We start from the raw sequence: 72,089 nt of genomic DNA, 5'->3' as shown, positions 1-72,089 counted from the left end.
TTTGAGCAACAATCGAGCATGCTCTCAATCTGTCTACGAAGCTTTTAAAGAGCGTAATACAATTCTTGCTCAAAAGTTGTTTGATCAAGGGTACAAGTTTTGTCGAGGACATTTACAAATTCGACACATCAGTGACAAAGAGAATGGCTGTCCGTGTTTCCATATTTTTTCAGCTGAACAATTGACTTGCCTTTGCATGTGTTTGTGACGGGTGCCACCGGTGGGGAAGGGTAATTTCATCTTTTCGCGAACACCTTGTGTCATCTATTTGATAGTGATTCATAAACACATGCACATGATATAATCTGAATTGTGCAGTCGATTCTTGTTTTAGTAGATATGTCTTATGAATATGGAAAGGGTTTTGTCGCTTTCATAATCAAGATATATGAATCGTAAACATCGCTTCAATAAACAGAGGGGGAAGATTAGATCTCCAGAAACACATGCTTGTCGTAAAAGGCAACTATGCTTGTCGTAAGAGGCGACTAACGGGATCGGGTGGTCGGGCTCACTGACCTGGTTGATACATGTCATCGATCCAAATTGCGTGGATCGATGCTCATGATATTAATCACTGGATTGTCTGGTCCAGACTCGATTATTTACAGACCGCCGTCATATGGCTGGAATGTTGCTGTGTGCGGCGTTAAACAACAAAACAACCAATCAATGAACAGTGAGATAATAACAGTAATTATCTGGTAGCAATACAGTAAACTACGGTTATAACGAACTCAACGGGACCACTAATTTTAGTTCGTTATAACCGTAGTTCGTTATAAGCATATATACAGCATAACTACAGCAAATAGTCGGGACAAAAAAGTAAGTTCGTTATATCCGTCAGTTCGTTATAAGCGTGTTCGTTATAAACGTAGTTTACTGTAGTATTTGATTAATATTGCTCTCTAGCATCTTCTGAGAAGGATCGTGTGGGTGCACGTGTACTTACCCGGTTGTATAGAGAACTCGCTGCTTTGGAAATGTTGCGCCCTCTGTTACAGATACCACAAGAACTGTCTGTCGCTCCAAACACACATCCGAGCACTGTCATAAAAAAATATACTGTTAGATCTACCGGGAGAAAAATCATACATCTGGATATGTCACAAGGATTAACGGATAAATAGAAAATCATATACAGAAGCAAATGCAGTGGAACACCGATATAAACGTACTAACGATAAAACGAAGTATCGGTTATAACGAAGTAACGGTACAATAAACGAATCCTGTATAACGAATGAATCTCCCTTTGAGTTCGTTATAAACAGGTGTAACTGTGTAAAACTCAGAGACACCATGCCCTTGTTATCTCGAACTTTGCTTCGAGATGTTTTGTTTTTGACGAAGCGTCATCATCTCGACAGGCCTTTTCAAAGACTTTGTCTAAAATTGACACCTTCCTATTCTCGAACTACTGGTTACTCGATTTATATCCTGTGGTCGCGTTCACAAATTGTTTCACTGTGGCTGTAAAGAATAGTATTAATACTATGTGAAGATGACAAGAACGAAATAACAACACATATTCAAAATACTACTGTTCCATAACTCGAGTTTTCATGTTAATGAACCCACCTATCAATGCAGTCCACAGCACCCAGAATTTGAAAATGTACATCGTCTTCTATAAAAGAGGTATACGACCCAATGCCAATTTAAATTCTGTTTACCTTTTTATAATGAATAAAAGGTATTTCCAGATGCTATTTTCCATGTAGGATTACAATATTGTGGTCAACTAATTAGAAATGGCAGGGAAAATGAAAACACCCTTGAGTTAATACTTTGAGAAAGGGACGATTCGTTGTTCGCCTTTGATGACTTCCTGTTTCATTGAATGAGGCTTCTTCCTTGCTGAAAACACCCGTGACAAGCCATAGAGTGATTCATGTCACAATGTCCACACCGTGACTGTCACAACATTGTAAGTAAACAAGCGCAGGGAAACATGCCTGTTGTCCACATCGTTTCAAGATTGAAAACACCCGCACTGTTAAAAACAAAAAACGCCTTATAATTTCATGTTCTTTCTATTTTGATTTAAGATTTGAAATATTACCACATGCAGATTTTAATTATCTCAAAGAGAAACAAAAGTTAGTTCATAATATGCTAAACAACATGTTAACTAAATAAGCTTTATAAATCTCATATATACACAGAAACCTATCTTTTTTATGTAATTTTAGAAAATATAGTGAGTGAGTGAGTGAGTTTGATTTTACGCCGCTTTTAGCAATATTCCAGCAATATCACGGCCGGGGACACCAGAAATAGGCTTCACACATTGTACCCATGTCGGGATTCGAACCCGGGTCTTTGGCGTGACGAGCGAACGCTTTAACCACTAGGCTACCCGACCGCCCCTAGAAAATATAGAATTGCCTTTGCACAATTTCGATGTAGTTCCCATAAAGTAATGATTTAATTGGGAAGACATGAAATATATAGAGATCTTATTAAAGATGAATACAACTTTCTGTTTATATGTCATAAATGACATAAATATGATAGTCGATGAAGTATACTTAAACAGACAGTTTTATGTTAATCCAAATATCCACAAATTTGTCTATCTAATATCTCCAGTAACCATTGATGTTTTATGAAATTTGTCTATGCATTATAATGTCACCATATTTATCACGCTATGTTAGTTAGACATTAGTTTATGTTATATACAAAAGCATCCTAAATGATGTATAGTGAGTGAGTGAGTATGGTTTTACGCCGCTTTTAGATATATTCCAGCAATATCACGGGGGACACGAGAAATGGGCTTCACACATTGTACCCATGTGGGGAATCGAACCCGGATCTTCGGCGTGACGAAAGAGCGAACACTTTATCCACTGGGCTACCCGACCGCCCCAAATGCTGTGGACAATGGGCTGTTGCCTCATAGTTGTGTATGAATATATTATCTATATATCTAATGTTGTAGCTAAACACTTTCTTACATGTACAAGCGAAAGCTCTTTTACACGCAACGTTGAATCTACTGCTGTACAAAATATATATTTGTATAAAGTAAACTACGGTTATGTCGAACTTAAAGGGACTACCAATTTTAGTTCGTTATAACCGTAGTTCGTTATAAGCATATATACAGCAAATGACCGGGACTAAGAAATAAGTTCGTTATATCCTTCAGTTCGTTATAAGCATGTTCGTTATAAACGTAGTTTAATGACTATGATCTGTACGTCATGAAACTATTGTATTACAGTAAACTACGGATATAACGAACTCAACGGGACCACTAATTTTAGTTCGTTATAACCGTAGTTCGTTAAAAGCATATATACAGCATAACTACAGCAAATTGTCGGGAAAAAAAAGTAAGTTCGTTATATCCCTCAGTTCGTTAGAAGCGTGTTCGTTATAAACGTAGTTTACTGTAGTGTTTTATCGTGTCTCAGTAGTCATGAGCCATAATTCTGTAAGGGGTGTATTCCAAAAGTTCATTGTAGTTCGAACTCTAAATCCCTATTTACTGGGACATATAAAACATAAAAAAAACATTAGGTAAGATGCTGACATCAAGCGAATCCTTACAGTAAACTACGGTTATAACGAACTCAAAGGGACACCGTAGTTCGTTATAAGCATATATATACAGCATAACTACAGCAAATAGTCGAGACAAAAAAATAATTTCGTTAGATTGGTCAGTTTGTTATAAGCGTGTTCGTTACTGTGTATTTGCAGTGATTTGTTTTGCTGGCTGTGCGTTGGAGCTTTCGCATATGTTGAGAAGGCCGGATTTTACCGGAATTCGGCCAGTGGAGCTGTAATGTGCTGGCGTGAACTGTTTATACTGTGAAAACTTGATTTGTCTTTGAAAGCTCCCTGAAATGGTCAGAATGATTTGTTAAATGAAAGGAAAGCAGACAGGACAAGATTTGGAAAACTGAGTTACAGAAAGACAAGGTTATTGTTGATATAGGCAATGGTTGAGGATGGACACTGACAACCGTGTTAAAAGGCATTTAGATTGTATTGGTGCGTTGTTAGAGCCATCATTCAAGTATTGACGACCATCTGATATTCCCGCGGGGGGGGGGGGGGGAGCATGGGTTTTATTGTGTGAAAAAGAATGTTTCAGAAAATACTTAAAACAAATATTTTACCTCAGATTTACCGAAAATAAAAATTGAACATACTGTTTTGCGAATAAAAAAAATAACTGTTAGCCTCCTATGTTCGGAGAACACCCCCACCTCCACGCACAAACAGCGACTCCCACCCCCCTACCCACCCCAACCCAACACCCACACAGACAGACGCACACAAACACAATCAACAGAATACTAAATAATCGGGAGAATACGTTATTTTCATCCCAACATGAATTATTGATTATTTTGACTGAAATTAAATCAATTTCAAACTGAAACTGCCTGTCAAAACTAACAATCATACCTCTTTTACGAGTATTCGTTGTGAAACTGATCTCGCTTATGTCAACAACAGTTGATGACACAAATGAGTCGCTATGTTTCGTTCGGCTATATCTGCCTTACGTTATAAGGCTTGATAACATTGATGTTATTTGCAGTGAAAGTTAATCGGAAGTTGTAGATATCGCTCTCGTTACTTTATTACCTTATGAAATTGTGTGACGTATATAATATTTCAGATATTTTTGAAATATGTTGATACTCCCACACACCTGCATATGGGAATATCTAATGCGACACAGTAAACTCTAGCTACAGTCTAGGGGCACGGGTGACCCAGTCGTCTAAGGCGCCGCGATTCGCTGTGCAGAGTTGCGTCCCTTCGGCACGACAGAAACCTATGATTGTGGGTTCGAATCCCGGTTCGCCCCGATTATGTTTCTAGGTTTGTCAGCACCATACCGTGCTCGTGGGTTTCACCGAAGTGATAAACGTCTGAGACCTGCATCACTTCGGGTTTTCCTCCCACATTAAGCTGTCACGCCCCGATGTAACTGGAATACTGTTAAATGCGGCGTTAAACCCAACTCACTCACTCACTCACTAGCTCCAGTCTAATATATAGATGTAGCGGATAAGCCGGCATAACATTATGGTTCCGGACGTATAAACATTACCACTAAGGTACAATATCTGTCTCCAAATACGGATAATTGAGTGACTGAGTACGGTTTTACGCCGCTTTTAGCAATATTCCAGCAATATCACGGCGGGGGACACCAGAAATGGGCTTCACACATTATACCCATGTCGGGAATCGAACCCGGGTCTTCGGCGTGACGAGCGAACGCTTTAACCACTAGGCTACCTGACCGCCCCCCAAATACGGATAATTCGACATACACTCAAAGTAAAAAGCTAAGCTAGGTTAACTTTGATAGGCTTATTCTCTTGGTTTTGAAAACTCAAGCGGCACTTTTAAAAACATCTAATTTTCAAAAAAATATTTTTGCTCAACACATAACTGGACAAAAAACGATATTGTGTAGTTTTCTTTTCTTACAATTATATAATATATCTTTTCCAAACATTAAATCTCAAAATTTATGCAAACTTCTAGCCTTAATACCTAACCCCCAAACTTTTACATATATGTTATCAATTAGGAAGTCCAGCAGATCACATATTGTTTTCTCGGTAAACTTCTGATAATATATGCTTTCGTGTTTCAAAAATTGTCCTGAGCCTCTAAGGATAGATATGCACAGTAAACTACGGTTATAACGAACACGCTTATAACGAACTGACGGATAAAACGAACTTACTTTTTTTGTCCCGACTACTTGCTGTGGTTATATTGTATATGTGCTTATAACGAACTACGGTTATAACGAACTAAAATTAGTGGTCTAGTTGAGTTCGTTATAACCGTAGTTTACTGTAACTTTATCTGTGGCCACCACGTTTTGTGACAAATGGCCAAAGGATCAAGGAATTATTTCTTTCTTGAGTTTGTCATGTCGGATGTTGGTGTATAAGGTTGTCAAACCAAGTTTTCAGAATTAAACTTGGTTCTTTTCTGATATGACAAAAAAATCATGCAAATCCTTTTAGTTTTTTGAGAATCAATATGGTATCAATTCCACTTGACTCAAATACTTTCTGTGAGTATACAAACCGTTCTGCCCTGATAAGGGAGTATGGTTAATCATTGGGCCAGGTATTTTGTGGTACATTTACTGGACCATGCAATGTATCCTATATACCGATTTTTATGGAGCCTTGGAATCCTGAACAAAAACTGTGAGTGAGTTTGATTTTACGCCGCTTTATCCTGACCGCCCCCTGAACAAAGAAGAAATGCATATGTTTTCATGAAGACCCGGGTTCGATTCCCGACATGGGTACAATGTGTGAAGCCCATTTCTTTGCTAGATTATTGCTAAAAGCGGCACTCGTGCTCAGTGCCTTGCACAAACAATTTAGTTCGTTCTGACATTCTAAATAACCTAAGTGGCAAAAGAAAGTATAGGTTGGCAATTTCTAATTTTCCTAAAAACAGCGATCTGCAGGATATAACCACATGTGATGAAAGCACACAAAAGAAATGCCACGGCTGTCACAGGAACAGAGAGAGAGAGAGAGCCATCGGTGTGGCCGAAATGGGAGCAACACAGGTTCAAATTGAAAGGTTCGGTTGTACACAATTGACAGTAGCCAGGCTGATTCAACGCTACAGGCAGACACAGGAGAGGCCTAGAACCGGTCGACCCCGAGTGACAACACCACTGGAAGACGGTAAGATACGGCTCATTCACCTGCGAAACAGATTCGTAACGGCGACGGCAGCAACAACGTTGGGACATCCCATTAGCCAACGTACAGTGCTACGACGACTTCGTGATGCTGGAATCCGAGCGTGTCGTCCTTTCCGAGGAATGGTACTGACTGCTCAACATCGACGCCTGAGACTGCGATTGGCGAGGCAGGTTTGACGCTGGCAAGTGAGAAATTGGCGTCGAGTGCTGTTTACTGATGAAAGGCGGTTTAACTTGTTTCGAAATGACGGCAGAGAACGAGTTAATCGACGCAGAGGGGAACGTTTGGCTCGGGCGTGTATTCGAGGGGTCCATCCATTCGCCGGGGGAGTTGTCATGGTGTGGGGCGGTATTTGTGGAGATCAGAAGACTGATTCGGTGATTATACAAGGAAACCTGAACGCTGTGCAGTACAGAGACCAAGTGTTGCAGCCAGTTGTGCTTCCGTTCTTACAAAACAAACAGCAGGGGACAATGTTTCAACACGACAATGCCAGGCCTGGCCTGCCCACTCACCCGATATGAATCCTATTGAACATCGGTGGGACCATCTTGACGGACAGATTAGAGCACGCCATCAGCCGCCCGTCAACAGACAAGAATTGCAGCAGGCCCTGAGAGACGAGTGGCAACGGATTCCAGTCCACGTCATCAGAAGACTGACGTCATCGATGAGGCGGCGTATCACAGCATGCATTGAGGCAGCTGGAGGTCATACACGCTGTTGAAGGCAACTGTGTCGACAATGAACTTGTAGTGTGCCTGACAATGTTTTGGTGACATTTCAGACAACTTTTGAAAATGAAATTTCTTACCCCACCTTTGTTTACCTTGAGCTTACATTACCTGTGATTGCCCAATTTTATTCAAACTGTGGTTGATCAATATTTGTTACACCTCCCCAGATTATATCATAATTCACAACAAAACCTCTTCTTGTTATTTCTTTATCGATCATCGAACTCGACCTATACTTTCTTTTGCCGCCCACTTTATGATTCGCCGTTTATTATCCTCAGCAAGGTAAAAAAAAATCAGCGTTTTCGCATATTCAGCTTGGGGGCACGGGTGGCCCAGTCGTCTAAGGCATCGCGATTCCCTTTGCAGAGTTGCGTCCCTTCGGCACGCCAAAAACCTATGATAGTGGGTTCGAATCCCAGTTAGCCCCGATTATGTTTCTAGGTTTGTCAGCACCATACCCGTGATCGTGGGTTTCACCGAAGTGGTAAACGTCTGAGACCTGCATCACTTCAGGCTTTACTCCCACATTAAGCTGACACCCCGCGATATAACTGGAATACTGTTGAAAGCAGCGTTAAACCCAACTCACTCACTTACAACCTCAGGCTACTCTTCAAACCTCGGAGGCCAAAACTTGTTGAAAATTTCAACTTTATATAATCTTTATTAAGTCACGAAATCAAAACACACATCAAAGCCCTTGCACATCAAAATTAATGATATTAAAACACAATAGTGTTGAATAATGCAATATTCCAGCTTATGATGGCGGCCTATAAACAATCAACTCCGAACAGACGATCCAGTGATTGATGTCATGAGCATCGATCCACGCAATTAGAAGACAATGACATACAACAAACTAAGTCAGCGAGCCTGACCACTCGATCCTGTTAGTCACCTCTTATGACAAGCATAGTCGCCTTTTACGACAAGCATGAGTTGCTGAAGACGCAGAACATGCAATCAACCAGGTCAACGAGCCTTACGCCCCGATCCATTTAGTCACACCTTCTTAAGATAAGTAGCAAGGGAGAAGTTCTAACCCAAAATACCACGGTGTTAACTCCCTGTCTTATTGTAGGGCTAAGCTTCATCAACAAGTGATGAAGATGTGAATGAATAACATCAAAACCAAAACCATGGCATTCTGAGCTGCATTTTAATGATCAAAATAAAACAATACGTAACATAAAACCAAATAGAAAATAGTACTCTCACAGTTCAACCTCCACCTCTCCTCCCAACACTGGTGTCAGACAGTCATCCGAGTTTTGACATGTGGTTGGTGTGTATACCAATGTGGGGAATACACCTAGAAGAGTGCTGCACGTTCGCTACAATGCCCCTCCACCTAAGGCACAGTTTACATGTGTGTGTGGAGCCTTATGTGTGCTTGGAAATCAGGGCGCTGTTTCTCAAAGGGATCTCAGAGCAACCACAATCGTAAGGCCCATACCGTAACCTAGACTAACGGTAGTCGTAATGCTAAGATTCCTTTGTGGAAAGGAACCCAGATCGTTCTTAAGAAATACATTGGGACGACAAAGCCAGCTTGAGTGGGTGGGTGAGTGAGTGAGTGAGTGAGTGGGTGGGTGAGTGAGTGAGTGAGTGAGTGGGTGGGTGAGTGAGTGATCGAGTGAGTGATCGAGTGAGTGAGTGAGCGAGCGTGGTTTTGGATAGTGAGGGGTTTTGGTGAGTGAGTGGGTGGGTGAGTGGTTTTGGTGAGTGAGTGAGTAGTTTTGGTTAGTAAGTGAGTGGTTTTGGTGAGTGAGTGAGTGAGTGAGTGAGGTAGAGTGGTTTTGGATAGTTAGGGGTTTGGGTGAGTGAGTGAGTGAGTTTGACTCTCCTTTGAAAACTATGTCCAACATGTCATGGGGTGTCAGCTTGATGGTGCTGACAAACCTTGAAACATGATCAGGTAGCATGAATTCAACCAATGATTGCATGACCCTTCCCATACACAGGGACGAGAATTTAAACACCCTTTAAGTCAACCAGAGTCTGAGAGACTAAAGCATGAATGAGTATATGGCATGGCATACATAACTCCCCATCACACAGCAGACAATTCTCATCCCTGCATTTTTATTGATGTCTGTGACATTTACACATGATTTGATAAACAATACATAGTTTGGCACATTATACACAAAAAACTATATACACAAAAATAAAAAAATGACCTCTCAGTGATGCCAACTATAATATCACATTGAAATATTGGGGTTGTACGGGTGAACGAACTGGTTGTACGGGTGAACAAACTGGTTGTACTAGTGAACAAACAAGTTGTGCAATTATGCCCAATAACTGGATAAACAAAATGTTTAGTCTGTTTACTTTCTTGTCATATCACCATTGTTTTCACTAAGGCCTTAAAGACATATTATTTTACTTTACATGCTTTTACATTAATCTGTCATATTCAATACCACGTGCTCAGTTTTCACTTATTGGGAACCTTATTTTCAAATCATCACCAAAACATCCATATGACTGGCAAATAAACATACTTTTCAAAGCATTTTTGGATTAATGGTAATTGACATAAACAAATAAATGTGAATAACAGTTATCGGGGTAATTTTTAAATCATCACCAAAACATCTGTACGACTGGCAAATAAACATACTTTTCAAAGCATTTTGGGATTAATGGTAATTGACATAAACAAAAAAATATTCAAATCATCACCAAAATATTCATATGATTGGCAAGTAAATATACTTTTTAAAGCATTTTCCAATAAATGGTAATTGACATAAACAAAAAAAATGTGAATAACAGTTACCGGGGTAACACCCCAAACAATCAAACAATTATACACCCTAAACATCTAAAACAACAAAACACAAAAAACAATAAAACAACTAAATCAAGGGACCAACCTTTTGATATTCTGGGGGACTGAGATAATTTTGACAAAAAAAGAAATTGTTCCAGAAAATGCTTAAAAAGGTAGTCATGCTTCAGAGAGTGAGTGAGTGAGTGAGTATGGTTTCACTCTACTTTCCTCAATATTCCAGCAATATTATCACAGGGTTCACAAGAAAGTGGTGGAATGGATTTTGTATTGAGGTTAGCATTCTTTTCAGCTAAGGGGCGGTCGGGTTGCCTAGTGGTTAAAGCGTTCGCTCGTCACGCCGAAGACCCAGTTTTGATTCCCTACAATGTGTGAAGCCCATTTCTGGTGTCCCCCGCCATGATATTGCTGGAATATTGCTAAAAGCGGCGTAAAACCATACTCACTCACTCCCTCACTCTTCAGCTGAAGCTGCAAAACAAGATCTTTTTTAAATTTAAACAGTACTTGTATGAACTAAATTTCTGTCCCAACATTTCAAAGTGAGAGTGAGTGAGTATGGTTTTACGCCGCTTTTAGCTTTATTCCAGCAATGTCACGGCGGGGGACCAGAAATGGGCTTCACACGTTGTACCTATGTCGGGTATCGAACCCGCGTCTTCGGCGTGACGAGCGAACGTTTTAACCACTAGGCTACCCGACCGCCCCTTCAAAGTGAGAAATAGCAAGTGATGTAGCTGATGTAGGGCCTCACCATGGAGGAGTTAGGCAGCAACTATTTAATATTTAAGGGATCATTTTGTTCCTAGAAGCTATTCTCTTGTTCACCACTTTTTCTTTTGAACGGAGAGCTAATTTTTATTCCAATACACATTTTTGTCAACTCATCCATCAAACAATTTATTTTTATAAGGCAATATTATTTTTTTAATTATTGAACAACAAAATACCCCTCCCTCCCACCAAGGATATTCTAACGGTTAGCCCCTTAGAAACTTGTCTGAGCAGCATCACATTCATTTCACATCCTCGTCCTCCTGCTATTCCCCCTCCCCCTCCCCAATCACAGGTGGCCAGACAAACTCATCCTCGTCCTCCTGCAACCCCCTCCCCCTCCCCAATCACAGGTAGGCCAGACAAACTCATCCTCGTCCTCCTGCAACCCCCTCCCCCTCCCCAATCACAGGTAGGCCAGACAAACTCATCCTCGTCCTCCTGCAACCCCCTCCCCCTCCCCAATCACAGGTAGGCCAGACAAACTCATCCTCGTCCACCTGCAACCCCCTCCCCCTCCCCAATCACAGGTGGCCAGACAAACTCATCCTCCTGCTGCCCTCTCCCCCTCCCCAATCACAGGTGGCCAGACAAACTCATCCTCCTGCTGCCCTCTCCCCCTCCCCAATCACAGGTAGGCAAAGAACTCATCCTCGTCCTCCTGCAACACCCTCCCCCTCCCCAATCTCCGGTGGGAAGAAGAACTCCTCCTCCTCCTGCCAGATTACAGAGGGTGGCGACACTGAGAGGTCTCTCCTGATATCTGGTAGTCAAACAGCTGCCTGCTGGCGCTACTGTTGCTGATTGTTGCCAAGCGACATGGCCTGCATCTGTTGCTGCATCATTCCTGCAACACAGCAATAGTAACATTTATACCCAGCAATAAGTAACAACAACAGTAACATTTACACCCAGCAATAAGTAACAACAACAGTAACATTTACACCCAGCAATAAGTAACAACAACAGTAACATTTACACCCAGCAATAAGTAACAACAACAGTAACATTTACACCTAGCAATAAGTAACAGCAACAGTAACATTTACACCTAGCAATAAGTAACAGCAACACAGCAACAGTAACATTTACACCCAGCAATAAGTAACAGCAACACAGCAATAGTAACATTTACACCCAGCAATAAGTAACAGCAACACAGCAACAGTAACATTTACACCCAGCAATAAGTAACAGCAACACAGCAACAGAAACATTTACACCCAGCAATAAGTAACAGCAACCCAGCAATAGTAACATTTACACCCAGCAATAAGTAACAGCAACACAGCAACAGTAACATTTACATCCAGCAATAAGTAACAGCAACACAGCAACAGTAACATTTACATCCAGCAATAAGTAACAGCAACACAGCAACAGTAACATTTACTCCCAGCAATAAGTAACGGCAACACAGCAACAGTAACATATACACCCAGCAATAAGTAACAGCAACACAGCAATAGTAACATTTACACCCAGCAATAAGTAACAGCAACACAGCAACAGTAACATATACACCCAGCAATAAGTAACAGCAACACAGCAACAGTAACATTTACACCCAGCAATAAGTAACAGCAACACAGCAACAGTAACATTTACACCCAGCAATAAGTAACAGCAACACAGCAATAGTAACATTTACACCCAGCAATAAGTTACAGCAACACAGCAATAGTAACATTTACACCCTGCAATAAGTAACAGCAACAGTAACATTTACACCCAGCAATAAGTAACGGCAACACAGCAACAGTAACATTTACACCCAGCAATAAGTTACAGCAACACAGCAATAGTAACATTTACACCCTGCAATAAGTAACAGCAACAGTAACATTTACACCCAGCAATAAGTAACGGCAACACAGCAACAGTAACATTTACACCCAGCAATAAGTAACAGCAACACAGCAACAGTAACATTTACACCCAGCAATAAGTAACAGCAACACAGCAACAGTAACATTTACACCCAGCAATAAGTAACAGCAACAGAGCAACAGTAACATTTACACCCAGCATTAAGTAACAGCAACACAGCAATAGTAACATTTACACCCAGCAATAAGTAACAGCAATAGTAACATTTAAATCCAGCAATAAGTTACAGCAACACAGCAATAGTAACATTTACACCCAGCAATAAGTTACAGCAACACAGCAATAGTAACATTTACACCCAGCAATAAGTAACAGCAACACAGCAATAGTAACATTTACACCCAGCATTAGTAACAGCAACACATCAACAGTAACATTTACACCCAGCAATAAGTTACAGCAACACAGCAACAGTAACATTTACACCCAGCAATAAGTAACAGCAAAACAGCAATAGTAACATTTACACCCAGCATTAAGTAACAGCAACACAGCAATAGTAACATTTACACCCAGCAATAAGTAACAGCAACACAGCAATAGTAACATTTACACCCAGCAATAAGTAACAGTAACACAGCAATAGTAACATTTACACCTAGCAATAAGTAACAGCAACACAGCAACAGTAACATTTACACCCAGCAATAAGTTACAGCAACACAGCAACAGTAACATTTACACCCAGCAATAAGTAACAGCAACAGTAACATTTACACCCAGCAATAAGTAACAGCAACACAGCAATAGTAACATTTACACCCAGCATTAAGTAACAGCAACACAGCAATAGTAACATTTACACCCAGCAATAAGTAACAGCAACACAGCAATAGCAGCAAATAGCAGCATAAGTTTGTATGTTGCTTAATACCGCACTCAGCAATATTCCAGCTATATGACAGCAGTCTGTAAATAATCTGGACCAGACAATCCAGTGATTGACATCATGAACCATCGATCCATGCAATTGGGATCGATGACATGCATCAACCAGGTCAGCGAGCATGACCACCTGATCCCATTAGTCGCTTCTTACGACAAGCATAGTCACCTTTTACGGCAATCATGGGTTGCTGAAGGCCTATTCTACCCCGTATCTTCACGGGTCTGGTAAGGACTACAGGACTAGCATCAATTTCTAACACTGACAAATACATCTCGGTGTCTACCAGCTGATTGTTCTCTTACCTGGGGGAGCATAGCCTCTGCCGACTGGAACATTGCCTCTGCCGACTGGGGGAGCATAGCCTCTGCCTACTGGGGGAGCATAGCCTCTTCCTACTGGGGGAGCATAGCCTCTGCCGACTGGGGGAGCATAGCCTCTGCCGACTGGAGGTCTGGTAACGCCCTGGTCTGGCACTCTCATGCCACGACCTTGACCTACAAAGGAAAAATAGTTATGAAAATTTCTCTTTCATAAAAAAACCCAAACATATTTTTTCCATTTGTGCGAGAGGCATCCTCTCTGGCAATGACGTTGTTTTTTATGTTTTCTAGTAGCATGATTTTTTTTGGATTCTGTTTGCATGGAACCAATTAAAAAACCCATTGACACTGAGAGTGAGTGAGTGACTGTTGTTCAATCAATGCTGCAGGTGGTACTTGTTGTTACCCTGCCTGGGGCTCGGCATTACGGGGCTAAAACAAGGACTGGTCGGCTCGGAGTCAGTATACTCTGAGTGGGGTATTCATGTTAAACTGCGGCCTGTTATCTCTGTGGGCCTGCACTAAAAAAACGGCATTATTCCAGTATAAGCAGTCACACACACATGTGTGGGCAGGGTCACAACAAGTACCATCTTTTTGTACCTTTTGATATGACACAGCCGTGAAATCGAACCCCGGACCTTTCACTCTCCGGGCTGAAGCTCTACCACTAGACCACCTCCACTAGAGCCATGCATGGCACATATATAATAGAAAATAGTTCCTAATAGTGTCAGACGTCTACTTACCCATGAGTCCAGTTGATGGAGGAATAGACATTCTTGGGGGTTGCACAGGTGTTGACAGGTCGGGACGCACTGGTTGCATGCCTCTTCCTGCAGCCTGTCAGAAACATTTCATATATTAGGATCGGTGTCCAAATAACATCTCTGTGTGTTGACTTAAGTATTTATCTATTTGATTTAACAAAATCATTTCATGGAAGCAATGCAATTTGTGACATAATTTCAAATCTTTTGTAAGGCCCCAGTCTACAAGTGAAAAATAATACTGTCATTGCAGTATGGTGGAAGGGAGGTATTGAGTAGAACATCAGATCCTCTGCAGTGGCATTTGCTGATCATGTCCCTAACCAATGGGTACCTGACTAGCCAAGGGGTAACAGCCCAGCAAAGATCCCAAGGGGTGCCTGGGGTAACTTCATCAAAAGGGGACATGACAGACATTTAGTGGGGCAGCTGCCTTGTCAAACCCAATGGCAATTTGCCTAGCCCCCTGACAATTAGTACCTACTCAGCCCCACCCAAGGGACACCTGCCCAGCCCCATCTAGTCAAGGAGAACCTGCCCAGACCCATCTAGTCAAGGAGAACCTGCCCAGCCCCATCTAGTCCAGGAGAACCTGCCCAGCCCCATCTAGTCCAGGAGAACCTGCCTAGCCCCAGTCCAGGAGAATCTGCCTAGCCCCGGTCCAGGAGAATCTGCCTAGCCCCAGTCCAGGAGAATCTGCCTAGCCCCAGTCCAGGAGAATCTGCTTAGCCCCAGTCCAGAGGAATCTGCCTAGCCCCAGTCAAGGAGAACCTGCACAGCCCAAGTCCAAGAGAACCTGCCTAGCCCCTGTCCAGAACCTGCCTAGCCCCACCCAGTCTAGGACAACATGCACAGCCCCATCTAGTCCAGGAGAACCTGGCCAGCCCCATCTAGTCCAGGAGAACCAGCCTAGCCCCAGTCCAGGAGAATCTGCCTAGCCCCATCTAGTCCAGGAGAACCTGCACAGCCCCATCTAGTCCAGGAGAACCTGCACAGCCCCATCTAGTCAAGGAGAACCTGCCTAGCCCCAGTCCAGGAGAATCTGCCTAGCCCCAGTCCAGGAGAATCTGCCTAGCCCCAGTCCAGGAGAATCTGCCTAGCCCCAGTCCAGAGGAACCTGCACAGCCCCAGTCCAGGAGAACCTGCACAGCCCCAGTCAAGGAGAACCTGCACAGCCCAAGGCCAGGAGAACCTGCCTAGCCCCAGTCCAGAACCTGCCTAGCCCCACCCAGTCTAGGACAACCTGCCCAGCCCCATCTAGTCCAGGAGAACCTGCCCAGCCCCATCTAGTCCAGGAGAACCTGCCCAGCCCCATCTAGTCAAGGAAAACCTGCCTAGCCCCAGTCAAGGAGAATCTGCATAGCCCCAGTCCGGATCATTCATAGCCCCTGTCCAGAACCTGCCTAGCCCCTGTCCAGAACCTGCCTAGCCCCACCCAGTCTAGGACGACCTGCCCATCCCCATCTAATCCAGGAGAACCTGCCCAGCCCCATCTAGTCCAGGAGAACCTGCCCAGCCCCAGTCCAGGAGAACCTGCCTAGCCCAAGTACAGAGGAACCTGACTAGCCCCAGTCCAGAGGAACCTGCCTAGCCCCAGTCCAGAGGAACCTGCCTAGCCCAAGTCCAGAGGAACCTGCCTAGCCCCAGTCCAGGAGAACCTGCATAGCCCCAGTCCAGGAGATCATTCATAGCCCCTGTCCAGAACCTGCACAGCCCCACCCAGTCTAGGACAACCTGCCCAGCCCCATCTAGTCCAGGAGAACCTGCCCAGCCCCATCTAGTCCAGGAGAACCTGCCCAGCCCCAGTGAAGGAGAACCTGCCTAGCCCTATCTAGTCCAGGAGAACCTGCCCAGCCCCAGTTGAGGAAAACCTGCCCAGCCCCAGTCAAGGAGAACCTGCCTAGCCCAAGTCAAGGAGCACCTGCCTTGCCCCAGTCAAGGAGAACCTGCCTAGCCCCACCTGCTCCACTAATCCAACGATTATCTAGCATGCATTAGCCTAGCATGACTAGCCAAGGGGTAACTGCCCAGCAAAGATCCCAAGGGGTGCCTGGGGTAACTTCATCAAAAGGGGACATGACAGACATTTAGTGGGGCAGCTGCCTTGTCAAACCCAATGGCAACTTGCCTAGCCCCCTGACAAGTAGTACCTGCTCAGCCCCACCCAAGGGACACCTGCCCAGCCCCATCTAGTCCAGGAGAACCTGCCCAGCCCCATCTAGTCAAGGAGAACCTGCCCAGCCCCATCTAGTCCAGGAGAACCTGCCTAGCCCAAGTCAAGGAGAATCTGCCTAGCCCCAGTCCAAGAGAATCTGCCTAGCCCCAGTCCAGAGGAACCTGCCTAGCCCAAGTCCAGGAGAACCTGCCCAGCCCCTGTCCAGAACCTGCCTAGCCCAAGTCCAGGAGATCATTCATAGCCCCTGTCCAGAACCTTACAAGTAGTACCTGCTCAGCCCCACCCAAGGGACACCTGCCCAGCCCCATCTAGTCAAGGAGTACCTGCCCAGCCCCATCTAGTCAAGGAGAACCTGCCCAGCCCCATCTAGTCCAGGAGAACCTGCCTAGCCCCAGTCCAGAGGAATCTGCCTAGCCCCAGTCAAGGAGAACCTGCCTAGCCCAAGTCAAGGAGCACCTGCCTTGCCCCAGTCAAGGAGAACCTGCCTAGCCCCACCTGCTCCACTAATCCAACGATTATCTAGCATGCATTAGCCTAGCATGACTAGCCAAGGGGTAACTGCCCAGCAAAGATCCCAAGGGGTGCCTGGGGTAACTTCATCAAAAGGGGACACGACAGACATTTAGTGGGGCAGCTGCCTTGTCAAACCCAATGGCAACTTGCCTAGCCCCCTGACAAGTAGTACCTGCTCAGCCCCACCCAAGGGACACCTGCCCAGCCCCATCTAGTCCAGGAGAACCTGCCTAGCCCCATCTAGTCAAGGAGAACCTGCCCAGCCCCATCTAGTCCAGGAGAACCTGCCTAGCCCAAGTCAAGGAGAATCTGCCTAGCCCCAGTCCAAGAGAATCTGCCTAGCCCCAGTCCAGAGGAACCTGCCTAGCCCAAGTCAAGGAGAACCTGCATAGCCCAAGTCCAGGAGAACCTGCCCAGCCCCTGTCCAGAACCTGCCTAGCCCAAGTCCAGGAGATCATTCATAGCCCCTGTCCAGAACCTTACAAGTAGTAAACGGCTCAGCCCCACCCAAGGGACACCTGCCCAGCCCCATCTAGTCAAGGAGTACCTGCCCAGCCCCATCTAGTCAAGGAGAACCTGCCCAGCCCCATCTAGTCCAGGAGAACCTGCCTAGCCCCAGTCCAGAGGAATCTGCCTAGCCCCAGTCCAGGAGAACCTGCCTAGCCCCTGTCCAGAACCTGCCTAGCCCCACCCAGTCTAGGACAACATGCACAGCCCCATCTAGTCCAGGAGAACCTGCCCAGCCCCATCTAGGCCAGGAGAACCAGCCTAGCCCCAGTCCAGGAGAATCTGCCTAGCCCCATCTAGTCCAGGAGAACCTGCCTAGCCCCATCTAGTCCAGGAGAACCTGCACAGCCCCATCTAGTCAAGGAGAACCTGCCTAGCCCCAGTCCAGGAGAATCTGCCTAGCCCCAGTCCAGGAGAATCTGCCTAGCCCCAGTCCAGAGGAACCTGCACAGCCCCAGTCCAGAGGAACCTGCACAGCCCCAGTCAAGGAGAACCTGCACAGCCCCAGTCAAGGAGAACCTGCACAGCCCAAGGCCAGGAGAACCTGCCTAGCCCCAGTCCAGAACCTGCCTAGCCCCACCCAGTCTAGGACAACCTGCCCAGCCCCATCTAGTCCAGGAGAACCTGCCCAGCCCCATCTAGTCAAGGAAAACCTGCCTAGCCCCAGTCAAGGAGAACCTGCATAGCCCCAGTCCGGATCATTCATAGCCCCTGTCCAGAACCTGCCTAGCCCCACCCAGTCTAGGACTACCTGCCCATCCCCATCTAATCCAGGAGAACCTGCCCAGCCCCATCTAGTCCAGGAGAACCTGCCCAGCCCCAGTCCAGGAGAACCTGCCCAGCCCCAGTCCAGGAGAACCTGCCTAGCCCAAGTACAGAGGAACCTGACTAGCCCCAGTCCAGAGGAACCTGCCTAGCCCCAGTCCAGAGGAACCTGCCTAGCCCAAGTCCAGAGGAACCTGCCTAGCCCCAGTCCAGGAGAACCTGCATAGCCCCAGTCCAGGAGATCATTCATAGCCCCTGTCCAGAACCTGCACAGCCCCACCCAGTCTAGGACAACCTGCCCAGCCCCATCTAGTCCAGGAGAACCTGCCCAGCCCCATCTAGTCCAGGACTACCTGCCCAGCCCCAGTCAAGGAGAACCTGCCTAGCCCTATCTAGTCCAGGAGAACCTGCCCAGCCCCAGTTGAGGAGAACCTGCCCAGCCCCAGTCGAGGAGAACCTGCCTAGCCCAAGTCAAGGAGCACCTGCCTTGCCCCAGTCAAGGAGAACCTGCCCTGCCCCAGTCAAGGACAACCTGCCCAGGCCCAGTCCAGAGGAACCTGCCTAGCCCAAGTCCAGAGGAACCTGCCTAGCCCAAGTACAGAGGAACCTGCCTAGCCCCAGTCAAGAGGAACCTGCCTAGCCCAAGTCCAGAGGAACCTGCCTAGCCCAAGTCCAGAGGAACCTGCCTAGCCCCAGTCAAGGAGAACCTGCCTAGCCCCAGTCAAGGAGAACCTGCCTAGCCCCACCCTGTCTAGGACAACCTGCACAGCCCCATCTAGTCCAGGAGAACCTGCCCAGCCCCATCTAGTCCAGGAGAATCTGCCTAGCCCCAGTCCAGGAGAATCTGCCTAGCCCCAGTCCAGGAGAATCTGCCTAGCCCCAGTCCAGGAGAATCTGCCTAGCCCCAGTCAAGGAGAACCTGCCTAGCCCCACCTGCTCCACTAATCCAACGATTATCTAGCATGCATTAGAAGAACCTGGGGGCACCTGCCTAGCCTCACCCCAGGCGCACCACCCTCACCTGTGGCTGATAGCCTGGCTTTGTGAGGATGTTGGCTGCTATGTCCTTCATATCTCCTGCAGCTGATGGAGCTCCTCGGCCCCGGCCCCTGCCAAGCCCCACCCCAGGGGCACCTGCTGGGGCCTGCCACGCTAGGGGTGGCGGCGGGGCACTACTAGGGTCAGGGGGCTGCACTCTTCCAGCAAACTTATGAGATCCTGGACCTGAAATGACAACATAACCTTTTCAACGTTCAATCCTTTCATCAAGCCTCTGCATCAGCCTGGACACTTCATCAGTTCATATTTGTCTTTAATACACAGTGTTTTTTGTTTGTTTGTTTGTTTGTTGTTTAACGCCACACTCAGCAATAGTCCAGATATGTGACGGTGGTCTGTAAATAATTGAGTCTGGACCAGACAATCCAGTGATCGATATCATGCGCATTGATTCACACATGTATCAACCACCTGATCCCGTAAGCCACCTCTTATGACAAGCCTAGTCGCCTTTTACAGCAAGCATGGGTTCCTGAAGACCTATTCTACCCGAGATCTTCATGGGTCCATGTCACAAATGGAGATGAATATAATTGAACACTGGAACAATCTTCTATTAGCAGGATACAAACTGAATTTTGATTATTGCTGTGGTCAGCAATATTCTTGCACACCATCTAACTATCATTTCATTATACATTTTAAAAAAGGGTGTGTGAGCGAATATTTCAGCCACACCACAGACTGTCAGCTTGCTGTGTGTGGAAAGCAGGTATTAGATGTTTACAGATTCAAAGAAATTCATGAGTATCCGTATCCGAGCATGTTCCCGAGGCAAAGGAGTTAAAAGTCCAGTTTCCACCCTGGCCGATCTAGGCTGGCATTATGGAGTTACCTTTTGTCTGGACTATGCATAGTCCAATCAAAATCGCGCACCAAAATCAAAATCTGGTTCGTAAACTGTCATGCAGATTTCGATCGATTGCAGGGTTTGCAAAGCATGTGCATCGCCAATATTCGCCAATATCGCCAGCAGATATTTTCCAAATCCTTTCATGATTTTAATCCAGGTGCTCACGTGATTTGATGCATTTCGCAATGCAAGACCCGTTTTATCACAATATAGATCTTGATTATCGAACAGATCGTCCTGACTGGGCGCCACCATTTTGTGTGAAGCTAACGCAAGTGATACGAGAGGTGGAATCTCATTGGTCCATAGGAGAGGCTTAGAGGGGACATTGTTGGTAATAGCCACTGGTGGTGCAACGATCGAGCCCAGTAATTCCAGCCTAGTTCAGGAAGGGTTGAAACTGGACTTTTAAAGTCAGTTAACTCTCTTGCCTCGGGAAGATGTGTCCGAGCAGCCGGCAAGTCACTCCCTCTATTATTCAGACCTTCCGCACCTCTACACACTGCTCAACTTACCTGCTCCGAGACTTGGCCACTGAGAAGCGTCCTGGGAGTCAAGGCTGGGGGTGGAGTTGACCCCAGGGACAGGGCCCCACCCTGAGGCAGCTGGAACACACACACACAAACTTATCTCGAATGTCAAACTAAGTGCCCTTGGATTTTAATAAATTCTTGTTTGCTTAAGTTCAAAGGAATCTGTATTGGTCCTGTTATCAGTGAAAAACAAGTCACCCTGCAATAACATAATGTTATAACAGCATGAATTGGGAATACTTAATTCAAATTTGGGAATATGTACTGACACATGCTGCAGAGTCATTTATTTTTATTCCCATCAGTGAAACCTGGGCCCCCTCACCTACCAGGCAACTTGGGCCCCTTCACCTACCAGGCAACATGGGCCCCCTCACCTACCAGGCAACTTGGGCCCCCTCACCTACCAGACAACTTGGGCCCCCTCACCTACCAGACAACTTGGGCCCCTTCACCAACCACGTAACTTGGGCCCCCTCACCTACAAGACAACTTGGGCCCCTTCACCTACCAGACAACTTGGGCCCCTTCACCTACCAGGCAACTTGGGCCCCTTCACCTACCAGACAACTTGGGCCCCCTCACCTACCAGACAACTTGGGCCGCCTCACCTACCAGGTAACTTGGGCCCCTTCACCTACCAGACAACTTGGGCCCCCTCACCTACCAGACAACTTGGGCCGCCTCACCTACCAGGTAACTTGGGCCCCTTCACCTACCAGACAACTTGGGCCCCCTCACCTACCAGACAACTTGGGCCCCTTCACCTACCAGACAACTTGGGCCGCCTCACCTACCAGACAACTTGGGCCGCCTCACCTACCAGACAACTTGGGCCCTCTCACCTACCAGACAACTTGGGCCCCCTCACCTACCAGACAACTTGGGTCACCTCACCTACCAGACAACTTGGGCCGCCTCACCTACCAGACAACTTGGGCCGCCTCACCTACCAGACAACTTGGGCCGCCTCACCTACCAGGTAACTTGGGCCGCCTCATCTACCAGACAACTTGGGCCGCCTCACCTACCAGACAACTTGGGCCCCTTCACCTACCAGGTAACTTGGGCCCCCTCACCTACCAGACAACTTGGTCCACCTCACCTACCAGACAACTTGGGCCCCCTCACCTACCAGGTAACTTGGGCCCCCTCACCTACCAGAGAACTTGGTCCACCTCACCTACCAGGTAACTTGGGCCACCTCACCTACCACGTAACTTGGGCCCCTTCACCTACCAGACAACTTGGGCCGCCTCACCTACCAGACAACTTGGTCCACCTCACCTACCAGACAACTTGGTCCCCTTCACCTACCAGACAAATAGGGCCCCCTCACCTACCAGACAACTTGGTCCACCTCACCTACCAGACAACTTGGGCCGCCTCACCTACCAGACAACTTGGTCCACCTCACCTACCAGACAACTTGGGCCCCCTCACCTACCAGACAACTTGGGCCCCCTCACCTACCAGACAACTTGGGCCCCCTCACCTACCAGACAACTTGGGCCGCCTCACCTACCAGACAACTTGGGCCCCCTCACCTACCAGGCAACTTGGGCCGCCTCACCTACCAGGCAACTTGGGCCCCCTCACCTACCAGACAACTTGGGCCGCCTCACCTACCAGGCAACTTGGGCCCCCTCACCTACCAGGCAACTTGGGCCGCCTCACCTACCAGGTAACTTGGGCCCCCTCACCTACCAGGTAACTTGGGCCCCCTCACCTACCAGACAACTTGGGCCGCCTCACCTACCAGGCAACTTGGGCCCCCTCACCTACCAGACAACTTGGGCCCCCTCACCTACCAGACAACTTGGGCCGCCTCACCTACCAGACAACTTGGGCCACCTCACCTACCAGACAACTTGGGCCACCTCACCTACCAGGCAACTTGGGCCGCCTCACCTACCAGACAACTTGGGCCCCCTCACCTACCAGACAACTTGGGCCCCCTCACCTACCAGGTAACTTGGGCCACCTCACCTACCAGGCAACTTGGGCCCCCTCACCTACCAGACAACTTGGGCCCCCTCACCTACCAGACAACTTGGGCCCCCTCACCTACCAGACAACTTGGGCCGCCTCACCTACCAGACAACTTGGGCCACCTCACCTACCACGTAACTTGGGCCCCCTCACCTACCAGGCAACTTGGGCCGCCTCACTTACCAGGTAACTTGGGCCCCCTCACCTACCAGACAACTTGGGCCCCCTCACCTACCAGACAACTTGGGCCCCCTCACCTACCAGACAACTTGGGCCCCCTCACCTACCAGACAACTTGGGCCCCCTCACCTACCAGACAACTTGGGCCCCCTCACCTACCAGACAACTTGGGCCCCCTCACCTACCAGACAACTTGGGCCGCCTCACCTACCAGACAACTTGGGCCCCCTCACCTACCAGGCAACTTGGGCCGCCTCACCTACCAGGCAACTTGGGCCCCCTCACCTACCAGACAACTTGGGCCGCCTCACCTACCAGGCAACTTGGGCCCCCTCACCTACCAGGCAACTTGGGCCGCCTCACCTACCAGGTAACTTGGGCCCCCTCACCTACCAGGTAACTTGGGCCCCCTCACCTACCAGACAACTTGGGCCGCCTCACCTACCAGGCAACTTGGGCCCCCTCACCTACCAGACAACTTGGGCCGCCTCACCTACCAGGCAACTTGGGCCGCCTCACCTACCAGACAACTTGGGCCCCCTCACCTACCAGACAACTTGGGCTGCCTTACCTACCAGGCAACTTGGGCCCCTTCACCTACCAGACAACTTGGTCCACCTCACCTACCAGACAACTTGGGCCCCCTCACCTACCAGACAACTTGGGCCCCTTCACCTACCAGACAACTTGGTCCACCTCACCTACCAGGCAACTTGGGCCCCCTCACCTACCAGACAACTTGGGCTGCCTCACCTACCAGGCAACTTGGGCCCCTTCACCTACCAGACAACTTGGGCTGCCTCACCTACCAGACAACTTGGGCCCCCTCACCTACCAGACAACTTGGGCCGCCTCACCTACCAGACAACTTGGGCCCCCTCACCTACCAGACAACTTGGGCCCCTTCACCTACCAGACAACTTGGGCCCCTTCACCTACCGGGTAACTTGGGCCCCTTCACCTACCACGTAACTTGGGCCACCTCACCTACCAGGTAACTTGGGCTGCCTCACCTACCAGGTAACTTGGGCCCCTTCACCTACCAGGTAACTTGGGCCCCCTCACCTACCAGGCAACTTGGGCCGCCTACCAGACAACTTGGGCCCCTTCACCTACCACGTAACTTGGGCCGCCTCACCTACCAGGCAACTTGGGCCCCCTCACCTACCAGACAACTTGGGCCCCCTCACCTACCAGACAACTTGGGCCGCCTCACCTACCAGGTAACTTGGGCCCCCTCACCTACAAGACAACTTGGGCCGCCTCACCTACCAGGTAACTTGGGCCCCTTCACCTACCAGACAACTTGGGCCCCCTCACCTACCAGACAACTTGGGCCGCCTCACCTACCAGGTAACTTGGGCCCCTTCACCTACCAGACAACTTGGGCCCCCTCACCTACCAGACAACTTGGGCCCCTTCACCTACCAGACAACTTGGGCCGCCTCACCTACCAGACAACTTGGGCCGCCTCACCTACCAGACAACTTGGGCCCTCTCACCTACCAGACAACTTGGGCCCCCTCACCTACCAGACAACTTGGGTCACCTCACCTACCAGACAACTTGGGCCGCCTCATCTACCAGACAACTTGGGCCGCCTCACCTACCAGACAACTTGGGCCGCCTCACCTACCAGGTAACTTGGGCCGCCTCATCTACCAGACAACTTGGGCCGCCTCACCTACCAGACAACTTGGGCCCCTTCACCTACCAGGTAACTTGGGCCCCCTCACCTACCAGACAACTTGGTCCACCTCACCTACCAGACAACTTGGGCCCCCTCACCTACCAGGTAACTTGGGCCCCCTCACCTACCAGAGAACTTGGTCCACCTCACCTACCAGGTAACTTGGGCCACCTCACCTACCAGGTAACTTGGGCCCCTTCACCTACCAGACAACTTGGGCCGCCTCACCTACCAGACAACTTGGTCCACCTCACCTACCAGACAACTTGGGCCCCTTCACCTACCAGGTAACTTGGGCCGCCTCACCTACCAGACAACTAGGGCCCCCTCACCTACCAGGCAACTTGGGCCGCCTCACCTACCAGGCAACTTGGGCCGCCTCACCTACCAGACAACTTGGGCCGCCTCACCTACCAGGCAACTTGGGCCGCCTCACCTACCAGACAACTTGGGCCCCCTCACCTACCAGACAACTTGGGCCCCTTCACCTACCAGGCAACATGGGCCCCCTCACCTACCAGACAACTTGGGCCGCCTCACCTACCAGACAACTTGGGCCCCCTCACCTACCAGGCAACTTGGGCCACCTCACCTACCAGACAACTTGGGCCACCTCACCTACCAGACAACTTGGGCCCCCTCACCTACCAGGCATCTTGGGCCTCCTCACTCTGGTCTTGTAATCCTCAAGTTCTGCCTCCACTTCCTCTTCTTCCTCCTCCAGGTGGCGCTGCTGCTGAAAAATCATTTCATCAATGATCTTAGAAATAATGCCACCAGGGTACTGTAGGCCTAGGTCAAGGTCATAAAAGAGTGTACTAACGTAAGTAAGTAAAATTCAAATACAATAAATCATCCTTATTTTTCAAAATGATAGTCCATTGGTGAAAAGTCAAAACATGTATAAAATGTATTATCTGTTTGTGCACACACCACATACTTACTGCATATCAAAGAGTAACTGGCAAAACTGACATTTACAATATCACTGGCACATCAACTACCTCGCCCACCTGCCTCCCCCTCCCACCCCCTTCTACATGCCTCCGCCTCCCCCCCCTTCTACACGCGTCTGCCTCCCCTCCCACTTGTCTCCCCCTCCCACCCCCTTCTACATGCCTCCGCCTCCCCCTCCCCCCCTTCTACACGCGTCTGCCTCCCCTCCCACTTGTCTCCCCCTCCCACCCCCTTCTGCATGCCTCCGCCTCCCCTCCCACTTGTCTCCCCCTCCCACCCCCTTCTACATGCCTCCGCCTCCCCCTCCCCCCCCCCTTCTACACGCGTCCGCCTCCCCTCCCACTTGTCTCCCCCTCCCACCCCCTTCTGCATGCCTCCCCTCCCATCTGATCTGTGTCGCCCCATCCCCTCCCTTTGCCTCCCACTCCCACCTGTCTCAGCCTCCCTTTGTGCCACCCTCTTTGCCTCCCGATGTCTCGCCTTTCATGTGTCACCCCTCCCTTTGTCCCCCCCTTGCCTCCTCTTTGTCTCCCGCTCCCATGTATCTCCCCCTCCCACGTGCCTCCCCCTCCCTTTGCCTCCTACCTGTTTCCCCCTTCCCACTTGTCTCCCCCGTCCCACTTGTCTCCCCCTTCCACTTGTCTCCCCCTCCCACTTGTCTCCCCCTTCCACTTGTCTCCCCCTCCCACTTGTCTCCTCCTCCCACTTGTCTCCCCCTCCCACTTGTCTCCCCCTTCCCACTTGTCTCCCCCTCCCACTTGTCTCCCCCTCCCACTTGTCTCCCCCTTCCCACTTGTCTCCCCCTCCCACTTGTCTCCTCCTCCCACTTGTCTCCCCCTTCCCACTTGTCTCCCCCTCCCAATTGTCTCCTCCTCCCACTTGTCTCCCCCTTCCCACTTGTCTCCCCCTCCCAATTGTCTCCCCCTCCCACTTGTCTCCTCCTCCCACTTGTCTCCCCCTTCCCACTTGTCTCCCCCTCCCAATTGTCTCCTCCTCCCACTTGTCTCCCCCTCCCACTTGTCACACCCTCCCACTTGTCTCATCCTCCCACTTGTCTCCCCCTCCCACTTGTCTCATCCTCCCACTTGTCTCCCCCTCCCACTTGTCTCATCCTCCCACTTGTCTCATCCTCCCACTTGTCTCCCCCTCCCACTTGTCTCATCCTCCCACTTGTCTCATCCTCCCACTTGTCTCCCCCTCCCACTTGTCTCCCCCTCCCACTTGTCTCATCCTCCCACTTGTCTCATCCTCCCACTTGTCTCCCCCTCCCACTTGTCTCATCCTCCCACTTGTCTCCCCCTCCCACTTGTCTCATCCTCCCACTTGTCTCCCCCTCCCACTTGTCTCATCCTCCCACTTGTCTCCCCCTCCCAATTGTCTCCCCCTCCCACTTGTCTCCCCCTCCCAATTGTCTCCCCCTCCCACTTGTCTCCCCCTCCCACTTGTCTCCCCCTCCCACTTGTCTCCCCCTCCCAATTGTCTCCTCCTCCCACTTGTCTCCCCCTCCCACTTGTCACACCCTCCCACTTGTCTCCCCCTCCCACTTGTCTCCCCCTCCCACTTGTCTCCCCCTCCCACTTGTCTCATCCTCCCACTTGTCTCCCCCTCCCACTTGTCTCATCCTCCCACTTGTCTCATCCTCCCACTTGTCTCCCCCTCCCACTTGTCTCCCCCTCCCACTTGTCTCATCCTCCCACTTGTCTCATCCTCCCACTTGTCTCCCCTCCCAATTGTCTCCCCCTCCCAATTGTCTCACCCTCCCACTTGTCTCACCCTCCCACTTGTCTCCCCCTCCCAATTGTCTCCTCCTTCCACTTGTCTCACCCTCCCAATTGTCTCCCCTCCCACTTGTCTCCCCCTCCCACTTGTCTCCCCCTCCCACTTGTCTCCCCGTCCCACTTGTCTCCCCCTCCCAATTGTCTCCCCTCCCACTTGTCTCCCCCTCCCACTTGTCTCCCCCTCCCACTTGTCTCACCCTCCCACTTGTCTCCCCTCCCAATTGTCTCCCCCTCCCAATTGTCTCACCCTCCCACTTGTCTCACCCTCCCACTTGTCTCCCCCTCCCAATTGTCTCCTCCTTCCACTTGTCTCACCCTCCCAATTGTCTCCTCCTTCCACTTGTCTCACCCTCCCAATTGTCTCACCCTCCCACCCACCTCACCCTCCCACTTGTCTCACCCTCCCACCCACCTCACCCTCCCACCCACCTCACACTCCCACCTGTCTCCCCGGGACTTGTGTGACTGTTCTCAGTTCCGACATCTAACCCTGTGCTGCACCCACCTGCTGACTGTAACCTGTCTCCCTCGTGGTGCCCCTCCCTAGCCCCTGCCTTGCCCCGGGGGTCCAGCCCCTGCCCTGTGAGTTGGGCCGAGCTGCCCGAGACGGGATGGACACAATGGAGGGGGGTATGTTGATGTAGCCGGACGGCTTGTTGGAACTGCAGGGAAGGTGCTTCTCCGTCAGTTTGAAGTTGAAGATCTGGGACAAGGCGTCCGAGATGGCGTAGCTGAAACACCATCAATCCAAGGTGGGTGAGTCAAAATGGGGTTTAACATCACATTCAAGATTTTATAGCGACGTGCATGCACATGAGTGTGTGTGTGTGTGTATGTGCATGCGTGCTTGCGTGTGGTTGCTTGTCTGGATTATTACTGGTTTCACAGGCCTCAAAGATGCGACCTAAATTTCAATTTGTCTACTGTCTAAAATTCAAAGGTAGCCAAATGACTACATTGAAAAATATCTTGTTGTAACTAAACTCCATTGCGTCACATACGTGGACACAAACATAAATAATTTGAATGACACCATTTTCTCGATCGCCAGTGTTTTCACAGTCGCAATGGAAAGCATTTACCGTTCTCATCATCTGTTTCATTAACATTCCAATAGATCAATGCAGCATTACGAGGGATTCGGTTACGTAAACTCTGTCAACACCGTAGGCCAGTACACTGGCCAAGCCGTAGTCATGTCAAAATAGCATATAATTTTATGAATCTACCTGTCATATAATTCATTTATAAAATCTATCACATTTCACAATGTCTGAAATATGTATTCCATTTTAATTTATATTTTTTTATCGATAAGAATTATTCACTATATGCCGCAATGTCATTGAAAATAAAATTCTTGGACACACACTTCGACAAGGTGTCCACATAGAACATGTCAAAGACAACAAATAAAGACGTTTCAAGCAAATCTTTAAATACATTATACAAAGTAATAAATACAATGAACAAAAATATTTCCAAAAGTTGTCAAACTTACATCTAAGTCATTATTTCCATCATATCGTGCAATCACGTGTAATGTAAGTCAAATGACATCTCGGCTTTCGTTGCCTCGCTCGGACATGATGTTTAATGCCAAAATATATGCATGAAAAATCTTTGCTCGCAACCTAGCATGATACATCCATGAAGTGCAATATTTTTCAATATAGATCGCGACTGCCAGGTTAAAAATGTTGGGAATAACAAGATTTAACCAACATCTTTCGTCAAAATCTAAAATTCATCACACACGAGGACAGTACCGTAATTTGTTTTGCTGTTCTAGGTCACATGCTCAAATTTGACCAATCATGAACCTTGTAGCTGATTTCGGCAAAAAAGCATCATTAGAAACCAATTTTTATCCAATAAAATTCCATGTAAGTACTGCTACAGATATGAAACGGCTCCGGGTGATGTTATGACCGTGTAGATAAAAAAACAAGCTTTCTAGCGGTGTGTATATGACGAACTTTTTATTCATACGAGGTTTCAAAAACAGAGGTTTTTCTTCATGTTACTGAGCACCTTTTGTGGGAAATAAATTATTTCATTGTTGTTAATTCAACCAAAGAGTGAACCTGGACCAATATTCATTTCATAATGAAATAGAAACACCATTTACAACACCGGTATTTGCTTTCAATGTCTTATCACTTTGAATATATTCAGATACGATCTAAACACACATTGTCGAAGACCTATAAAACGAAATGTATGCCAACGAAAAGAACAGCAGATCGTGAAAAACATGTCTGCTAATAATAACTGCTCACAAATAATTCCTCCCTTAGTCGACAATCAACAAAAATATATGATTATAATGTAATAACTATTTTATCTTACTTGACAATGCTCATTGGATAAGCAAGGATATACCTATGTCATCTAGCAAAATAAATTGCATCATTTGAGTCACCAATAACAAAAAAACAAGTATAATTATAATAGTTAATTGATAAAAGATAATTTCAAATGTTTTTGGCTACCTAAACATTTGGCTTGTCTTGTTGATTTTACCACTGGCTACCTGAAAAAATATACTGGTAGCATATGGCTACTAGTTAAAAAATTAAACTTTGAGGCCTCTTTCATAGAGCTAGTCTACTGAGGTCCGATGTCGCAGTTTAACAAGCACGTAATCGAGTCTGGACCAGACAACCCAGGGACTGACATCTTCACAAATGGGAAACAACAAGCTGTACCAAGTCATCGAGCTTGACCATCCGATACCGTCAACCACCTCTTACTACAAGCATGAGCTGCTGAAGACCTATTCTAACCCCGGATCTTCACCGCAGAAGGGGAGGTGAACTTACGCCACTCTCCTACCCAGAGTTCCACGCGGACAGCCAGCCAGCACCTCTGCAACAGGCCAGCGCCATGTGACGATTCATCACATTTTTCCCAGTCCATTCAAGATATTGCATATGCTTTTCATCCGTTTCATGTTTGACAAGTCTACACATTTTCATAAACAAATGTCAAAGAATAGTTATGGTTCATTAAGAAAGTATCCTTTACGCAAAAATCTACTTGTTTTTGCATAGTTATCCTTTGTTTGTACGGCTCCACGTGCTGTCATCGAAGCCCAACGGAGAGCTAGCGATACGGTCACCTTGATGAATAAACATATATTGTCATGCAACTCACTGTCACAGTTGTAGTAGCATATCTATTCAATTATGCAAAACAATATGTAAAGAGCCCTCAAACACTTGCATTAGTCAGTTCTATACTGATTTCTGAAAAAGCGTGTTTGTTTACAAACAAGAGAAAAGTCCGGTCACATGATATGCAAATTTGCCTGTGGCAGTGGTGTTAGGCTGAGTCACCACTGCGCCGGAGTGTGAACTTACGCATATCTCTGTACGACAGCCAGAGCGCAGTAGTTGCATTCCTTCTCCTCATGCCAGTCGCACCTGCAACAGATTGCTTCAGTGAAGGATACAGCCAACATAGTCCCGTCATTTTGGTCGAAAAAAATGGCCAACCTCAAGAAAATTGCAACAGAATTAATTCATACTTTATGTTATTTGGTAGCATGTCAGCTTTCAGGAAAAAAAAGTCTACCAAAATCAACTCATGGGAATGACCTTTCTCAAGGTCACAAGATATAGGCCTATATAATTCGTATTTTCGTATTCTTGGATATTTGTAGGAAGGAAGAGATTCAAATTTATTATAGTTTTCTTTCTAATATAACTAAATTAAAGAACAGTCTGGGTATACAACTTTTATTTACTTTATAAAAAATATCACAGGGACCAATTTAATACATTATAATAGTTCAAGGTCAAATAGAGGACATATATGAAGAGTGGCCGAGAAGTTAAATGTTGCCATAGATTTTCAAATATTGGAATGAAGTCATACATATTATATTCAAATGTAAGATAATATATCATTTTAAGAACTTAATGTACTAATTGTGGAAGAAATCACCTAATTGTGTGTGTGTGGGGGGGGGGGGGAGGGGGACTGAAATATTTGCAACTTTATGTTATTTGGATGCCAGTTTTGACGTTTATATAATTCAAAAGATTGAGACTCTGCCCGAATTGTGACTCGCGTACAAGGGGAAATGAATATCATATGTTCCAGTATACATGTTTAAAATTTGAAAGAAAATTATTACCAAACTATTGTCGTATAAATCCTCAACTTTTATAAACTCCGATGCTCATTCACAACTACTGATAGTTGAACACTCATTCGTTAAGTAAGTATATTGGTTGCATATTTCAGAAGTTAATTTTTTTTTGGTTGTATAATGCCGCGCTCAGCAATATTGCAGCTATATGACGGCGGCCAGTAAATAATCGAGTCTGGGCCAGACAATCCAGTGATTGACATCATGAGCATCGATCCACGCACTTCGGATCGATGACATGCATCAACCAAGTCAGCGATACTGACCACCCGATCCCGTTAGTAGTCGCCTTTTACGGCAAGTATATATGATACTGTGATGTTGTTGTGCTAGATGTAAATAGTATAACGTAGCTGTAGTTTCAAAAGATAATCCAGTAATAAAACACTTACAGAACAATAATCATCTTTAATGTCAATTATATCATGTATGCTATTTCTCATATCACTTTAATACATTGTAATTTGTATGTGTATCATGTTTGGGAGAGGCATTCAGATAAGCAAAATTTGCTTGTTTGCCAACCCCTCCACTTTATGGAAATAAATATGTTAATATCATAAAGAACTGGAACTTATTAACGCATGGGTAGTTGGCCGACTATAATCTATTCTGGTGAAAGGGGCCCCGGCGAAACTCATGTCAGCCGGTTATCTATTACTGTCGCTGATATGCTGAGTGAACACAGGCTATACTGACTATAGATTCATTTATTTTAGTGAGCGAATCTATTCTATTTGAGTATCAGTACAAGATAATCATAGACTATTGCATAGCATAGCAATATGGCAAACGCTCAAGTGAGTGAGTGAGTGAGTGAGTACGGTTTTACGCCGCTTTTAGCAATATTCCAGTTATATCAAGGCGGGGGACACCTGAGTGAGTGAGTTGGGTTTGACGCCGCTATTGAAATTATTCCAGTTATATCACAATGTGTCAGCTTAATGTGGAAGGAAAGCCCGAAGTGATGCAGGTCTAAGACGTTTACCTCTTCGGTGAAACCCACGAGCACGGGTATGGTGTTGACAAACCTAGAAACGTAATCGGGGCGAACCAGGATTCTAACCCACAATCATAGGTTTCTGGGGTTTCAGCAAATCGCGGCACCTTAGACGATTGGGCCATCCATGCCCCCGAGAGCAATCTCATTAAAATCAGATCTTAGTTCTCGCTACCGCTATACAAAGGACTGAGGACATCCCATTACGGGTCATGTCAGAGCGACCTTTCTCGAATTTTGACCGACCAATGAAATGACCGACAAGAAATCGACATCAGCCAATCAGAAGGCAGCTTTCTCGAGCTTAACGACACTAGTTTCAAACTGGCGACTACGCTTCGAAACATATTTTGACGTACTCTCGATTTAAAAAAAACTGATAAGAATATTTCGTGGTTGCATGACTAGAAAACACGTTCCGACTGTCCCTTTCATGATCTGGTAAGCGACGCTCTGATTGGTTGGATGAAAGGTCGTTCTGACGCGACCCCTAATGGGATGTCCTCAGATCTTTGTTTGGCGGTAGCGAGTACAAAGATTTGATTTTAATGAGATTGCCCCGAGGGACACCAGAAATGGGCTTTACGTATTGCACCCATGTGGGGAATCGAACCTGCGCCTTCGGCGAATAAACACACAAGTGCCTCGCTGTATTCCAAACAATCTTTGGGGACAGAATTTGGTCTACTCCTGCTACAAATTTAGTTTCAAGTCAAGAAACAGAGTACAGAATCCACTGGTGCTGTTGTCTGAGATCATGCCGTTCCAGAATGGTAGCCGTAATTCTGAAAGAAGAAAAAGGTCTTACAGCATCGTGCCAAAAGAGAGTAAAGTTGTTTAAATTCCTACATATTTCAAGTAATTACGTCTGCATTTGCTGAATTTTCCTGGTTCCGTTTTTCACCAATTTCCCAGACAAAAAGTTACAAGCCGGTTAAAAGAGTAATTTTGTGACTTTAAACAGTAAAACAAATGCACTCAAGACGAGAAATGTCAATATCGGGTGTTTTAGAAATAGGCAACTTTTTCCGATATCAATATTGTCAAGATTGGTTGTAAAACGTAATGAATCTAATGAAATGCAAATTACGTACGCATTACGCAAATGATTATACATCATGTCACTCATGGGCTTCCATACATTTTTTATTTTATCAAAGAGGGTCCACTTTTCGATTTAATTTTTCACATAATTATGTTTCTAATAATTGTAACAATGTTGGTTGAATTCATAAAAGACAGGAATATGGTTATCGGTCGTGTTTAACACACATGTTCTCTGCTGGTGCGGCCGTAGTTATATAGCAGAAGACGCTACACAATTTATGGTTGATGGGCATGTTAGAAGTATATTGGAAGCCAACTGCTATTATTTTCATCATTATTAATTTCATTTTTAAATAAATGTATATTTGTCAACTTACCATGAAATAATACGGCTCCGTTATCGTTGTTTTTTTCTGAATATTTTCCAAGGCATTAGCAGGATCACTACGAATTATCTCCCTTTGCGAGCTCTTCTTGATGTACGGCGACCTGTAGATGCCATATTCTCCTCGTTGGTTTTTATCTTTTTTGATGCGGGAATTAACCATTTTCCCGAAGGTTGATTTTGGTAGACTTTTTTATACAAACTCAAATACATTCAATTAAAAGGAAACAGTCGTAAAATATTCTGTTGCAATTTTCTTGAGGTTAAATTACAGAATGACCAGACTAACAGTATCAAAAGTATGTTGTTATACATCCCCACCTCATCCCTGATACATAGTCCCAGCTGCTTGTTATATATCCCCACCTCGTCCCTGATACAAAGTCCCAGCTGCTTGTTATACATCCACCACCTCGTCCCTGATACAAAGTCCCAGCTGCTTGTTATACATCCCCCACCTCGTCCCTGATACAAAGTCCCAGCTGCTTGTTATATATCCCCCACCTCGTCCCTGATACAAAGTCCCAGATGCTTGTTATATATCCCCCACCTCGTCCCTGATACAAAGTCCCAGCTGCTTGTTATATATCCCCCACCTCGTCCCTGATACAAAGTCCCAGCTGCTTGTTATACATCCCCATCTCGTCCCAGATACATAGTCCCAGCTGCTTGTTATATATCTCCACCTCGTCCCAGATACATAGTCCCGGCTGCTTGTTATATATCCTTACCTTGTCCCAGATACATAGTCCCAGCTGCTTGTTATATATCTCCACCTCGTCCCTGATACATAGTCCCAGCTGCTTGTTATATATCCCCACCTCGTCCCTGATACATAGTCCCAGCTGCTTGTTATATATCTCCACCTTGTCCCTGATACATAGTCCCAACTGCTTGTTATATATCACCACCTAAACCCTGATACATAGTCCAGCTGCTTGTTATAAATCCCCCACCTCGTCCCTGATACATAGTCCCAGCTGTTTGTTATATATCCCCATCTCGTCCCAGATACATAGTCCCAGCTGCTTGTTATATATCTCTACCTCGTCCCAGATACGTAGTCCCAGCTGCTGGAGGTCAGCATGTCGGTGATGGAGGTCATGGAGATGCCCTGTTTCCCGGCGTGGTTGTAGAGGTCGGCCACCAAGCCTCCGATGTCATAGACGCGGCGGAGACGGTTCACCGTTCCTAGACATGTGTGGTTACAGATCCATTCCAGGCAGTACGCCGTCTTCTCGTATGAGTCAGTCTGAAGACAATAAGTGAGTGAGTGAGTGAGTGAGTGAGTGAGTGAGTGAGTGAGTGAGGAGTGGGTGAGTGAGTGAGTGAGTGAGTGTTAGTCAGTGAGTGTGAGTGAGTGAGTGAGAGTGATTGAGTGAAGGTGAGTGAGTGAGTGAGTGAGTGAGTGAGTGAGTGAGTGAGTGAGTGAGTGAGTGGGTGAATGAGTAAAAGGGGTGAATGGTGAGGGGAAATTGGGTTTAACATTGCGTCCAAGATTATTGCACTTATATAGTGACGTGCATGTACGTGTGTGGCTGCTTTTACTAGTCCGGACTGAAGTCGATTTATAGTGCTAGCTCACTGAGATACCATACCGCAGTTTAACATGAATACCCCACTCAGACACAGTATACTGACTCCGAGCCCGCCAGTCCTTGATTTAGCCCCTTAATGCCGAGCGCCAGACAGGGTAACAACAAGTACCATGTTTTAACATCTTTTTGTATGCCGCTGTCGGGGATCGGAGATAATAAGTGAGTGAGTTAGTGAGTGAGAGAGTGAGGGGAGGGCGGGAGGGAGGGGAGGGGAGATTAAGTTGAAATAGAAAACTTATAAACGTGAACATTTACTGGTCATTTATGAAGGTGGTGGTGGTGGGGGGTGGGGGGTGGGGTTGGGAGTACCCTTGCCCTCCCATAATGACCAAATGATAAATATTCAAATTCATAAAAAAAAAAATATCTGAAAAACTAAAAGTGTCATTTCCCCAACTCCAAAATACAGTTGGGATAAATTTTGCCGCCCCCACCCCAACCCCTACCCCCCACCTCTCATCAATGCAACCGGATCATCCTCCCCTGTATTAAATGACCAGCAAACAGAATGTAGGCATGACAAAGGGACACAGCTTCACCACCAAAGTATCGGTATGGGGGTGAATGAATAAATTATATCCAACTGACCGTTACCATGGTAACCATTGGAGACAGAATTTTTGTTCTTGTCAAGGATTTCAAGCTGTGCAAGTGTGGCAGATATAGAGCAGACTCACAAGGCAGTACAGCGGTGGGTAGTCAGGTTTCTCCCCGTTCGGGTTGACAAAGTTCTCCAGCTGTATCCACAGGCCTCGATAGTTCTCATCCGACAACTCAAAGTTCTCCACAGGTATCTGATGGCTCTCCTCACCTGAAAAGATTTGTTTTGTTTGTTGTTTAACGCCGCACTCAGCAATATTCCAGCTATATGACTGCGGTCTGTAATGATCGAGTCTGGACCAGACACTCCAGTGATCAATATCATGAGCATCGATCCATGCAATTGGGATCGATGACATGCATCAACCAAGTCAGCGAGCCTGACCACTCGATCCCGTTAGTCGACTTTAACGACAAGCATAGTCACCTTTTACGGCAAGTATGGGTTGCTGAAGACCTATTCTTCCCCGGAATCTTCACGGGTCTTCATGTTGCTGAATCTGACGTGGCGATCCATCTGGTTGACTCTTTCATCCAGTATAGGCTGATGGGACCAATTTTAACCCAGAACCCAGACATATTTCAATACTCACTTTTTGTCATACAGGTATATCTGTAGCCTGTCGGTATCCGCCCTGGAACAAAACACTCACACTGTAAAAACAACTCATCGGGTGTCAAATATACATGGGGCTACGAGTGGCCCAGTCATCTAAGGCGCAGCGATCCACTGAGTTGAGTCCCTTGGGCAGGCCAGAAGCCTATGATTGTGGGTTCGAATCCCGGTTATAGGTTTCAGGCATGCCCAAGGGACACAACTCTGCACAGGGAATTGTGGCATATTAGACGACTGCTGCGTGAAGATCTAAACACATCCGTAGAAGGTAAGGTGAGGTGAAAAAAGGTTTAACGTTGTGTCCGAGATTATTGAACATATATTGGGACATGCATGCGCGTGTGTGCGTGTGATAATGCCTATTTTATAGTGCTAGCTCAATGAGATACCATGCCGCAGTTTAACATGAAAACCCCACAGTATACTGACTCCTAGCCAACCAGTCCTTGTTTTAATTGTCCTTAATGCCGAGAGCCAGACAGGGTAACAACAAGTACCATCTTTAAACGTCTTTTGGTATGACCGCCTCCGTGGTCTTGTGGTAGAGCGTCCGCCCGGAGAGTGGAAGGTCCAGGGTTTGATCCCGGGCCGCGTCATACAAAAAGACGTTAAAAGATTGTACTTGTTGTTACCCTGTCTGGCAATCGGCATTAAGGGGCTAAAACAAGGATTGGTCGGCTCGGAGTCAGTATACTGTGTCTGAGTGGGGTATTAATGTTAAACTGCGGCATGGTATCTCAGTGAGCTAGCACTATAAATCGGCATCAGTCCGGACTAGTACAAGCAGCCACACACACACATACACATACATGCACGTCGCTATATAAGTGCAATAATCTTGGACGCGACGTTAAACCCAAGTTCACCTCACCTCACCTCTTTTGGTATGAAGCAGTCTATCATTGGAAGGGAGATAACTCTGGACATAAACATCATAGTAAAGCCTCTCCCTACCGTAAATATCGGAAAAAAAACCCCAAAGCTTCCACTAAAATCATCTTGACATCAGTTTTGTTTCGTCAGCTTTACCTGGTTCAATGAAGCGATGTAATTTCTTCGTGATCCCCTTCTGCAGATTATACTCTATGACAGCAATCTCACAGGGGAGATAATCCCCATCCTCTGTGCGACAGAGCACCTGGAAGTTGATGAAGTAGAACATCTCCTCCATGACATCTGCAACCACACAAGGTGAAGGTCAAACATTGCGTTTGTAATATCTGTAATTGAAACACAGTAGTTTTTAACTAGCTAGTGTATCATATTATGTAGGCCAACAGATGTCCGCTCTTGTTATGTGATTAGTTGCAGGTAAGCGCAATCAAGCGCTGTTATCTAACATCCGACAGTCTTGATTAAACGGCCGGTCAAGTGGCGGGCTCGTCTCCTGACTCCCGCATTTGTGGTTCCTCCCTGAGATCCCAACAGTGTTCAAGATGATTGTGCTCATATAGCAATGCGCATGTGTGTGTGTCAGTCTTTTACAGTCAGCTAACTCCCTTGACTCAGGAAGATGACAGAGATACCATGCCATAGTTCTAACATGGCAACCCCATCATACTGACTCCAAGTGGACCAATCCTTGTTTTTGACCCTTACTGTTTACGCCACGCAGGGTAACAACAAGCACCATATCTTCACGTCTTTTGGTATGATGAGGCTGGGAATTGAAACACTGACTGCTCTCCAGACCAATCTTTGTTTTAACCCCTTAATGCCAGGCAGGGTAACAACAAGCATGATCTTTTAACATGGTTTGGTATGCGGGGGCGGGGATCGAAACACCGACTGCTCTCCAGATCAATTTTTTTTAAAACCCCTTAATGCGGAGCACCAGGCAGGGTAACAACAAGCATGATCTATTAACATGGTTTGGTATGCGGGGGCGGGAATTGAAACACCGACTGCTCTCCAGACCAATCTTTTTTTTAACCCCTTAATGCCAGGCAGGGTAACAACAAGCATGATCTATTAACATGGTTTGGTATCCGGGGGCGGGGATCGAAACACCGACTGCTCTCCAGACCAATCATTATTTTAACCCTCTAATGCGGAGGGGCAGGCACAGTAACAACAAGCATGATATTCTTAACGTCTTTTGGTATGCTTTGGCAGGGATCGAACCACCGACTGCTCTCCCAACAGTATTTCTGTCCACGTGACCACAGAAGTGGTGCAAGTCACTGATCCGGATTACGTAGACGGGAATGTCCGAGTAACTCTCCATTCCTTAAAAATATTATTATTTTTAAGGAATGGAGAGTTACGAGGATATTCCCCTACTTAAAACTCATCCCTACTTTTACACTTTTACAAAAATATTCTGTAGTTGAAAATATTTGAAAAATAAACCAGAATTCAAGATGATGTACGTACAGTTGACAAGCATTCCTGAAAAATAATGGAGCGTTCAAACAATGGAATGATGTCACAGATGTGTTTTAATGATTCATTCTGTTGCCTCTTACTGCTAGCAATGGTGTTTCAGCCACACAAGTCTACCTTTAGTCTTCCAAGAGGAGACAACTTCTTCCCTTCCCTTCTTTATTCTCCTGCTCTCCTCCATCCTCGGGTCTTTCCGATGCTGAAACAGTTTCAGAAGATAATCCTGGGTACATGCTGCTGTATTGGTTGAATCAAAAGACTCCCCAAATCCCCAAAATATAACCATGGCAGGACTGTTAAGCTCAATTTCGGAAAAATGATAACACGAGAGATATATAATTACCACAGTGTGTGCGTGCGTGCTTGTACTAGTCCAGACTGATGTCGATTTTATAGCACTAGCCCATTGAGATACCATGCCGCAGTTTAACTTGAATACCACCACTCATGCAGACACAGTATACTGACTCCGAGCAAACCAGTCCTGGTTTTAGCCCCTTAATGCCGAGCGCCAGACAATAAGTGCCATTTTTTTACATCTTTTGACATGACGGGGAAGTTTTCAAACCCAGGACATTCCACTCTCCCGGCGGACACTCTACCACTAGACCATGAAGGCGGTTGTATGTAAACAAAACCACACGATAGAAAAACACTGCTGTGAACAATATTTCAGTCATATTGCAAGTAAGAGCGATTCACAGACACATTAATGAGCATGTTACTAGGACTTTGCTCACTATCCGATACGTAACGCGTTACTTGCATGTGCACTTATCTGTGGTGCGTAAGCCATCTTTTTCATAGACAGGATTGCCAAATACCTGGCACACTAATGATTAACAGTTGGCAGTGTGAGGTATGACGCAATGGATGAAAATATAATTACGTTTTCACTACTCAATTTCTCTAGTAATCAGTGTTTGGTGAAACACTTATTCAAGAAAACAATTAAGGTAAGAATCGATACTTTCTACTTAGTGAGTGAGTGAGTTGGGTTTAACACCGCTTTTAACAATATTCCAGTTATATCACGGTGTGTCAGCTTAATGTGGGAGGAAAGCCCGAAGTGATGCAGGTCTCAGACGTTTACCACTTCGGTGAATTCGAGCACGGGTATGGTGCTGACAAACCTAGAAACATAATCTGGGCGAAACCGGGATTCGAACCCTCAATCATAGGTTTCTGGCGTGCCGAAGGGACGCAACTCTGCACAGTGAATCGCGGTGCCTTAGACGACTTGGCCACCCCTGCTCCATTCTATTTAGTGAGCGACTGTGATCGATACAATGAATCAGTGTATAGTCCCACCACTACACGTAACTCTGAAGTTAGAATTACAGCACCATAGATAACAGCAATAGTTAGGAAGGTGAGGTGAGGTGTCTTGAAATGAAGTTTACTGCCTTGGAAACTCAAACCCCTCTTTCTCCTCCATATCGCGGACCTGTGAACATTCCGGGGTAGAATAGGTCTTCAGAAACCCATGCTTGCCGTAAAAGGCGACTATGCTTGCCGTCATATAGCTGGAATATTGCTGAGTGCGGCGTTAAACAACAAACCAACCAACCATATCGTGATTGCCATACTTCAGTAACAAACTGAAATATCAGGAATTAGTGTTGACTGTAAACAATGACGTTGAGACTATGGCCTAAGGGAGATAACTTTAAAAGCCAGAAATACAACAGTATTCAAACAGGTTGCTAGGCTTAAAAAAAATAAAAGAATTGGTTTTCAGGCAATGGCTTTTTAAAATATAGTGCGGGGGGAAGTGTTTTTTTTTATATGGTTGTTCAAACTAGGGTGTTACCAAATAAACAGTTGTGTCACCAAATAAACAGCTGTGTCACCAAATAAACAGTTGTGTCACCAAATAAACAGTTGTGTCACCAAATAAACAGCTGTGTCAGCAAATAAACAGTTGTGTCAGCAAATAAACAGCTGTGTCACCAAATAAACAGTTGTGTCACCAAATTAACAGCTGAGTCACCAAATATACAGCTGGTTCACCAAATAAACAGCTGTGTCACCAAATAAACAGTTGTGTCACCAAATAAACAGTTGTGTCATCAAATAAACAGTTGTGTCATCAAATAAACAGTTGTGTACAATCAACCTGGGAAAGGGCCTCCCTAGAATAAATGTATTCCTTGATGAGTAAAATACCTGAAAACATTATTTGACTACTGTTAGACTTGGAATATTTAAGGATTTTTTTAGGTGTTTTGAAAATGGAAATAAAAACAAAACGTGTGGCGAACTTTATGATGAGTGCCTGAATTTTAACCAAACTTATTAGTTTTTTAGGCTTAGGAATATTTCTCTTGTTTCCTTCTTGAGGTTTGGTGGTACCATGTTCACTATTCAGCCTTGCTTGAAAACGGTATAAGGATCTATACCGAAATGCCACCATTACAGTATAACAAAGTCGCTATCCACTTTGTCAACCTTCAATGAATCGTTTTCAACTTTTGAAATAATAACTATCCACCAACATTCAAATTTGTACAGATAGAGCACAATGAATTAATGAGTTAACAGGTGGTAAGGTGATAGTGGGTTAAATGTCGCGTCCAAGATTATTGCACTTATATAGCAACATGCATGCACGTGTGTGTGTTTGTGTGGCTGCTTGTACTAATCTGGACTGATGCCGATTTATAGTGCTAGCTCACTGAGATACCATGCCGCAGTTTAACATGAATACCCCACTCAGACAAAGTATACTGACTCCTAGCCGACCAGTCCTTGTTTTAGCCCCTTAATGCCGAGCGCCAGACAGGGTAACAACAAGTACCATCTTTTAACGTCTTTTGGTATGACGCAGCTGGGGATCGAAACCCGGACCTTCCACTCTCCAGGCGGACGCTCTACCACTAGACCACGGAGGCGGTTGATACGTTAACAAAGTATTCTTCCGTCATTAATTATAATTTGTAGCACGGGTTGCGAGTGGTGCCTTTGATCTTACCCGTGCTGTATCATGGTAGTAAGAGCACGGTTTGTTAAAGATCATTACCATTGGCTGGTGCCAAGATCAGCAAGCCCCGCCTACTAGCTTGAGAAATTTCAAACTTACAATGTTTCTTTAGGGTTGTACACAGTGTTCAAGCGTAATAACGTAAATAAACAACAAAAAACAATAGAAATTTAAACTTATTTAAAAGATTACAATGTAACTGTCAAACATAAAAACAACTGGACATAGAACGCATTTTGCTAAATTCGGAAAATTAATAGTTGACATTTCTAATGTGCATTTGAAAATTCCAAAGTTTACACTTGATTTAACAATTAGATTAAAAGTTAAACGTTAACGTCAAAAGTTAACGTCATATTAAACGTCACTAAATTTTACACAAATTCGCCCAATTTTGGAATGACCGTCGCAACCCGTGCTACAAGTCACTTACAACACACCCACTCGTTGTTTGGGCAGTAAGAGCACGGTTTGGCTTGGCATTTGATTGACAGACAAAATGATCACCTCGGGGCTCCGCCCCTCGGTCCTTTTGTCTGTCAATCAAATGCCAAGCCAAACCGTGCTCTTACTGCCCAAACAACTCACCTTGGTGTGTTGCAACTATAACAGAGATTACTTTTATAAGTTTTGGTGAAGAGTCTTGCTTTATATCTGGGAATATATTGTCATGCAAAAAAGAGAAATTCTAACATGTCTAAGAAATGCACATCAAGTTATTCATTGCATCTTTCCAAGGCAAGGGAGTTAACTGATGATAACAGTCCACTTTCCACCCTTGTCGAACATGGCTGGACTTATGGAGTCTATGCATAGTCCAATCAAAATAGTGTAACAAACTAGACATCGTGCAGATTTCAGTCGACTGCAGGATTTGCAAAGCATGTATACCGTCGACAGATAATTTGCAAGTTCATTCACGTTTTTCATTCAAGGTGCTCACGTGATTTGATGCACTTTGCACGGTAAGACACATTTTGTTACAAGACAGCAGGCCTCAAAGTTGGGACTAAAACGGTCGTCAATGGGACCTAAATTTCAATTTATCTACTGACTAAAATTCAGAGGTCGCCAAAAACCTTGAAAAATATCTTGTGGCGACTAAATTCCGTTGCTTCACATACGTAGACACAAACGTAAATAATTTGATTGACATTTGCGCCGCCATTTTCTCTATCGCCAGTGTTTTCAAGGTCACAATGGAGCGCATATACTGTACTCATCGTCTGTTTCATTAACATTCCCATAGATCAATGCAGCATTACGAGGGATTCGGTTGCGTTAACTCTTTCTACACCGTAGGCCAGTACATCGACCAAGAAGCCTCGAGTCCCCAGTCACAGTAGGCCGGTAGACCGCAGTATGAGAGGTGGAATCTGATTGGTCAATAGGAGGAACATAGAAGGGACATAACTTGTAATAACCACTGGTGACGTTATCATCGAGCCTGGAAGTGTCAACCTAGTTCAGCAAGGTTGGAAACTGGAGTTTTATAGTAAGTTACGGCACTTGACTCAGTTTTCCATGTTTAAAACAAAACTTTGATTGAAGAAAATTTGGTAATAAAATTCATATACATGCAACGACCACTAAAGTTGAATATATTTAAATGATTCAAACACATATACTATTTACTTACAATGCAAATTATTTGCATGACTGAAATTATATATATACGTCGCAAAATATGTCATCCGATAAAAGTCTGGCGATGGCATCTTCACGAGGCAAGGGAGTTGACTGACTATAAAAGTCCAGTTTCCCCCCTTGCCAAACTAGGCTGGAATTTCCAGGCTCGATCGTAGCGCCACCAGTGACTATCACGAGTTATGTCCCTTCTGTGTTCCTCCTATTGACCAATCAGATTCCATGTCTCATATCACTTGCATTTGCTTCAAACGAAATGGCAGCGCCTAGTCAAGACGATCTGCTCGATAATCAAAAACTATAAGAGTGTAATAAACGGGCCTTGCCCCGCAAAGTGCATCAAATCGCATGAGCACCTTGAAACTAGTGAGTGTGTGAGTGAGTATGGTTTTACGCCGCTTTTAGCAACAGCGGTAGAAACTAACAGTTTCAGTCCACTAGTCCTTATAATGATAGCATATAGCAGAACCTTTTAAAATGTCCAAATTCTACTAGTCCTTAGGATACCTTTACTATTGGGCAGTTTGGCAAGGACTATAGGACTAGTGCCAATTTCTAACCCTGAGCAATATTCCACCAATATCACGGCGGGGGACACCAGAAATGGGCTTCCACATTGTACCCATGTCGGGAATCGAACCTAGGTCTTCGGCGTGACGAGCGAACGCTTTAACCACTAGGCTAACCGACTGCCCCAGGATTGAAACTAGACTTTAAATTCAGTTAACTCCCTTGCCTCGGGAAGTTCAGCAACAGTTGTACTTACTGCAATGATATTGCCGACATTGTCCTGCTTATACAGATCCCCCGTGGTGCCCCGCATCTTCGCCTTGTATTCCTTGGCCATCGTTTCATATCTTGCCTTGTCCTCCTTGGGGAGAGCCTGCAACAGAAGGGGGGCAGGTTTCAAATTTTATTTTTTTCCTAAGGTGCCTTTAGCTCCAAATAATTGTTTTCAGGGAGCCAATGTAAAATTCAAAAAGCCAAGTGAAAAATTCAATGTCAGTGATGTATACTCAAAGTTATTGAGACATGGATTTTTATAATATGAAGTTTTGGATTTTGAACTAGGGAAAATGTTTGTGAAAACTCTCGAAGAAGCACTCCTTATATGGACTGTTGATTGTTACCATACCCTTAAACATTGTTCTTTTACCGTATTTGATGTAATAAGCAACCAGGGCGCTCTCAAAAATAGAAAAAGGGGGCCCATGACTGTCATATTGTTTTAAACATGCCTTGCAATAAATTTTTTAATGTGTTTAATGTTATTATTTTTTTAACCATTTCACTAAAACTGTAACTGGAGAGGCCGACAATTTGAAATATTGCCAGGTTCCTGAAATACACATCCTGCTCACGACATGGGATAAAAAATACAAAACTAACACGTTACAAAATGTCACAGGGGATATAAACTACTCGACAGGAATGAGAAATCACGGGAACACGAAATGACGAGAAAGCGAAATGACGGGAACACGAAATGATGGGAACACTAAATGACGGGAATGCGAAAGGACCTGTTGCCGTTTTGACATGTGGGCGCTTTGTACTCAGAGCTCCAGATAAGCTTTTGGTGTTGTGGGTATTTTACCCATGCATTTTAAAATCATTGGGTGTCAGTAATTCTATCTGGGTATTCAAATTTCTGTTACCCACTAGTTTTAACACATGTGGGTATTTAAGTTAAATATTTAAAAACACTATTTATCTAGTCCTAGGGTTCGAGAGCTATATAGTACTCAAAAATACAGCGATACTTCCACAAGAAAGTGTGATGGCAAATGATCATGATGTAACTGTCATCGTGGAGTTTGTCAATGTTGACGTAATGTCCGTACATAATTTCAAAATAAGTTGCTAATCGAATACGCAGGGTTACTTCACAATATTTTGATGATACGCACTAGTCTTATTTTTGTAGCGTATCTGTAATGTTCGTTGCGTATTTGATACGCTTGGATTTTATTTCACTGCGTTTTTCTGCATTTCTGATGCGTATTTTACGCATATATACGCAGCTTATCTGGAGCTCTGATAGTACGCTCTACTACCGGTCGCCTTACTGCAACAGTGCTCAAGGCAAGAATTGTAAACATTCATCATGTTTAATATTTCCAATCACAAAGAAAACATGCTCATCTTAATAAGTCCAAATACAGAGTGGAGAGCTGGCGTGTTTTTTTAAACACTCACATTCCAACGTGGGTGAGCTATAGGAACCACATCGGCCATTCCGTTGACAATACGACCCTCTCGTCGTAACTGAGGCTCCATTTCTTTCATGAAGAAATAGAAAGCGTTGCAGGCCTGCTTTTTCTTCGGCATTTTGCAGTGTATGTTTCCTGTCTTAGTCAACTTTCAAAGAAATTCGACACCATCTAACTTCCACTAAAACCACATTTGGTGTTCCTGTTTTCCGTGTTGCGTGGTAGAGTGACCTCCCCCTGAGAACTGGGCTCTCCAGCTCCTTCCCAGCGCGTGACACCTTCGTTACACTCTCGGTAACATCGCTGCCACCAGTGTGGGCGCGGCCATTACAAGAATCTTGAAATTTGCCCTCTAACCCCAAATGTAGTAACGTTCATACTTTTGTTTATATCTTTGGGAATGCAATGATATATCATTTTGAAAAGGTTTACGACTGACCATGTTTTCCAGATGAATTTACTTTGTTATTTTATTAATCAGATTGGTTCGAGATTGCAGACTTACGGAAATCCAACCAACTTCTCCCTTACATTCTTACTATATCAATAACTCGATAGTTTTAATGAAACAGAAATTCAAATTGACGAACGTAGAAAGTAATTTAACAGCGATAAGTGTATTCGGCGTCAAGACAGTCGTCACTTTTTTGTAAACATAACGGTCATTCGGTTACGAGTTCAACTCCAAGCATGATTGTAGCCACCTCTTCACAGTGGGGAGTTTTGACTGGTGGCAGCGATAGAGAGCTCCGCGAACGGGCCATCGATGTGAGGAGCTTGCTGGGCTCTGACTTTGAATGGTTCCTACTTCCTGTCGTGGCAAGTTGTAAACTTGGCTCCGTCTCTGCATATCTCAATATTGACGACGGTACGACGCGCATTTAAGGGAAGCAGCTTCGTTATTGGCAATGATATTTTTTACTACTGGGACCTGTGGGTAAATGAATGCATTGTCAATTTGTTGTTAAAAAGGGCGTTTTTTATCTTTTCGTTCAACGTAAAATGTGTTGTTTATGAATATAGCAATTATGTTATAAAGATGCCTTGAATTCTAGCTTTTATATGAGACATTTCGCCACACGAATTGGAGGGAGACATATTTTTTTCACAGCCACTTCAAAATTACCATTTCGAATTTTTTAAAAGAAAACACACAGTACACTCAATATCAGTATTAAATACATACAAAAATTGTTAATGGATATATTGAGGTGCAGTAAACTACGGTTATAACGAACTAATTTTTTTAGTTCGTTATAACAGTAGTTCGTTATAAGCATATATACAGCAAATGGTCGGGACCAAAAAAACAGTTCGTTATATCCGCCAGTTCCTGATAGGCGTGTTCTGTATAAACGTAGAATACTGTAATAAATATTAGGTGTTTATTTAACATCCTAAAAGTGTGACGTACATACATTCTGGCTTATTAAACTCTTTTTTTATAATTTGTTTATTTTTCCAGAGCATAAACACAGTTTTGCATGCCAGCTTGACCAAAGTTTATTAAAGTAATCTCTATTACAATAAATGACGGAAGTATACTCGGTTAACTTATAAAATTCAGTGAGCTCCTTCTGTATAAATTAGAATGGTGGTGGATATATATTATTTCTAAAGTGGAAAATGATTCGTTTTGACAGAACAAGATAAGGTTTAAAGGGTTCTTTTTTTCTATAAATTACCAAAAAGAACATTTCTTTGGATATTGTTACCTTGTTTTTGTTTTTGTGCGATATCCATCAATGTCTCGCCAGATGGAGCTTACTTCGTTACATAAACCATGTGTTTAACATCTTCTGTTTCATTAGAGTGATTGAGTGAGTATGGTTTTCCGCCTTTAGCAATATTCCAGCAATATCACGGCGGGGGACACCAGAAATGGGCTTCACACATTGTACCCATGTCGGGAATCGAACCCGGGTCATCGGCGTGACGAGCGAACGCTTTAACCACTAGGCTACCCGACCGCCCCTGTTTCATTAGAACAGTAGCTACAACTTGTAACTTGGACATAACTTTCTGACAACCACTTCAAAAAGGTTACATCACGCATAAACACGGCGGCCAACTCTTTGTGCGGCAAATAATATCTAACTTCTTTGATAGGCATTTAGAAGTTGGAGTACTAAGTAAGGATACGAATTTACGGATGAACAACTTTTTTATTACAATTAAGAGCGACGTTTCGGTGTAGGTTCTAACACCGTTATCAAGCAAATATTTATTTGAAGATTTTTAAAGTAACTATTTCGAAATTTGTAAAAGAAAACCCTCGCTCCAACATACAGCATTATATACGTATAAAAATTGGTTATAAATATTATTTTTTTAACATCCTCAAAAGCGTACGAACATATAAACTTGTAAGGGACTGTGTTATTCCTGCAGAATTTCTTCATATAAATTCAAGTGTAAGTTATATCTAGCATATATTCTGTATTCAGCTAGATGTCTTTACTTGAGTGAGTGAGTTGGGTTTAAGTTGAGTTTAGTATTACAGTTATATCGCGGCGTGTCAGCTTAAAGTAGGAGGAAAGCCCGAAGCGATGCAGGTCTCAGACATTTACCGCTTCGATGAACCCACGAGCACGGGTATGGTGCTGACAAACCTAGAAACATAATCGGGGCGAACCGGGATTCGAACCCACAACATAGGTTTCTGGCGTTCCAAAGGTACGCAACTCTGCACAACGAATCACGGCGTCTTAGATATTGTCACCTACGTGAGTACATGCATTCAGACTTGACCAGGCCAGCCAGTGATTTATACTGTAAGCAACGATCCACACCTTTGGGTTACGCTGGAGTGTAATCAACCTATTCACCGAATCCGATGTACCATATGTGTCATAGGTGTGTTTCTAGTGTATCATATGTGTGTTACAAGTGTGTTTCAGATGTACCATATGTGATATAGGAGTGTTTCACCTGTTCCATATGTGTTATAGGTGTGTTATAAGTACACACCTGGGATACGATGACATGCATCATCCAAGTCAGCGAGCCTGACCACCCGATCCCGTTTGTCGGCTCTTGTGACAAGCATGGTCGTCTATTACGACAAGCATGGGTTGCTGAAGACCTATTCTACCCCGGATCGTCACGGGTTGTACCCATGTGGGGAATCGAACCCGGGCCTTCGGCGTGTAGTGCAAACGCTTTAACCACCTAAAGGCTACCCCAACGCCATCGTTGTTACCCAAAAGTCTGAAGAATAATTTTCTTTTCAAGCATTTTCTGGGAAATTAATAACTTCTTTGATAAAATCTCAGTTTGATCATTGTGATCATTGTGATCAAACCCATATATCCATATATCCTAAAAACTGATGCAACAATCAAACAACGATATCGAGTCAACTCATTGACGACAATTTCCACACTGGGCCGTCAAGAAACACGGTTTCAAAGTGTCAGCGCTTGCTGTGCCAAGTAGTTGCTACACCGCTGTATAGACAGAGGAACAAAGGAAACTGTACATCTTTGTGGATTTTATCATATCTTTGATTTTCAATTAAAAATATCTGAAGTTAGCGATATCATACCCAAAACATTATTCTGGCGCTTTGTCAGCATATGCACAATACCCCAACATGGTTTTATTTTTAAAAATATGATTTGATTTAGAACTTTTAAATATTAAAAGAATTAATTCACATCATACATAACTGTTGATGGGTATCTAAGATATCTTATCTTGAAAATCAATCAATTTACTCTTTTCGGCATAAATTTATAACATTTCAAACATGTTAGGGGTCATGTGGATGCAAGTTCATTTCCAACCCCAGTCTACATTGAACCAATTTATTTTTCTACAAAATAACCAGCCACAGATAACATTTCAAAAACTGTTGCAGGAATGAGTGATGGCTAAATATACATGATCAAATTCAACAACAGTTGTTTCAGTTTCCATTACATAAAAAAACAAACACGGTATTCTTTCTTTTGACCCTCAGTTTTTTTTTGCTCGTGTGGCACTTTATATATATTGTTCATAATTTTTAAATATTTTTAATTCAATAATCGTCACAATGATTAAACTGCATTAAATTGTTAAGATGCTTGGCAACTCATGCTCGACTATCCACTGTATTATATCTCCATTCTGTTATGATGAATACCGCTACAAATTACTATTTTTTTATTTAAGAAGCATGTGCGAAGTTTGGAAATCACAAAATCAAAGTCATGTTACAGAGAGGGGCATCAAAATCGGCTCTACATGGTGTATCAATGTGGTGAAGTGGTGTGACGAGTCAACGCTTTAACATTGCTGGACAAACACCCACCGCCAATGGCTTTGATTGTTAAGATTGTTTATATAAACAATTGTCAAACCAGGTCAGAAGTGTTGTATATTTCACGCAGGTGTTCACCAGAATAGTCACGTGATGTCATGGTTTCGAGTTTAGCCAATCGGTAAACACTTCCGTTTTTCATGCGCGTGCACCAGACTCCACGGATCGAAGCAGACGACGCTTACTTTATGAAATGCACCGGTACATGTTAAATTAATTTCAACGAGCTGTTTAGAATTTATTTTAAATCGAGATTACAATGGGCAGTTTCTCATGTTCATATTATTCACACGCTACGTGAACGCTGCTCTTTTGGGTGTACATCATGTGCATTATGAAGACTTTCCTGCCCTGCCGTATGTTTTCACTCTGGAGAGGACGTTGAACAAAACGACAAGGTAAGTGCAGCAATATGTAATTAAACAATCTGTTGGTGAACTTATAAATATGTAAAAGTATAATCGCTGTGGCTGTAACGATTCACAGGTGATGTGATGTTATATTCGACACAACACGTGTCATGGGGACAAGGCCCATTGAAGCGTTTTGCAGTCAGTGTGTGTCTGTGTGTTTTTTTGAGTGCGTGTTCTTGTGTGTTTGTGTGTGTATATGGAATGGGGGTCATTGTCCCATGTCCTCAATGAATTTAAAGCATATTATTAAATGTAAGCAGACAGACAGACAATAGTTTATTATGTACATAGAAACTACTTTTTCTAAATTATGTTTCGCAGCAAATACTCTCTATGTATACAGATGTTGGCCAATGTGTGGAGGCGTTGGACACTAGTCTTGTGAAAATGTGTTGAAAATAATAATTCGGTGTTAGCGTCTGTGTGCGTGTGTGTGTGGTACTGCTCCCGAGTGTGTGTGTGTGTGTGTGTGTGTGTGTGTGGTACTACTCCCGTGGGCCTGTGTACATTTGAGAAAAATATGTGTTGGCTTTATCTTATGGATATACAAGAGAGTTACATCCACTATTACAGTCCGTTTGACTCCAAATGAGAACGATGAACTGCAAAATAACTCGAAATCCAGAAAAGTGTATGAAACATTATACGGTACTTGACCATGAATACCCTGTACCCAACAAAATCTGAATATTGTTTATTTTAAGACCCATGACGGATGAAGTTCTTTAAGAAACTATCATGTAATTTTGTATAGAAATGTGTACATGACACGTAGGGGGGACAAACCGTGGAAGGAACAGCGCAAGCACGGTCACTAATGATACAAAATGCGAAATAAACTGTATCCGGAAGTAGGATTTTCAATATATTGACCTTACCTCAAAGAAACTGATAAATGATATACGAGGCATTATTGTTTTGAAGAAGCCGTTATGACGGCAACGAAACTGTTTTCTGTTGTTTACATCACTGAAGTTGTATGGAATAACCATGTTGTTAAAACGTTCGTTCCTGTGACGAAACGAAGGTCTGGGTGCCGTACCCCAAACTGGTAAATGTGTGAAACGACCCGTGAAAATCCAGGGTAGAATAGGTCTTCAGCAACCCATGTTTGTCGTAAAAGGCGACTATGCTTGTCGTAAGAAGCGACGAACGGGATCGGGTGGTCAGGCTTGCTGACTTGGTTGATGCATGTCATCGTATCCCAATTACTAGGATCGATGTTCATGATGTCAATCACTGGATTGTGTGGTCCAGACACGATTATTTGTATACAGACCGCCGTCATATAGCTGAATGTATATATATACATATACATATATTGAATGCGGCGTTAAAAAACAGACAAACAAACAAACAAATCTTTTCTTTGTGAAACCTGCAAACTGTTGGTTTACTGTCAATATAACTTAGTATTTATTGCAACAGAAACGAGTTTAACTACGCCGGTTCAGCAGTGTTACTCCGACGAGGGTAGTCGTTTGGTCCGCTGTAAGCAGCCGCAAATTTAGTTTCAGTGTCTAAATAGGTTAGGTGTCACGTTTTCCTTCGGCATTATATTTGTATCAACAAATTTTCACAAGGTGAGACTTTGCTAAACCCTTGCACCCATTGGCCGACATCTACATACATACAAAGATTTGAGAAACCGAATTTAAATTCAATAAAATTTAATATATTTATGTTTAGATTAAATAATATGCTTCTTAGTTTTGTCTTTTGACGCCCCCTCCCCCCTCCCTCCACTGAGCTACAAAAATGTACGTTTTGGTTAGCACCATACCCGTCCTCGTGATCTTTTACCAAAGTGAAATAAGTCTGATAATGCATCGCTTCGGGCTTTCCTCCCACATTAAGCAGACACGTCGTGATATGACTGGAATGCTATTCCACACGGCGTTGAGCTCATTCGCTTGCTCACTCACTCATTCAACAATGCTACTTAAAGTCCTACACACACCAGGGTTCCAGATAACCTTCTGAGCCATTGAGTATTGTCTCACATGTTATAATTCATATTGGGTATTGCACGTTTTCTTCATATGGTTTAACTCCCTAGCCTTGGACCCAGTCTATTGGATATATTCAAACGAATGAGTAGGCATACTTGGCAAAATAATTCTGCTTGAAATGGTGTTTCAAGTAACGTCTGTGTTTGATCTGCTCACGTGTAGCCACGTACGCGTGTCACATAAACTCTCAACAGCGATACATGTATGGAGACTGGATTTTTTTCGGCTACAGGTGCAAAAGCAGCTATTTTAGGAAATTAAAAAAAAAAGAGCTTGAATTACTTTTTTAAATTGTTGTGTCAGGCAATTTAGTTTTTTTTTCAACAGTTTTAAGCCTAATTACATTTTTCAAGTCATTTTGGGGTTAAATTTGTTTTCGATAATGTTAGGTTTAGCCACGTTTAGATGTGGTTCCCTCCCCTTTGCAGTAGAACCCGGCCGCTATAGTCGACCACCAACTCTGTTAAATGAGACCCGTGAAGATCCGGGGTAGAATAGGTCTTCAGCAACCCATTCTTGCAATAAAATGCGATTTTGCTTGTCGTAAGAGGCGACTAACGGGATCGGGTGGTCAGGCTCGCTGGTTTGGTTGAAGCATGTCATCGTGATATCAATCACCGGATTGTCTCGTCCAGACACGATTTTTTACAGACAGCCGTCATATAGCTGGAATATTGCTGAGTGTGGCGTAAAACAACAAACCAACCAACCAAATCTTTTAAATGATATAATTTGCACAAATGATTTAGTTTATGTAATGTTCGCACTGTTGAAGATGAGAAGCACTTTTTTTTCTATTTCATGTCCTTTTTGTTCTGACTAAGCGATGAACGTTTATCACATGCAAATAATATGGTACCGAAGTTTAACAATTTTTACGAGTGTGAAAAAGTTATTATACATTATACGGAATGATAGTTTGGTATAGATATTATCAAGGACATTGCTATTCATGTATAAGAAAAACCTTTCTTTTATGTCATTAGTCTGTATGAACATTATAACATCTTAACACGCAGCTATTAATCTTTATATTTTTCTTTATACAGTGATTTTACGGTTCTATTTATATAATACCGTGGCACTATTTTATACATCACCATGAATTAATACCATTAATTTGTGCATACTATGTATATCGTGATACATAAATAATGAATATATATCTCTCTCTCGGTCTCATTCTCTCAAAAGCAAAACAATGTAAACAAAGACTAATACTAGCTGTTAAAACAATGTGTAACATTAATACTATGAATTATAGAATAAAAAGAGTATAAAATAAAATAAAATGTATCAGTTAAGCTGGTATTAATATAATAGACCTATAAATAAAGAAAAAGGAGATAAATCATTATTGCTTTTGCGGGGTAAGGCGGCTGGTGTTTGAAGTGTTCTGCTTGTGTGGGCGTGGTGTCGTAGATACGTTGGTTGTATAATCGAGTTGGATAGATTCATAGATAGGTGAGTTGAAATGGGGTTTAAACGTCGCGTTCAATATTGTAACACTTATGTAGGGACTTGCATGCACGTGTGTGTCTGTGTGTGGCTACCTGCGCGCGCGTGTGTGTGTGGCTACCTGCGCGCGTGTGTGTGTGTGTGGCTACCTGCGCGTGTGTACTTGTACTAGTCCGGACTAATGCCTATGGTGCTAGCCCTGTGAGATACCATGTCGCAGTTTAACATGAATACCCCCACTCAGCCAAAGTATACTGACACTGAACCTTGTATAAGGCCCTTAATGCCGAGCGTCAGGCAGGGTAAATTTTAAATTCCATCTTTTAACGTATTTTGGTATGACGCGGCCGGTGATCGAACCCCCTACTTTCCGCTCTACTGGCAAACGCTCTACCACTAGATCACGGGGTCCTGTCGATTCAAAGAGAGAAGATATTCTATATTTCTTCCATACAAACGAATATTACAATATGTAGAGATAATTTCCGATCCGAAATGGAGAAATGTTGTTTTGGCAATTGGTTTATTTGGAGTTTTGTTAAAGATTAATCTAAAATGTTTGCTGTATATTTTGATGAAATTTGAAAGCCGACAATACTGCCGATGCATTAAATGGTCTGAAGAGTAAAGCTAAATTGTTTATGATCTTGATGTAGAGCTCGAACAGAAGTTTGTTACTGATCGTGATATAAAGATCAGTTGTGAAGGTCCTCGATTGTTGTGCAATTTGTACATTGATCACTGTGGTGGTTAGTTGCAGAGTTTAGATCTGCAATGGCTCTGTGAATTCCTGAGCTTATTTTGTCTAAATGGGTCGACTTAGAGAAATTGTGCCATTTAGTAATACCTTTAGTGTAGAGGGATTTACAATTTGGAATATAAATTTTGAAATGTTGAAATTTGAGGCTATTGAATAATAATCTCTGCATGACTGCTTGAGGGGGGGGGGGTTCCCGTGTTTATTTCAGGTCAACAATTAACTTAATTGCCTTTACCATACGTTAGCCACCGGTGGTGCAGTATACGCCCATCTTTTTGCGAACACCTGGTGTCGTTACTATTCTGGAGTGATTCATCATCACATGTTCATATATAGTCGGAATCGCACAATCGACTCTGCTAATTTTTTTATCGAATATGGTAAGGGTGCTTTTATTTTTTCGAAGAAGATTGGGAGCAGAACTTTGTTGGATTGTGGTTGGGTCGGAGACTTTAGCAGTGGAAGTTTAAAGTTGTTGGCGAGTCGTTGGACGTTGTGCTAATGTGAGTGAGTGGGTGAGTTGGGTTTAACGCCACTTTTAACAGTATTCAAGTTATATCACGGCGTGTCAGATTGGGAGGAAAGACGGAAGTGATGCAGGTCTCAGACGTTTACCACCTCGGTGAAACCCACGAACACGGATATGGTGCTGACAAACCTAGAAACATAATCGGGGCGAACCGGGATTCGAACCCACAATCATAGGTTTCTGGCATGCACAATGGGACGCAACTCTGCACAGCGAATTACGGCGCCTTAGACGACTTGGCCAGCCGTGCCCCCCTTGTGCTAATGTGGATGTCTGTACTTGCTACGGCCGATTATACCATGACATAATGTGAATAAATGAATGGTAATGAGTGCGTCTTTAATGTTTTAGCTCCAGCTCAGATTCGTGAAATCATGATCAGTTTATCTCAAATGTTTTAGCTTCAGTTGTGACATGATTTCACTTCCTACAATAATTATAACGAGTTAGTGTTTTTAATGTTCTGGTTCCATTAGACGCGCCACCACCTGTTAAAATGAGTTGTACTTTTAATGTTTTAGCTCTAGCTGGGATCCATCTAGATCTCTCAGACGATGCAGATCGGTTTTAATGGTAATTGAAATGAGTTGGCAGGGCTCGGAAATACCACTTGTCCGCTCGTATTGACGAGTGGCAGCATGTGCAGGGCGAGAAAGAAGTGAACAAACGCTCGTCCTACTGGGCGAGTACATATTTTAGTCATGTCAATTCATTTCTAATCAAATTCAATAAAATATTGTATTTTCTTGATTGAAGTGCGCGCGCAAGCATTATGCGCTCCCCCTCTATGTGATTCAGTATTTTGGAAAACAAATATTCGAGTGTAGGCACAGAAAAAGCATAAGAGCATATCCCTTCAGCGAATTCATGCAGGTTAACGATCGGGTGATACCAAACATGGTCACTACAAATCTGAAATGTGAGATAAAACTTCACCAGACAATATTATTTACCGTTTAAATTGTATTTCCTGTTCTGCTAGTCCTTGTTTTATATGCAAAGATTAAGATTACTAAATGTACTTTCTCGTTATCTAAAACGGACACAGCAATCAACTGTATAAACTTTTTCTACCTGTGATTCGGTTCAAAATTACCCAAAAACTTAACTTCAAAGAATTGTGATGCAGTGGTCGGCAGAATTGTATCTGGAGCTTTTATTTTATCAGGAATAATATATTCTAATATCGTTTCATTTCAGTTGCAGCTTTACCATATACATTTAAAATAATAATCATAAGTGGAATACATATACAATCTATATTTCAATAACCATAAAGTCCAGATATACAATGAACAATTTGATAACCAGACAGTGTAAATACATAATTAATTTGCGTACTTCAGTACAGATTTCTTGACATGGTATTTCCAGTGTTACGTGCTCATCCTAATGTCTTTGCATTGGGAAAAAAACATCACAAATTATGATGGCGTGTATTTTCTATTGCGCACCCCTTTCTAGAGAGCTGTGTATTTTTTCAAAGTGTGCAGATTAGAAAAAAGCAAAGTATGCAAGATAATTTCTAACCTAAAATATGTTTTATCCCTCGCACGTTCTTAGAAAAAATAAGGATGCACACGTCACTCAGATCATTAATAGACGGCACACTTGGCAACTGTCTGATAAAAAAATATACATAATTTTTTTAAAGAAATATTATTATATTCATTATTTCTGTAGTAAGCGAATTGGTGAAGATGACTGGATGGCGGGGACTATGAATTATTTTGTACTGTCTGTCTTAAATATCCTCAACTATCAGATCCAAATTCTTGACTGGTTAATTGGTTGAACAATAACATTCAAGGGAAAAGTAGGAATATGTTCAATGCTGTGAATATGAACAAGTTATGAATTAACTTCAGTCAGCACAATATTATGCAAAACCGCTGAATATATTTGTAAAAGTTTACTTTATAAAGGTTAATTGAAGAACATGGTACTAATAACCGACAACATGAGACTTTATAAAAAAAAATATAAGGGCAAGTGAAAACATCGCAGGACGAGTACTAAATAATATCTACTTGCCTACAGGACAAGTTATGTTTAAGAAATTGTTCAAGCCCTGAGTTGGTCTTTTAATGTGTCGGTACCCCTTGAGGCTCCCCGTTTCTTATTATAATAAGTCTATCCTTTTTAGCTCCTGCTGAGACGCAGTACTTTCTATAACAATGAGTTGGTCCCTAATTTTTCATTACCAGTTGTGACGCGCCACTTAATATGCTGATTTGGTCTCCAATGTTTCAGGTCCAGTTGTGATGCGCCACTTCATATAATGAGTTGGTCTCTTATGTTTCAGCTCCAGTTGTGACGCGCCACTTCATACAATGAGTTGGTCTCTGGTGTTTCAGCTCCAGTTGTGATGCGCCACTTCATATAATGAGTTGGTCTCTAGTGTTTCAGCTCCAGTTGTGATGCGCCACTTCACATAATGAGTTGATATCTAATGTTACAGCTCCAGTTGTGATGCGCCACTTCATATAATGAGTTGGTCTCTAGTGTTGTAGCTACAGTTGTGACACGCCACTTCATATAATGACTTGGTCTCGAACGTTCCAGCTCCTGTTGTGATGTGCTACTTCATATAATCAGTTGGGCCACCAAACCCCCTTTTGGTTCATTGGATGTTGCAGTGCAGTTACCTGGATGCCACGGAATTTGTATCTGGTACGCGGAAGCCGGTATGTTCATGTTGAAATTATATTTTCATAATATTGTTAATGATGTATTGGTTTGGTTGATTGATTTGTTGTTTAACGCCGCACTCAGCAATTTTCCAGCTATATGACGGCGGTCTGTAAATAATCGAGTCTGGACCAGACAATCCAGTGATTGATATCATGAGCATCGATCCACGAAATTTGGATCGATGACGTGCATCAGCCAAGTCAGCGAGCCTGACCACCCGATCCCGTTAGTTGCCTCTTACGACAAGCATAGTCGCCTTTTACGGCAAGCATGGGTTGCTGAAGACCTATTCTACCCCGGACCTTCACGGGTCCTCTAATGTTTAGCTCCATTTTGTTATCATGTGATGTTCTCTCATGTTTTAGTTCTAGTTTAGATATCTCCAGTCGCAATGCGTTGTTCTCTAATATTTTAGCTACAGTTGAGATGCGCCACCTCCTATTTTAATGTCATGCTCTCTAAAGCTTCAGATCCTGTTGAGATGCGCCAAATCAAATAATTATTATTTGTTGGTCCTTTAATGTTTAAGTTCTAGTTGAGACGCGCATCTTCCTACTATAATGAGTTTTTTTTATGATATCCAGTTTGAGACGCGTCACTTAGATGAAGCAGATTATTTGCCCTGACAGAATCATTTTTTCAATATTATGGTTTAAACTCGGCGCTACTTTAAACCCATATAGTTTCTGTAGTCACGGTGACTTTGACGGAATGTAAACATGTCTTTCTACAATTGTACGTTATACCCAGACGACCAAGGTGCCTGGACATGGGTTACACATTACAACTGTCCGTGGTCACGTGGGCTCCATTCTGAGAAAGCCATGCTATGCTGGACTTTCTCTGTGAAGAATGTGGTCAGTAGATATAGGGGTGTATTTTGCTGATCAGAATGTTCCGAGTAGTGGGGAAAGTATAACCTTCCGCATTCATGGTGAAGTGTAAGAATGAGTTGCGGGTGCTGTCCACGCCCAATGATACCCCAGTTACCGTAGAAAGGCAGTTGTAGTGTCAGCTGAGGTCGTTTGGAAGTCTGGTCCCTTTTGCACTTATACTGAGAGTTATCATAAAGCTTCTGGTTGAGATGCGCCACTTCTATAAGGAGTTAGTCTGTAAATGTTTCAAATCCCGTTGAGACGCGCCACTTATATAAGGAGTTGGTCTTTCATGTTTCAGATCCAGTAGAGACGCGCCACTTATTTAAGGACTTAGTCTTTTAATGTTTCAGGCACCCGTTGTGACGCGCCACTTATATAAGAACTTAGTCTTTGAATGTTTAAGATCCCGTTGAGACGCTCCTCTTCTATAAGGAGTTATTCTTTAAATGTTTCAGATCCCGTTGAGATGCGCCACTTCTATAAGATGTTAGTCTTTAAATGTTTGAGATCCCGTTGTGACGCGCCACTTCTATAAGGAGTTAGTCTTCAAATGTTTCAGATCCCGTTGAGATGCGCCACTTCTATAAGATGTTAGTCTGTAAATGTTTCAGATCCCGTTGTGACGCGCCACTTATATAAGAACTTAGTCTTTAAATGTTTCAGATCCCGTTGAGACGCACCACTTCTGGAAGGAGTTAGTCTTTAAATGTTTCAGATCCCGTTGAGATGCGCCACTTCCATAATGAGTTGGTGTTTGAATGTTTCAGATCCCGTTGAGAGGCGCCACTTCTGTAAAGAGTTGGTCTTTAAATGTTTCAGATCCCGTTGAGATGCGCCACTTCTATAAGATGTTAGTCTTTAAATGTTTGAGATCCCGTTGTGACGCGCCACTTCTATAAGGAGTTAGTCTTCAAATGTTTCAGATCCCGTTGAGATGCGCCACTTCTATAAGATGTTAGTCTGTAAATGTTTCAGATCCCGTTGTGACGCGCCACTTATATAAGAACTTAGTCTTTGAATGTTTCAGATCCCGTTGAGACGCACCACTTCTGGAAGGAGTTAGTCTTTAAATGTTTCAGATCCCGTTGAGATGCGCCACTTCCATAATGAGTTGGTGTTTGAATGTTTCAGATCCCGTTGAGAGGCGCCACTTCTGTAAAGAGTTGGTCTTTAAATGTTTCAGATCCCGTTGAGAGGCGCCACTTCTGCAAGGAGTTGGTCTTTAAATGTTTCAGATCCCGTTGAAATGCGCCACTTCTGTAAGGAGTTGGTCTTTAAATGTTTCAGATCCCGTTGAGATGCGCCACTTCCATAATGAGTTGGTGTTTGAATGTTTCAGATCCCGTTGTAACGCACCACTTCTATAAGATGTTAGTCTTTAAATGTTTCAGATCCCGTTGCGATGCGCAACTTCTATAAGGAGTTAGTCTTCAAATGTTTCAGATCCCGTTGAGATGCGCCACTTCAATAATGAGTTGGTGTTTGATTGTTTGAGATCCCGTTGTGACGCGCCACTTATATAAGAACTTAGTCTTTAAATGTTTCAGATCCCGTTGAGACGCACCGCTTCTGTAAGGAGTTAGTCTTTAAAATTTTCAGATCCCGTTGAGATGTGCCACTTATATAAGGAGTTAGTCTTTAAATGTTTTAGATCCCGTTGAGACGCGCCACTTCTATAAGGAGTTAGTCTTTAAATGTTTCAGATCCCGTTGAGATGTGCCACTTCTGTAAGGAGTTGGGCTTTTGATGTTTCAGTTCCGTTGAGACGCGCCACCTTTATAAGGAGTTGGTCTTTTAATGTTTCAGTTCCAGTTGAGACGCGCCATTTCTCATTGTATTGGCCTTACCTCCCGTATTCATGGCCAAGTGAAAGAATGAGTTGCAGGTGTTCCGAATGATAGAGGGTGCCAACCCATCACATCTAGGCATCCGGCATACCACGTAATTTGCCTTGGCATCCAATTTAAGAACTCATTGAGTGTTATCAATGTACACAGCTGGTACTAGTAAATCAGATTTTCATATAGAATGCATGACCATGCGAGCTTATAAGCTAAGGGCTATCGATCCCAATTGCATGGATCGATGCTCATGATATCAATCACTGGATTGTCTGGTGCAGACTCGATTATTTACAGACCGCCGTCATATAGCTGGAATGTTGCTGAGTGCGACGTTAAACAACAAACCAACCAACCAAACCAATACATCATTAACAATATTACGAAAATAAAATTTCAACATGAACATACCGGCATCCGCGTACCAGATAAAGATTCCGTGGCATCCAGGTAACTGCACTGCGACATCCAGTGTACCAAAAAGGGGTTTGGTGGCCTCATGACGCCCCAGTTACTGTACAAAGGCAGGTGTGGTGTCAGCTGCTGTCATCAGGAAGCATGATTTCGATCGTGTGTTTAGATAGCGATAGATGAGGATCCTGCAATTTCGGCTGGCCTGTCAATGTCCCATGTTTTCCTCCTAAATCAAAATACCTTTCTGTGTATCCGTCTCTAGGTTTGAGAGATTAAAACAATTTTGGTACCTCTACCAGATGATTGCAAAATAAAAAAACCCAAACAAATATGTCTTTAGTAAATATACGAAACTGTTTACCACAGGTATGCACGATGGGATGTGAATGTTTAGAATTTACATCCAATCAAAAACATTTATTTTATTGATTTCGTATTTCGCGCAATTTCGGTTTCTGTAAGCAAGACGTTTCATATGTGCTTTTAGTTTACGTTTTTTATAGGTCACATGACATTCGTCAGAACTCGTCACTCTCCGTAACCTGCAATCATGTTGGCTATAACAGTTTCAACATACCAGTTATCCCATTCATATTTGACAGTACATGGTGTATGTTCTAATCGTACGGCATCCTTTACATCATCTATGAGATGTAAGATTACAGGCATATGATTATTCTTAACGCTGTTGACTACTGATAGCTTGTTTTTATAGCAGAAAAGTTGAACCGGAATTGAAAAAATCGATCACACTACATCCTTGTTAAGTGATATACATCAAAAAACAAAAAAACCCACGCCCATTGAGTATTTACAATCTAAACATATAGAAAAAACCCATCAAAAGTAAATTTCCGAATGTATCAACCCAACTATCACTTGAATATCAGTATATTGATAAAGGCACAGACTCATAATGACAAAAAAAATATTTGTACGCTTCATTATGTACAGAAACAGGAATCTGATTTCCACAGCCGACTCGGGCGTTAAAGTCTCCGTATAACTGAATATGACAGTCTGCAACATAGCTGGGTTGTCATACATCCACTGCTCTAAACGTTCTAAGGGCGATGGGGTAGCCTAATGGTTAAAGTGTTCGCTCGTCATGGCGACCATGGTTCGATTCCCCACATGCATACAGTGTGTGTACAACATTTCTGGTGTCCTCTAGATATTGCTGGATTATTACTAAAAGCGGCGTAAAACCATACTCACTCACAAAACGTTCTTATAACATATAGGTTAACTTGTAACGCACACTATTATATATTGACACATAAGGGGGATTGCACTAAAGTCGGGCCTAAGAAAGTCGGGCCGGGCCGGGCCAGCGGGTAATACTAAAAATGGATTTGAGAATAATAAAACGAAAGGTGCATATCTAGGCAGGTCTCAAATGTCCACAAACGTATAGTTTTGCTCATTTAAATGAGTTTGAATCAAAATGCATCTTCAACAATTTAATAAACTGATAAATATGACTACATACCGTGAGTCCTCGTAGAAATGTCAGTGTCTTGACTGTGTGTTTTCTTTTTCTCCTTTTCGGAAACATTAAACGGCCTGGCCGGGCTTGTGTGCGAAATACGCTGCAGTCGGAAAGCGCACGTAAAATCTCCAATATAAGTAAATAAGTAAGTACCGTGTGTTTTCTTTGATGAGAAGATTTCTCACCGACCTTAGCGTGTACAGTGCTGATGTCCTGGGCAGGAAACGAAAGTGTTGTGTCTTCTTTCATTAATTAACGTTTTGGGCATCCCTAATTAACCTTTACTAATTCATGTTAAACACAGGATGTTTTCTGGAAGTGGATATTCGCGAATGGCACAGGGCTGTCACGACACGTGTTAAAAACTGTCAGAACAGAACTGAACAGAACTTTATTACGCTCAGGCCGAGATCCTCGGCAAATGAGGTACAAAATGACAGCAAAATACACATTATAATAGCGGACATGTGGTTAGCCGGAAGATTTTCCATTTTGGATTACATATTTACAGAATTTCCTAAGGTTTTTTAATACAGATATCTCTTTACAAGTGAAAAGTCTTTGAAATTTAATTTAAGTGGATATTCGCGAATGTAAAGCTGACACGAAACGTGCTAATAACTGTCCTAGCACTTCTAAAGTTAGTAAACATTCTTTATATGGTTTAAAGATATTTTTATTTCAAAAGAAATCTGGATCGGTAAACAAGCAAAACTTGCTCATGTAAATACCTCTCCAGGTAATATCTTTACAACAGCTGGTTATATATCAGATTATATGTAAGATAGTGCTAAACATAAACATACTAAATGCACAAATGAAATATATAAAGCCAATACAAGTGTTGTCTGTGAAATAAGATATATCAGTTTTCCAGCATTCTTTATATCTATAGACTAGTATTATATCTAATTATATACCACTTTATTGTCTCACATTGCGGTAGTTAAAGAAAACACAGTGCTCAAAGTGAAGCCCTTTTCACTCTACATTCTCAACATAGTCTCTATCAAAAAGTGTTTGGTTTGTGTTGGGTCCGACTTGGACCGGGCTGTCAAAATCAACTTTAAACACATAGATGTATCATCAAATGTGTATCTTATATGCCACTTTATAATGTCACAGTACATCGTATGTAAAGAAAACAAGGTGCTCAAAGTGAAGCCCTTTTCCCTCTACATTCTCAACATAGTCTCTATCAGAAGTGTTTTGTCTGTGTTGAGTGGCCCGGGCTGTCAAAATCAACTTTAATCACAAAAATGGATCATCAAATGTGTTTACATCTATAGACTAATGTTATATCTACCTATATACCACTTTATAATGTCACAGTATATCGTATTTAAACAAAACTAGTCCGTTAAAGTCAAGAACGTTTATTGTATTTTCGTAAGAAATTCTCTGTCAGAAGTTTTCGGTCCGACTTGGCCCGGGCTTTCAAAATTCACTTAAACACCAGAGACGTATATTCAAATGTGTTTACATCTATAGATTTGTATTATATCTAATTATATACCACTTTATTGTCTCATATTGCGGCAGTTAAAGAAAACACAGTGCTCAAAGTGAAGCCCTTTTCCCTCTACATTGTCAACACAGTCTCTATCAGAAGTGTTTGGCTAGTGTTGGGTCCGATTTGGCCCGTGCTGTCAAAATCAACTTTAAACACACAGATGTATCTTCAAATGTGTTTACAGCTATAGACTAGCACATTATCTACCCATATACCACTTTATAGTGCCATAGTATATCGCATTTAAAGAAAACCGAACCGTTAACTCTTTTACTGTATTTTCTTAAGAAAATCTGTCAGTGTTGGGTCCGACTTGGCCCGGGCTTTCAAAATCAACTTAAACCTCACAGAAGTAACATCAAATGTATTCACATCTATAAACGAGTATAATATCTACCTATATACCATTTTATAGTGTCTCAGATCGCGGCATTTGAAGAAACCAAGGTTCAGAATATTGCATGCTGCACGTTTATGGCATTGCAGGTGCGTTTTGACGAATTGCTCCGTCGCGACGTCACAACATTACGTTTCGGGCAATCTACATGTTTAATCGAACATTTAATGAAATATAATGATAATTTAAGAAATATGATTACATTTCTACCATACATATACGATCATGTCCGGTGTCATCAAATTTATGCATGTATAGGTTATCTATCTCTCTCTCTCTCTCTCTCTCTCCCGACTCCGTGGTCTCGTTGTAGATCGCGTCATACAAAAGACGCTAAAAGCTGGTACTTGTTGTTACCCTGTCTGGCCCTCTGCATTAAGGGGCTAAAATAAGGACTGGTCGGCTCGGAGCAGCCACACAAACACACACACGTACATGCAGGTCGCTATATAAGTTCAATAATCTTGGACGCGACGTTAAACCCCATTTCACCTCACCTCACCACCCCCCCCCCCCCCCCCCCCCATCTCTCTCTCTCTCATTAATTGCAAACCGCTGACACGCACATAACTCTGTGCTGCAAGCCAAGGTAATACTAGCCCAGCTGCTGATATTATTTGTATTGGGCAGCAATGTAGATATTTAGATAGGTATATTTAACTGACATGACTTGTATAAATATCATAACATATTGAGCAATTCTATGCTCATAATTGTCTTTTTTTGGTCCGACATCAAATGTTCTTCATGAATACTGTAAATCATGAAATTAACGCAATAATGAGTCAACATTAATGCCATTCGTCACCACTCGCCCCTTTCCGTAACCTGCAAGATGACTCGTCCCGCTATTGATGAATGTTACGTGCGAAAATACGACAAACCAATCAGAATGCGCGTATGATTTCAAGTTCTTCGTCAAAGAATCCCTCAGAAATAATTTTTGATTTTACATATGTCTTGCATCTAAAAAATGACCAAGGACACAGTTAAATGTGTTCAATCATACTGTATAATTCTGCACGTCCCAAAGTGCTTTAAACTGCATCTCAAATATATATAATACATGGGGAAATAATATGTGAACCATTACGCAACGAGTTTGCAACAATTGTTTTAGGTATGCCCGTTTGTGCTAAGACGGAACCCGGTCGCAAAAATGCTCCATGAGAGGGGCATGAGTCGCTATTCGGCTTGTCCCGGAATAACACGAGTTGGTCACGAATGCATTAGTGCGTGTATACAACCTTGGCCTAAATTGCGTCCTGAAATTTTCGAGAGTAGCCTTGCAAAAAACACTGTAGACTTACAATTCCATCATGTAGCATCGGCTGATAGCAATTGATATTATTCGTCTTACTTCAACTGCTCATCTAATTTCCGTTAATGTATGTTAAATAGTCTCGGGCATGGGCTTCTTCGCTGAATGTAACGTGTGGAGGACGACTTCAGTTAAGGATGAGTAACATATTTTTAAATCATTATGATATTATTGTCATTATTATTCCTTCAAATTATTACAAACATGTTATCATGTTTTCATATCAAACATGGAAAGAGGTATGAAGATTATGGTGATTATTTTTAACATTGGCATTGTTAACGTACATGTAATTCTTAATTCTTACGGATATAATAGTTTGTTTGTTGTTCAAAGCCGAACCATGCAATCTAAGGGTATTACAACAGAAACAAATTTAAGTGCAGTTGTATTATTAAAAGTGTATTATTTTGCAATTGTTACACAGACTTGACAAAGTGATGTAAAGTACCTATGTTTACAAGTAAGCATAGGGGCGGTCGGGTAGCCTAGTGGTTAAAGCGTCTGGCGTACCCCCGCCGTGATATTGCTGGAATATTGCTAAAAGCGGCGTAAAACCAAACTCACTCACTCACAAGTAAGCATGTACCAGATTTATCTACCTGAAATAGTTCACAGTAAATGATAATCATATATCATGACTCTATTGTATGTCGAGACAACGATATTTGTGTATGCTGTTGGTTGAACATGGATACGTCATGATAAAGCAATGATAAATTGACTTATTATTTGATGAAATATGATAGCTACGCGATAAATCACAAAGAACAAAGAAGAACGAAGCGAGATTTATTTCACGACATTGTTCTAATATGACGTCATTCCTGGAGATTCGCTCATGGTGCCTGGACGTCAGTCAGCCTGCAAACCGATCAGTGCCGCACTGTGATGACGTCGTGGTTACAAAAACGTATACATTGTATCAAAAGTGTTGCAACGTCTTTATTACTTCACACAATGTAACCAAATTGTATAACATGCAACTCGAGTTGATTGTCTTTCCTAAAGTTACCAAATCCAAAAGATCTATGCACTGCCCAGCCATCGATAAAAGTGCTGGTATTATAAGTTTCCTACTTTTCCACATTAATCGTGATATGGACGCACCCGAATACGGCAAGCAAAGTCAAGTAAGCGCCCTTGTTTGAAATCTAAATGACCAATAATTCATATCATTGGCAAGTACATGTCCTAACAGTGATAGACATGATATTTATGTTGAAGTACACATTCACTGCAAATTTTCCGTGAAAAATCCCGATGAAATTGTGCGTTTTTTTTACGTCAAAACAAAATTGACGGAAGTGGTCGTGATTAATTCATACGCAGACTGTTTCAAAGATTATGTCACAAAACGAATGACAGTTTGGAATGTATATCTTGAAGAAATCCCGGTTACGTCCATGTATGTTTCAATGACCGTGCTCTTTTATTAGTGATAAAAACAACTTCGGGGTAATTGACATCGTACATTTTCAAAGGACAAAATGTGAAAGATCGCTAAACAGCCCTAACAATACTCAAATTGACATCGCTCAATATCGGGCATCATTATTATTTCTTAATAATTAACAAGATTATACTAACGTAATACCACCCAAAAGTAAGTACATATGTAGATTCAATCAAAATTGTTGAAACGTTTTCATGGGCAGCAAATCTATTCAACAAACCTATTTTCGATCACTCGCAACTCGGGCGCCATGGCATTGTTTCACTATGACCACCAGAAAACACACATCCTCGTATCAGGTCGTATTTCGCAATTGGCTGCCTAACTTTGACCTTTGCTCAAAATATACTTGTATGGCCAGTCCATGAAATACCACTTTTTCTTTCATTTATTCATTTGATTTATAAATACGACTTTAGAAGTGTATTTACACCTAGCTAGGTATATATATGTACATTTAAGGACATACGTGATAGTTTATTTCCACTAGTTTCCCATTCCATCCCATTCTACTAAAGGAAAAGTTTGAAATAGATAATGATCGTAGGCCAATGAAAGTAATGGAATTATTTGTCATAAAAGGAAAAATATATTCTTGGTATTGAACTTCGAAAATTTAACCAGCAAAATCTTTAATAAAAATGGTTTATTATGTCTTTCCTTTTTTTCTTCATTTTGGCCTAGCTAAACAACAGCTTGAAGGGAAGATATACAAATTGAAATGGTGGAAAAAACCCCACAAGAATGTATTGATTTTGCTCTTAGACAAATATTTATTTAAAAAGAAAATCTATTTCATATCTAGGATACAAAACAAAGTAGAATCTAATTACTACTATATGTCACTGGTCGAAGTATTTGGTAATTTAGATCATGCAGAGTGAAAAAAAGACAAAAATATAACTATATAAAACATCAAAACGAAGTCACATTTACACTAAAAACTTTTTGTCTTTCAGAAATTTATTATCTATATATTGTGAGAAGATCTAATTACTTTTACTGTTTATGTTATAAATTGAACCATTCGAGATTCCAATAGATGAAGCTGAAATATTAAAAATCTAGGTGGTTAAATATTGGATCCATTTTGACAGCTTTCTCACTGTACTCAACTAAATGCATATTATTTTTTTGGAATATCAAGCCTTCAAACAGATATAAAAAACACATGTCAACATACCAAAATTAGAAAACTGCGCCAAATATTCTAATACTGTTACTACCACAACATTAGATCAGCTGTTTCATGTGACGTCATCCACGTCACAACACGCGAGGTCAAATCACGCGCACCTGTCCAGACGACAAATTCACAGCGGCGGGAAATCACCGACCGTCTATTAGCCTATTTGAATAAAATTGCAGATTTTAACGAAATAAAATTAATTGTACTCATTGCTGACATTTCAAATAAGAGTTGAAGACTTGCAATAGATTATCATACGTTAATAGAGAGTACAGTGTACATAAATAATTTGTAAATCTAATATTAATTTTTGATCTAATATCCATGGCAGAATGTTTGATAACGAGCTATGATATATTCCATTTTCTGAAGAGATTAATAATGTGTATTTGATGATATAAATGCATACGCAATTGGTTATCAATTATCTTCTACAATCACAGCATGTAACATGTACATTAGACTCATGGAAAATACTATTTCAGCAAACCAATCACAGCGCCATTATCACAGTTTCAATGAAAGGAAAAACAAATCGAAATCGAACTTAACAGCACAGCGTATCCATAAGCGGTTAATCCAAATACAAAAAGGTATTGATGTCATCATTGTAGAAGTTATGTTGATGTTTTCAGTAGTTGCATTATGTTTGTATCGCGTGTACCATCGACAGAAACGGGGGCCGAGCTACCACATGTGGAACCGACCTTGACACAATTTGTTTACAATATGGCGTCGACTCACGTTAGATGTCGTGGCCACACTTTTGAAATCTCCTTTTGCGACAAAATGTGAAACAGTTAGGGCAAGTCACTCACACGGTCAGGTAGTTTGAGCAATCACACATGACTCTTAGTTATTTCATATGAAAAAAGTAGTAGTTATTTGTCTGAACGGGCGAGTATGTAGGACAACCTGTAAACAAGAAATCGCGGCACAGATATGATGCGAACGTGCCCTGTCGATCACTTCGTGCTTGGCCATTAAATGTTTAGGTTTTGATCATGAACCTCCTGCCCATAAAATACACTATACCACCGTAATATTCACGATTATAGCTATCTTTCCATATCTTTGATTTGTATATTTTCTGTAAATCAGAATCATAAACAAAAAGACAATCTGCACTGTCGGTTGGTATGTAGCGCCGTGCTAAATCGCCATGACACACAGTCGATAAACATATGCAATACTTGAACAAAAAACTTCCGTGGCCGACTAAACGTTAGTACTCTTACGCCAATAACTGTACAGTGGGGACTAGTAAACCTTTCTGACCAGTCCGATCAGATTTTTTTTTCCAAATTGGCTGTCTGATATAATAATAGTTATTGCATGATAAAAAATTGCCTTCATTCGCAATGGCAGAAAAAGATCGAGAAGCGCGGAAACCACTTTACTAATCTCGCCATATTTTGCAATCCGTAGCACTGCATAAAATATGAGTTACACGATATTAACGTTGAGATGATTAGGGTGATGATGGTTATAAATTCATTCAATGAACGTCATATATGTAATGGAAATATACACTGTCGTTTTCTCATGTGTACCGACCATTCCGCCATTACCGATAGTCGATAAAAATATACAAAACGTGTAAATAAACTTGTTCATAAAGGAGTGAACAGAGTTGTATTTACGTGAATAAGTATACAGTTGGGAAAAATATGTCTTTCTGACCACTCAGGTTTTATTTTTTCTTATGAACAAGGATTTTGTCTGAAAATATTTACGTGTATGTGACATGGGTGCATAATCAAAATTCGCCGTCATTCGCTTGGTGTTCAAACATGGCAGAAAAAGGCGAAGAAGAGCGGTAGCCACTTTACCAATCTCGCCATATTTCGCAATCCGTAGCATTGTATAAAGTATGAGTTACACGATGTTAAAGCTAAGATGATTGGGGTGATGATGGTTATAGTTTTGACTTTGCGCACTCAGTGTTTGATATCAAAATTCACAGTTTAAAAAGGGCATTTTCTCGGGACCATATATGGTCCCCTGGCACTATGCGGGTATGAAAAGTGAGAGACCATATATGGTCCCGTGGCACCAAGAGGGTTAATGACGTCATACATTTGACATCGTCATTTTTGAGAGGGAAGTGTCTAGTGCGTTGTTCCCAATAGATGTAGCTGGGCAACGTAGATAAACGCAATGCCCGAACATCCAAAAGTGAGAGCGATATGACAATCGGTATTGGAAGAAAAGGTATAGATAATCGACGTAAAAATTGTGCGAATCAACGGGAAATACCAAATCCCAAATCCCCCCCCCCCCCGAGCACGACGTTTGCCGAAATCCAAAGTTCTGATAATTACAAACATTATCCCCTAGCCTAAGGGATCTACATTAGGTCTGGAGTAAACAGAGAATCTCACCCTCGTGTCTTTTGATTTCAAATATATCAACACTCGTTGATGAAAGTGGACGAAACTCCGAGGTGAGATTTTATTTATCATCCAACACCATGCTTCCAACTTTTGCATTTTTTAGACAGTAATAAGAATTAAGTGTCTAAAAGACCCGCCCTGACTATAAATAGCCCGCAAGGTGGCGGTGTTTCAGTTTCGAACAGTGACTGACAATGTAAAACACAACCGAGTGTCGGGCGAAGCTTTTTGAAAACCGTACGTAAACAAGATCACCAAAGACCGCCAAACTTCGAGTCCACTTGAATGACAAACCCTGGATACCACAAATGGCTCAATATCTAGATGTAAATCAATAAATTGTCAGTAGGTTTATCATAAAAAATCGAATCGATCGTGTATGGCGCCTGCATCAATCACAGTGGGCGGAGCTAATTTACGGTTGCGCTATAAATAGCAAAGCACATGGTCATCATGGTCATGTG

The 72,089-nt window shown here is 43.2% G+C and overlaps 1 protein-coding gene across 2 annotated transcripts; it reads right to left on the bottom strand.

The window, feature by feature from the left end:
• Positions 1–11,727: 11,727 nt before the first annotated feature.
• Positions 11,728–46,977, bottom strand: LOC139477154 (protein maelstrom homolog). Of its 2 annotated transcripts, none has more exons than XM_071259704.1 (15): positions 46,543–46,977; positions 45,110–45,226; positions 39,831–39,912; positions 38,358–38,504; positions 37,306–37,347; positions 36,790–36,923; positions 35,561–35,766; positions 31,289–31,351; positions 28,429–28,654; positions 25,837–25,924; positions 21,309–21,398; positions 19,903–20,105; positions 14,900–14,993; positions 14,133–14,324; positions 11,728–11,898 (listed from the first exon to the last, which is right to left on the bottom strand). In XM_071259704.1, exons 1-15 carry the CDS (start codon positions 46,672–46,674, stop codon positions 11,843–11,845), a joined length of 1,872 nt encoding a protein of 623 aa, XP_071115805.1. In that variant the 5' UTR covers positions 46,675–46,977; the 3' UTR covers positions 11,728–11,842. The 2 variants fall into 2 exon arrangements, with proteins under 2 accessions (XP_071115805.1, XP_071115806.1); XM_071259705.1 differs by having other exon boundaries at positions 25,837–25,921.
• Positions 46,978–72,089: the final 25,112 nt, after the last annotated feature.

The sequence above is a fragment of the Haliotis cracherodii genome, unplaced genomic scaffold (genome assembly GCF_022045235.1).
Source record: "Haliotis cracherodii isolate W230 unplaced genomic scaffold, xgHalCrac1.p SCAF_31, whole genome shotgun sequence".
Lineage (NCBI taxonomy): Eukaryota > Metazoa > Mollusca > Gastropoda > Lepetellida > Haliotidae > Haliotis > Haliotis cracherodii.
Note: the sequence above shows the minus strand (reverse complement) of the source record. Positions and strands in the feature narration are given on the sequence as shown.

Excerpts from the sequence above, each read along its gene's own strand:
- LOC139477154 (XM_071259704.1), bottom strand. The coding sequence starts at position 46,674 with ATGCCGAAGAAAAAGCAGGCCTGCAACGCTTTCTATTTCTTCATGAAA. Across the intron at positions 45,227-46,542 it reads TAGCTCACCCACGTTGGAAT|GCTCTCCCCAAGGAGGACAA; the intron begins GTGAGTGTTTAA and ends CTTCTGTTGCAG. Across the intron at positions 20,106-21,308 it reads GTGGCCAAGTCTCGGAGCAG|GTCCAGGATCTCATAAGTTT; the intron begins GTAAGTTGAGCA and ends TTGTCATTTCAG.